Below are 72,089 nucleotides of genomic sequence, written 5' to 3'. Positions count from 1 at the left end.
CATGTTGAACAACGCCACCCAAAAACTTCCGGTGAACCTGGTGTCTCCATCGCTAACGATGTCACTTGGAAGTCTGAAGTACTTCACCATATAGCCTAGGAAAAGCTTCGCTGCTCCTCGACTTGACATGCATTTGGAGCTGGAATAAACACAACAAACTTCGAGAATCGATCTACCACAACCATGATCGATCGCTGTCTATTCACTTCGGGGAACCCAGATATGAAATCCATAGAAACCGACACCCATGGTTTCTCTGCAACAGATAGAGGCTGCAAAAGACCCGCCTCTTTGCGTTTCACAATTTTATCCAAGTGACATACATGACGGGACTTCACATAAGCCTCCACTTCCCATCATATCTTTAGCCAGAAATAGCTTCTTTCTAACAACGCTTGCGTCCTTTCCCTTCCGAGATGGTCGGCCCAAATAGAATTATGAACCAACCTTAGTAACTCATGCCTCAATTTACCCGAGGGGACGTACAACTTACTCCCCTTTGTTAATAACAAGCCATTATCATTCCAGTACCTTCGCACCGAACCATCTTCCACTTGTCCGCACAACTGAACATACTCTGGATCATTCTTGTTTTCCTCACGCACACGCTTGGTAAAGTCTGACTCAACTGCCGAAATAGCCGCAAACACCTCTTGCGTTTTACGACTTAGAGCATCCGTCACCATGTTATGTTTACCAGGCTTGTGCTGCCAAGTGAAATCGTATTCCTCAAGAAATTCCATACAACGGACTTGTTTTGGTGACAAGTTCTTCTGAGATTGGAAGAACGTATTGGCAACATTATCGGTGAGCACTATAAACTTCGTACCCAGCAAGTAATGTCGCCAAATCCTCAAGCAATGCACAACCGCAAGCATATCTTTCTCATGTGTTGAGTATCTCTCCTCCGCATCTTGGAGCTTTCGACCCTCGAATGCTACAGGATGTCCTTCTTGGACCAGAACCCCACCAATAGCTCTGCAGGAGGCATCAAATTCCGGAAGTTTGAGCACTAGCTCAGATGAGATTGCAGATTTTAAATCCTCAAAAGCAGATTGGCACCTTTCTATCCATTCCCACAACTGACTTTTCTTTAACAAATCGGTTAGCAACGATACTTTATGTGAATAGCCTTTTATGAATTTTCGATAGTAGTTGGCTAAACCTAGAAATGATCACAATTCCGGGACAAATTTAGGTTGCTCCCAATCCATAATGACCCTAACCTTAGCCTCATCCATCCGCACGCTGCCCTTACTGATTTTATGTCCAAGGAACATAATCTCAGGTTGAGCAAATTTGCATTTCTCTTTCTTTACATATAGCTCATACTCCCTTAATTTCTCAAAAACTAGCCTAAGATGTCTAACGTGATCATCTAACGTTTTTTAGTACACAACAATATCATCCAAACAAACAACACAAAAACAATCGAGATACCCGTAAAGAACATCATTCATTAAGGTAGCTGGGGCATTAGTGAGCCCAAACATCATTCCAAGAAATTCAAAAGAACCATATCTAGTTACACAAGTGGTTTTTGATTCATCACCTTCAGCAATCCTAACTTGCCAATAACCAGAACGCATATCAAGTTTGGTGAAGTATCCACAATCAGTAGGTGGTAACTAGCAACTCTAGGATATTAAGACATTTTTATTTTTAAACGGTGCAAAATTATCAAGTTTAACCCGAGACTTAGCCCGGGTCTACAAACTAGTTTACCATTCAGAACATGTAAAAAAAAAATGGTTGGTATGACGTTCACATCACCGCAGTGGATGTACTTCATCACGTAGATTACACAGTCATGCCAACAAAAAGAACAAATATATAAGCCTATCTTATATGCAATGTGAAAAGTAAGACACTTAAAATGTTTGTTTTACGCACGAATTCGGTTGTCGTTTACATTGTGGATATTCGTAAGTGAAAATTTTCATGTCCACGAACAAGGGCGCCAAACGAGGACCTTCATATCTTCTCAAAGTTGCAGTCATCTGATGCAAAACAAAATAGGAAAAAGCAAGTGTTACTAATCATTAGTAGAGCTTTATCTTGCTTGGTTAAAACCTAAATATATTAAGGTAATTACCTAAACACAACTGTTCAGTGTTCGGTAATAACCTGAACCACAATAAGTTTGAGTACCATGTCCATGACTGTAATAAGGCGATGGTTCGATTTGGAAAGAGAATCCATAATGTACACCTTTCTCTTATGTAAGTCAATGATCGTCAAGAACCAATGTTCATGCTTCACATTAAGAAGAGGAATATACACCTATAAACAAGTCATAAATAACGTTTAGTAAAATTAAACCTAAATAAAACCACGTGCAAAAACATAAATAGCAATGTTTAGTACAAACCTCTTCAATACTACTTAAGTAAGTTACGAGATAAAAAGTCAACCAACAAGCAAAGTCTCCAAAAGGGTGATGCTACAACTGTTAACCCCATTGTGTTCATCTAGTAGTAACATAACAACCTACAAAATAAAACGTGCTAATAATTCTATGACAAACTTAAAATTAGTAGGTGAACTCACGAATATACTTGGAAGTATTAATTTTTGGATTTTTTCTTCGATCCGAGTGATTTGTAAACCATACAATCCAACATTAATTAGTAGTAGACCAATCACCAAAACCTTTTCACATAATAAACTAGTGTTATGACAGTGTTAGGTATTGATAAAACACGTCTGGGTCATTACCTTAACACCAAGGTCATTACCCAAACTCATGTCAAACTAAACTACCATTTAACAAGATAGTAACCCAAATCATTTGGGTAATGACTCAAACCATCATTGGTAATAACTAAACAATATCAGAACATCATATTGTGTTCTAAATAGGTTTAGGTAATTAGCAAAACATGTGTTGGATGATCACCAACCACTGTTAGACCACAAGATTCTCAAACTTGTGTCAATGGAAAAAGAAATTGGAATGGATGGAGTACGTACCTGAATGCTTAGCCATTGATCAGGGTACATGCAAAAATATTTCTAGGAACTAAGAATACTCCAAGACTCTTGCGTCCGTTAAATAATTTCATTTGACGGTCCTTTCAATATGTTCTTGCAATTTTTTTATTTCAATCGGGTTTAAAGAGGGTAAATATTGTTCGAATAATGGAACCAGCCTACCACAATTACTCGTTAATGACCGGTCGACTAAAACTTCATTCGTCACACATACCATTCTTAACAACCTTATAAAGTAAGACAAGTTGTTTCCCAACTGCTTTCTTTTTAACATTTTCCTATAATTCGAGGCATGGTTTGTTGGACAATGTTAGTTTGAATACTAAGCAAATAGGCAAACACAAGAAAGTTTTGTTTTATACTGATGATTCTTCGGTGTCACTCCCATCTTTTTCCAACATCTTAATTTTTTTCCGTGTTGATAATTTTGCCTACCATAATGGAGACAAATAATAAATAAAATAACATCAAGTGAAGTTTGTAAACATATAACGATGGCATCCATTATCACAAACGTGAAGATCTTAGTAACATTCACAATCAACATATAAGCCAATGACCAAACACAACTCTGGTCATATAGGTTTTCGATGCTTTTTTTTTTGCTTCATCTTCCTCTATTTCATCGATTATCACGTTTGTTTCAACGTCGATAATGTTCTAAAATACAAGTACATCTCAGAGATATAGGAGTTGGATAGTCTAGCTTCACTCTTAGGTTCATCAAATGTTAGTTTCTTGAGTTTTAGGTAAAAACCATGATTTTTAAAAAATTAAGATACTAAAATCGGTAAAGAAAGAAAGAACGAACCAATTTAGCAGGTCACTTGTCTACTTGGACTACCACAAAACACCCCCAAAGTTGGGACTGTTTAGTATTAAATTGAAGTTGGGACTATTTTTGTTAGGGGCCATAGTTGAGACTTTCCTTGTCAATTTTACCTAAATTGAATATAAGATGACAATATAAAAATACCAGTCATATAATCACGTATGACCAATAAAATGAATCAACATGATCAACAATCAATGAGCGTGGAAAAACACGCGGACAAGTCTCATGAACTTGAACAATAAGCCAAATGAATCACTTCAATAAATCAGCGAGCATTAATTGCATAGGTACAAAAGTTGAACTTAAATAAATACCCATGACAACAAAAGAACATTAATCATGTCATGAACAATAAATCTAAAGAAGTTCAAAAAATCAACGAATACCAAATGCACAAGAACAAAGATCGAATTTAAATGAACATCAGGTGACAACATAAGAAAGTTTAGTTATAAAAACATGAACAAGATTAGTCAGATCAACAAGTTAAACAAATCAACAAATTTGGAGAAGCCCATGATCAAGGGTTAGATTAAATGAACATCGGGTGATAACAAAAGAACATCAGTCATGTATACATGAAGAATAAGCCAAAGGAACAAGTTTCAAAGATCAAAGAAGATGAAGAAGCACGTGAACAAGGGTTAGATCTAAAGAAAACAACAGGTGACAATAAAAGAACGTCAACTATTATAAAAAATGAATTATAAGTCATATCGACAAGTTCTATAAATCAATAAACACAGAGAAGCATATGAACAAGTGTTGTATTTAAATGAGCATTGAGTGTTAACTGCCAATTGAAGAATAAAAGACAAGTAAAATGAACAAAGGTGAACTTAAATGAATAATAATTAATGAAGGAGGGAAATAATTCTTGTTTAAGACATCTGACTGTTTTTCAACCTCATATATCGTTGATTTTCACCAAGTATGAGAATTACATTTGAATTAGAAAAAAAAATCCAGATTTTATGATAAGATTTTACGAAAAAAAATGTACTTTCTTTGCTCCATAAAGAATGCAATATTTGAGTTTTTAGGGTGTCCAATAAAGCAAAAACTTTGACCATGAATATCTTTAGTTATGTACAATTAAAAAAATATCCAAGAATTCTATTTTGAAACTACACATTGATATGAATTTAATAAGACCTTACACGACAATCTTATTATTTTATATAGTATGGGAATTTGTGGTTGAAGTTTGTAAATTTGACTCTAAATATGCAAGTCTTGCATTCTTTTTGGAGTAGAGTAAAGTACTTCATTAGGGTTTGTAATTGTGAAGCTTACCTTTTTTTTCCAGAGGTATTCATGTTCTTTGATATTGCTTGCTTAAAATCTATTTTTCTACAGAATTATGCAAGAAAATGACTTTAGAATAAATAAGTTAGAGATTTTTGAAGAGAGAGAAAGTAGAGAGAACTGGGAGAGTTTTGAAGAAAGAGAAAGTAGAGTGAAGTTGAGAGTTTAAAAGAGAGAAAAAGGTTTTGGGTAGATGTGCTATAGATGTGTAATAACTAATATAGTTTTAACAAAAGTAGCTATCAAATAAGTTATTGAATTTAAATCTGTCCATGTTCATTGTATTTGGCTTAATGTAGGGGTGAAAGTTCAGTGCACGATTTGGATTTGGGACAAGCCCAATCCAATCCGAACAAATTGAATTTCAATTTTTCAATTCTAATTCAAACCAATCAGAATTTGAGCCCATACCAGTCCAATTCAAATTTTCAGATACTAGATTGAACTCAATATGAAACATCCATAATTTTGAACTCTATTTTTTATGAAATAATTTACGTACGAGCGTTAAAATAAAGTGTTCGATAATAGAAGTAATTAACACGATCCCATAAAAGTTCAGTAATAATAACTAATAATTTATACAAACCCATAGATTTATCGAAAATACTTCATAAGAATGTCAAATATACAAATAGTAAAATATAGGACTTATTAACTATTCAGTTATTTTGAACTTTTGAATCCAATCACCATCAATTTAAACCAATCCAAAAATTCCAATTTTCAAGAAAAGTCAATCTAAATTACATACTTATATTAGATCGAATTGATTTTTATGTGAATAACTTTCGCCCCCTAATTTAATATTCATCCCGTGCCCATTTGACTGATTTGTGGTGCGTTCTATACTTAGGTAATAGCCTAATAGGTGTGCATAATCCATCAAGTACTTATGGTTGGTAGAACAAGAAGAGCACAACTGCACAAGTTGAAACTCGAGGAAAGAATAAGATGGCTGCTTCTCGTTCGCCTATGCTTTGTGGCATTCTTCCTATCTTACCTCTCCCTCGAACCTGCTTAAAATACCGGCACATTTCCACTATTCACTCTCAATTTCTTTCCTTCAATTCTTCTTTCAGTCTCACCACCAAAATTCTACTGCCAAATCTCCGAATTAGCGGACTAAGAAAGCGGAATTCTCATGCACCCCTCATTTTTGCTGCTCAATCCAATTTCTTTCGAGGTTAAATACGTACTTCAATTTTCTCCTTCATTTTTTTAATTGGAATTGCTGTTTCTGATTTTGAATAAATTCAACTCATATTATGTTCATTTTTTCCGGGTTTGTTTGTGCTCGTTTATGCTAGTGTTATATTTTTCATGTCTATTTTGCGAAACACATTGTTCTACTAAGTGAACAATTCGAGTTTTTATGAATTAAATTTTTGTGAAACGCAACTTGAGGGGATAGCGCCTTTAGTTATGATGCTATGAGTGCAAAATTGAGATGATATTGTTCTTATGGGTGTGTCAAAAATCAAAATGTTGGATTGGGTTAGTTTGAAGCAGTGTCACACAATTCGGAGCTCGCTCCGGAACGTGGAACTGTGTTCAAGAATGGAATAATGGCCCGTTTGGTATTCGTTAATAAATTGCGGTAATGGGAATAGATTTTAAGTGTAATTTTATTAGGGAAGCACCCTTAAATCTCCATGTGGAGGCATTTTTTTGTCTATGGGCAAGCAATCTCACCCCTAAACTTGTGTTTTTGTCTACGAGGGGAACCAATTTTCATTACCACTCATTACCACCTACAAGGTGGTATTGGATGGGAATGAAAATTTAAGAAGGAAAATGGACACTTTAGGATAAATTAAGCATTACCATGGGAATGGACAATGATATTTTTCACAAATTTACACGCAAATTCATTCCCATTCCCACCATTTATGACCAACTACCAAACAGGCCGTTAGGATATTGATTTTATCTAGTGTTCCCTGTCCTATACGAATTGCGGACTGGAATTTGTGATTCTGAAGAGGTAGGCGAATTATGTGACACTGTTTTGAAGTGTACTCACTTATGTGACATAGGGCAGGTACTAAATACATTTAGGTTCATTGGCGGCTCAAGGGTAAGGCCTGAAAAGCTCTGGCTTTAGGCCTTCAAAATTTTGTAAATTGTTCATCTCCTATAAAGTACTTTATCAAGTTTAAGAAGTCGATCCCAATCTTCTAAAACATGGGTATGCTTTAAATGTCATTTTCAGACATCAATCTGTAATTGGCTTACTTAGTTGGGTGTACATGACTGGTGTTAGGTTTGAGAATGGTGAAGCTATGTAAACAAGACTTGTATATAATTCACTTTAGAGTTTGGAGATGGCAATTTATCTTTATCAGCCTTTTTCAGTGGTTGACGTGTGTGACACAGTCTTGCATTGTGGTAGCTAACGCAAGCTGAGCCACTCTATGTGACATTTATGACTCAAGGTGCTCAGTAGGTAGAAATGATAGAAAATCAGTTGAGTTTAGGGCAGGTTTTAATGGGAGTGTTAAATTTGACTGCATCAAGGAACCATTGAAGGATTATGTGTTCGATTAGCATTAAGTATCGATCTAAAGATCAATTGCTTGCAAACTTAAGTGTTCATGAAAGCTGGAATCAGATATGTGAAGTCGGTAGTGCATATATTAATACCATGTTTCTTTTCGTCTCATGAGTAAGTGTAGAATTAAGATCCAACACCTTGGTGACAATCATTCATATGTCAAATTGACATCACTACTGTAAACATCTTACATTTTTTTCTTAAGGATGTTGCATAAAAACATCTATATAGCTAACTACTTATATACTCCTTTTGCTACTCCTCTATTCCTGCTACTTATAATGGAAAGTTTATCTAACTCAACCCATGTGTGATGTGAACTTGTGAAGTACCCCCATCCCATCCACAGCTATCTCTCTTTCAGATTCTTTTAATCTTGCTTCTACACTATACCAAAAAAGCCTACAGTACGCTACTGAAACTCTAAAAGTGTGCACAAATGTCACGATAACTTTTTTACTGGACGGAGGGAATAATTTGCTTGTAATACTCTCTTTTTGACGGTTTGACCTTTGTTATCAAATGAATCAAATAGTCCATAGTCTCATTTTAAGACTATTTATCTTTAGAAGAAGTCCTGGTTGTAGTCTCACATGGCTGGTGACAAGAAAAAAAAAATCAAAAACCCAAATGTATAAAACACCACCACAACACCATTTGGTTCATATTCTGCCACTATGGGGAATAGAAGTCAAATCCATTCACATGCTATAGCTTCTTGTTGCAATGAGTTCCTGAGTTTCTGAATTGACTAGCGCTATCTGATTTGTAGCAGTTATTCAGACAGCTCTCAAAATCGGCAAAGATGGAGTTGAGGCAGGAACCAACCTTGTGCCAGTAAGATTCTCTTGTCCAGCTGTCCATGATGATTGAAACAGCTTCTTTGATGCTCAGTGTAGTTTTTTCCTCTCTGAATTCTTCTTGATTGTCAGGAATCTGTTCCAAGACCGGTTGCAAGGCTGTCTGTAGGTGTTCTTGCTTCAGCTGTTACTCTTTTCGTGCTTCGGTCATTCTTGTCTACAGCTTTCTTCACGCTGGTACGTCCGTGGACTTTGCTTGCAGTTGAATCAGAGTTCATAATAGTTTTCTCTTTGTTCACTCTGCACCTATGAAACTACACTTACAAGTTACAAGTATCCATCGTGTGTCACTCACTCACTCACTCTGCATAACATAATTGGAGAGTTTTTTTTCTACCAAGCAGCATAGGATTTTCATCCTATGTAGAAAGTTTCTTGAGGCGTGGACTGTGGTAGAACCCCAGTTAAAACGAAAAATTTCATGAAACACCTTCCTGAAGTGTCTACTTAAGGTTGATGGTTGTCTTCTCTCCACATTCTGTCCCCCATCATATGTAGTGCTGACTTATCATGAAATGCATTGGAGAAGACATAGCAGAATGTTGTGCTTACAGAAATATATGGAGGGGGAGGAGGGGGGACTCTTAAGATTCTATGAAGTCACAAAAATTAGGGGAAAACAACTGATGATTTCTGGTGCTAAGCCATCTTATTTAGCTTTCTATGGTGAAACTAGGGGGTTTAATATGTGATAATGTTCAACCTAGTCCAAAAAAAGCTACTATTGGAGTAAGGTGGGGTGAATGTTTCCCAAAAATTTCACATTAATTGATCTTTAAACTCATTTGCAATATTTAAGTCTATGACCTATTCTGCCAACATAATATGACCAAATATAGTTAGTAAAATACTGTCGGCCAATTTTGACAAACGAGCAAAACAGGACGAGTTACTGGTAGGTAGTGGACAATGCTTTAAGAAGGATGTGAATTTTAGTGCCACATAACGGGTTTTTGTGAAATGGAAACTTCAAGACCCTTTGAAATTCGGCCCCTAGGATAGTTCTCCACAGGTATTCTCTTGAGATAGGAGTCCTATGAGGCTCACCTTGTACCTGAAATGTTTCGGATTAGAGACTGGGAATTTTAATCACCGCCAACTTAAATTGACTAAGAGGTGGGAGCTCACAACATGATAGTTTTTGCTGTTGAAGCTCACGAATTAAAATGATCGAGATGTGGGAGATCATGGTATAATAATTATTAATATAAAAATAATTATGAAGGGAATTTGTGTAAGTTTTGCCGTGGGTCAATTTATGGCAATAAGTCATAATTGATGCTCTAGCCTAGGGGTGCTTATCGCCGAGCCGAGCCCGAACTGTATTGGGCTCGGCTCGTTTATCTTTTAGCTCGGCTCGTGAGCTCGATAAGTGAAGCTCTGCTCGAGCTCGTGACCTTCTCTTAGAGCTCGAGTTCGGCGCGGGAGCTCGGTTTGGCTTGGCTTGAACTCGAGCTCGACTTGACCAAATTAAAAATAAACCAACACAATGTTAAACCAAACAAAAATTTAATATTTCGACATTTAGAAAAATTGTTGACAGATCTCGTAGAATTATAGGCTAAATTCAAAAAGTAACATAAATAACCATACTTTATTTCATTTTTACATGCTAACCAAATGAATTACTTACAAATATACATAAAAAATTGACAAAATAGATCTAAAAGGATACAAAAAGAAAAATCATGAATTGTTCAATGTAAAAAATTGTATAAAAGGGATACGTATAATAACTTTTTGTAAGTGTTTTAGTGTATAATAGCTTTTTAAGTGATGTAAGTTATATTGCCCTAAAAAAAGTTACAATAACTTTTTTATATTAAATAATAATGAGCCTGTTCACAAGCTTTTTGGGTCAAGTTTTGCCGAGTTTGGCCGAGTTGCTCCAACCGAGCTACCACGAGCCGAGCTTTGATCGAGCCGAGCCAAACTGTTCGCGAACAAGATAGCTCATTATCACCCTACCGCTTTTGGATTATTTTTTCCTGTTTTGCTGTCCATTCACTTCCTTGTTTTGATGGATAGAACTAATATCTTATGTTCTCTTTAATTGCAAAGGAAAATGTTTTACCAATCTTAAATATTGTTTATTAACTGCAAAACAGGGTTTCATGGGCTTCGTATATTTCATTTATCTTGCCCTAAACAAGGACAAAGGACCTAAATTGGATGACAAGCCTGGTTCAACAGATGATGCTATAGAAGAAGCTAGAAAGATTATGGATAAATACAAATAGGCTGTAAGCAAGACATTATACCCTGTGTATTCTGGTTTTTGTCTAAGCGTAAATATGTAGTATGTGTAATGTTGCAATTGTTCCAGAAATTGAATTTACAACCAAAAGGATTCCAGGAATCATGAACGTGCTCGAGAGTTTCTTGATAAAGTTTTGGTGAAAATTTCTTTTTAGAAAAAACTATTGAGTGTCCAATTGAATTGGTAAATACTAGATTGTTGTGAAATGAATCGAAGTTCCCATAAAAAAAAAAAAATCAAAGTTTATTTCCCTCTTGTCATCTTGTGTTTGAACTTTGGTGGTCAGTTTCACATGTTTCTCTTTTTATACCCTTGCTTTTCCTGAGACTATCATGCTGTATGGAACTATGTTGAACATGATCAAGGGTCATGTTGAAGTATTGTTATGTTTGTGACTTTTGAAGAAATAACGATAATATTTAAGAATAATTGTGATGACCAGATGATTTTATCACTCCTACCCACTTAAGGCATGTTATCCCTAGGTTATTTTCAGTTATGGACAATACTTTTACTCTTACATATAATTATTTATTTCAGTTTAATTCAGTTCAGTTCAACTGTTTTATGTCGAAGAGAACCGACCCTAAGGCTTCGATACGGAGAAAGTCTTTTTTTGGATGGCACAAGTATGTCCCTGGAGGCTCCTTGTATTCTATCCAATTGGAGTATTGGACTATTATTCATGCTATTTTTATCTCTTGACTTATGAATGCTAGAGGTGTCAAAATTAGGCTGACTCATGGTTGAATCCACATGTGACTTAAACTCAACATGTTTGGAGTCGAGAGTGGTCGGTTGGAAAGCCGACCCAGCATCGACCCGCGCCAAGTTGAACCCGTGGAATTGGTAACCCAACCTAAATCGGGCCGACCCAGGTTGACCCGTGCCCAGTTGCACCCGTCAACAACGACCCAGACCCAACTTGTTTTCGACCCGAAATAACCTGCACCCAACTTCGCCCGCCAATGACCCAGTTAAACCCACCCAGTTATCACCCAATATAATTGTGACCTATCCTAGTTAACACCCAACCCAATTGTGACCTCCGACCCAGTTGTGACCCAACCTAGTTATCACCGACCCAGTTGTGACCCAACCCAACTATGACCCAACCCAGTTACCACACGACCCAGTACAACCTGACCCAACACCATTCTGACCCAATACAACCCGATCCAAAACCATTCTGACCCAACTTTACTAATGAGTAGTTCAACAGATATTGTTTAGTTGGTCAATTTTATTTTTAAAAAGGAAAATATTCGTCACTTCTTTTCGTCAAAGTAATTAACAAAATATTATTTATCAGGACATAATTAAGATCTCTATTATTTGTTAGCATGTAATTAACCATGAGCCATTCAACCAACTCATTTAAATTTTAAACCCCCCAAATTCAACCCCCCGCGCGGTTGTTAATAGTGTCGCCCATTGTACGGTGATCGTAACAATAATAACTTATGCAATATGCAAGTGCTACTCTTTTCATCCCCACCCATTCTGCCATTCATCTTCATAAGTACAAAAACCAAGTGGTATTATTAAATTTTGCTGTTTTGGTATATACTCCCTCTGTATTTATATAACTTTCTCACTTAGAATTTTGACACTATTCATAATTAGATAGAATCTTTTAGATTTTTCTCAATATATAAGAAAAAATATAGTCATGTGGGGTCTTGTTTGATTCGTCTTATTGAGTACTTTATTAATATTCAATTATTATAATTTTTACTAATATGCAATGAAAGATATTTAATGCAGAAAAAGTGTATTGGAAAACGTGCAAAGTCAAAATAGGAAAGATAAAAAAATATAGAGGGAGTATGACATGAAAGCATGAAAGAATTTGCCAAAAAAAAGTTTTAAAGTCTATAAAATAAACACGTAATAAGTATTGGACATGCACTCTTTTTATCCCTCCAAATCTTCAGTTGCTTACTTAAACAACTTAAATAAAATATGAATTGGACAAAAGAAGATAAAAGAAAATCAGAATTGGACAAAAGAAATCCCAAAAAGTTTCATTACATTCCAACATTCATTACATTATACTAAGTTAAATAAAAAGTCAAACCAACTCAAACCATTACTTAGATTAGCATAACACAAAAAAATTCATTAAACTGTTTACATAGTTTAGCAAGCAAAAAATTACATCCTTCACTATTCACAAGCATCAACTATTAACCCTATTCGGTTCCTTTGCGGATGATCTGAAAACAGTGCTTTTCAGGGTCCAACTCCCCACTAACGCAAGGACTCATGGGTATTTCATGGCCATCCTCAATTAGATTGTAATCTCATTCTTCTGCAAGCCCAAAACGAGTGAAAGCCCCATACCCACTCTCCACAAAAATCTCCTTAGTAATTCCATCATGTTCAACATGTGAACATCACCATCAACCTTCATTTCACCACCATCAACAGCCTTTAACTCACCCTTCCGTTGACTCTGACCAGCACACGGTAACCCACACACAATCACCTTCTTAAACACACAAACATTCTTCTTTTTACCTCCTTCTTCACTAACTTTGTCAAGAATCTTAACACCACCTCCTCTACATCTAAGTGATCTCCTACATCCAACTCCCTCATAAATCACCTTACCCTTTCCTTTATCTATTTTTGCAGTTGTAGATGAACCTGAAATTATCAACTCAAAAGATTCTAAATAAACAGAAATATTAAAAACCAAATAAATATTTTCAAATGAAATAAGACAACCAACAAATAAATTATCTAAAACAATCTATAAATAAGGGCAAACGGTAGAAAACACCAAAAGAATAAACTCCCAAAAATAAAACATAAAGCAGTTTATAAGTGTCAAAATTAAATTTACTTTAAAAATCAATAATGGCTCTCAGGTTCATAAGTTAACCTCATCATCGAGCACTCGACAGTAATTGACAATACAACTTCACATAAGAAAGCCAGCAAAAGTGACACGAGTATCACAATTTTTTGTCTTTTAAACAATACCAAAATCAATTTTACCAATCAAGTGCATATCATATCCAACACTCCAATAAAGACAAAAGAAAGGTAGCTCCACATCGTGAAACTTAGGGCAAAACATGTGTGTAAAGTAAAATGTAGCCAAAAACAGTCGCAAATAACCAATCATCTTTTGCACAAGGGACATTTTATAAACCAAACCAAACAACCACATTTAGCCATTCGAAAGTCATCCCACCCTTTTCTTCTAGCCTCTACTCCCGACCAAATTTCATTATTACAAAACATAATGAAATCAATTTTAGTCGGGGGCAAAGGTGGAAGACAAGAGAAAGAACAATTATGACTCTCAGGTAAAAACTTCACCTCATCATCGAGCACTCGACTATAATTGACAACACAACTTAACAACACAAGAAAGCCAACAAGAGTGACACTAGCATCAACAATACCAAAGTCAATCTTACCAATCAAGTACATATCATGTTCAATCAAGCCAGCAAAAGAAATGTAGAGATGCATCGTAACACTAAGGGCTAAACATGTGTGTAAAGTAAAATGTAGCCAAAAACAGTCCCCGAGCAAGTCAGCAACCAATGATCTTTGCGCAAGGTACATTCATTTATTAAGCAAAAGGATATAGAACAACTAAACCAAACCCAACCATTCTGTTTAGGGTTTATAATTTTAGTGTTAAGGCTAGGGTTTGGGTCTAGGGTTTGGGTTTGTGTCTAAGGTTAGGGTTTGAGTTTAGGGTTAGGGTTTAGGGTCAAACCCTTATCTCTGATGACTGATCCTAAACAGTAAACCCTAAACAAATAACCCAAAACACAAACCCACAACAAATCAAACGTAACCTAGAACACAACAAACCCAACCTAGAACACAAACAAACCCCAAACACAAACAAACCCCATAACACAACCAACCCACAAACAAACAGAAACTCAGAAACAAACACAAACTCAGAACACAACCATCAACCCTTTTCAATAGGCTAGAACAACAACCATCAAATAACAACCATTAAACAACAACAGAGCAGTAATTGAATCCTAATCAATATCAGTAGGCTCGATATCTTTAACAACTTCAAGAAATTTATCATCCTCAATCTTAGAATAACCAAAGATCCAATTTTGACAAGTCCCAAGACCTCAACATTTTTGGGCAGCAAACGTGTGCGATACTTTGTTAAACTTCTGCCCCCATACTAAATGAAGACTCGGAATCCACAGATGTAATAGGGATAGCCAACACATCTCTAGCCATCTGAGACAAAATAGGAAAAACTTTCACATGGGTTTTTCAATAGGCTAAAACATCAAAGTGGTCATCTTGGTCAGCAGGAGCATGAGGGGCAATGAAATATGATTTCATATCATTTTCAATACCCCTACTAGCAGCAACATTGGCACTAAAACTCTAAAAAACAACAAATAAAACAGTATCACTAAACTATTAACAGTCACTAACTAGTAGAAATCAAATGAATCAAATGTTACACATAGTAGCCAACCTTTCCAAGGCTGGCTTTCTTAAATGGACGGGAAAGCGACCTTGCAAAACTTGGAGTGGAAGAATCAGAACTGGTAGTCATAGAATATATAGTGGAACAAGGTTGGAGTTGTAAGTGAGAATAAAAACTAGCATAGTGCATATATAACTCAGTAAAGGCATCAACAACCTTTTTAACCTTACGATTAAGATGTTGGGCCAAATAAACAGTAGCATACAACTCATGAGCAAAGTTTTTTTTTGTAACGGGGATCAAGCATGATAGCAATAGTAAGAATCAAAGAAAATTTATCCCAATACTTGTTAATTTTGCATACATAGGAGCAACCATAAGACGAAAAGAATAAGTTGGGTTCTCTTTAACATAAAACAGAAGACTTTCAATTTAAACAATATTCTCAACATATAGGTTGGTAGTGGGTAATCAGAACCAGAAAAAGACAAGTGATATCATAAAAAGGTTCAAGAAAATCACAAATATTTTGGACAATTTCCCATTCAAAATCAGTTAGAGAAACATCTAAACCATGCTCAAGTAAACAATACCTATCTATAGACTCCCTAACTTCCAAACACCTTCGGAGCATAAGAAAAGTAGAATTCCAAAAAATACGGACATCACCAATCAATGAACCAGAAAAACCAGGATTCACATACTTAACACTATCATCAAGCCTCTCTTTCTAAGTGTTTGAATAAGAAACATAAACAACTTGTTGCAACTTTAAAATAGTTTTATCCATAAACTTGAAACCAACTTGGACAATCAGATTCAATATATGGGCAAAACATCTAATATGAAAAAACTTACCAGAACAAGGCAACAAATTAGTTCTATTCAAGTCCCTAACCATCTCTTGAATCATAACATCATTGGCAGTAGCATTATCACAAGTAAAAAAAAAAAATACTTTATCTCTAATATTCCACTCATTAAACAAATCAAGAGTAAACTTACCCAACTCCGTACCAGTGTGGGACCCAGGAAAATGTCTAAAAAAAGGAATTTTAGAACGCAACACCCAAGAGTTATCGACATAATGAGCAGTCAAACCAATAAAACTAACATTATTAAGTAAAGACCACAAATCATAAGTACGACACATTTTTCCTTCTAAATTACCTTCAGTTGTCTTTAATTGAGCTTTAAGAGCAGGAAACTGATTAGTGCAATGGTTAAGCATAATATTTCTAGAAATATGCTTCACATTAGGATTCAAGTAAGAAAGCAATTCCGTATGCTTAGTATGCTCAACCATCAATAGTGGATATCCATGACAAAAAATAACTTCAACAAACATACGACATAAAGTTTTTTGATCATAATGCCCCCTAGGTTGAGCAACTTTTACTTTTATGTAAGCTTCACACTTCTCTAAATTTTTATTTTGGTTATTAGTACCTTTTGTTCCCTCAGCACGATAGGTCTTAGCATTACAATGGTTACCTGTAGAAAATATTTTACCATCTTCCGTTTTAAAGAAGGTAAAGTACTGCCAAACCTTGACCGTACGCCTCCTAAACAGGCAGGGTCATAGGTTTGGTTTCATCCTCAACAGAAAGGAATTGGACCCAATAATAGAGTCCAATGTCAATTGATCAACTGAAAAATAAATTACACACATATAAAGTTTAAACAAGGCAAAGTCTAGGCATCTAGGGTTAGGGTTAGGGTTAGGGTAAGGTAAGGTAAGGGTCAAGGTCATGTTTAAGATTAATGTTAGAATTTAAGGTAATGGGTTTAGGGTTAGGGTTCAGGGTTTAGGATTTATGGTTTAAGGTTAGAGTTAGGATTTAGGGTTAGTGTTAGGATTTAGAGTTAAACCCCCAACACTAACCATAAACAGTAACCCCTAAATACAAAACCCAGAAACACAAATCCAAAACACGAGCCTAGAAACTAAACACAAACCCAGATGCACAAACCCTAAACACAAACCGAAAACACAAACTCAGAAACCCAAACCCAAAACAGAAACCCAAACACACGAACCCAGAAACACAAACCCAGAACACACGCCTAGAACAGAAACCCATAACACAAACCGAGAAACACAAACAAAAATACAAATCCAAATACAACAAATAAAACCCTAAACCCAAGCCCGGACACAAAACCTTAACACGAACCTAGATACAAAACCCTAACACAAACCTAGAAACCTAAACACAAATCATAAACATATAAACAAACAGCAAAATGAACCTAAATAATTAAGATATATGACAAAAAGTCAAAAACTAATATAATACATTATACATGATAATTATATACAAGATAATAAAAACAAACACATAATTGATTAATTACAGTCTTCAGATCACAGAATAAACATAATTACATAATTTCAAATCGTAAAATAAACATATATTGAAATCAGAAAACTAAATAATTCATGCATAAAATTTTTAGCACAAACCCTTAAATTCTAGTTCTGACATATGACAAAAAAAAACATGATATTCCAGCAGATCTGCAAATCTGGACCAACACATATCCCACAATCACAATCAAGCATATCTTCACCTAATTCTAAAAAAAAAAACAAAAAATAGAAGACTTACCTGGTTGTGACATAGCGTCTTTAAATATTAAATTTAGGCTTTTTTGCTTTTTTCCCCCAAGATCTTCAATTTGTTACCTTTTTTCTTCAGATTAACGCCTTTTTCTTCAGATCCTTTTCCTCAAATCTTCACCACAAACCTCAACTTTCTTTAGATCTATGCAAAAATTAGCATTTTCACAAACTAGAACTCGTAAATAAGAGAAATATGAAAAAATTAGCGTTTTTTTAACACTAGAACTGGTAAATAAGAGAAATCTGAAAAAAATAGCGTTTTCTTTAGATCTTAAGTTTTTTGAGAAAGAGAGTGAGAATTTCAGAGAGAAAATAAGAGAGAAATTGATAATTTTAGGGTTTTGATTGGAAAAATTGAGATATAAACTGAGATTTTTAGGGTTTTAATCGAAAAAAAAGAGAGAAAGACCGTGAATTTTAGGGTTTTTTAGGGTTTTGATGGAAAAGGAGTGAGGACTGAGGATCAAGAGAGAACGAGAGTAGTGTAAAATTAGAAAGAGGCGAAGAAATGAAGGGAGGGGGGGGTTTAAAAAGGGGTTTATATAGTAGGGAATTTTAGGTATAATAAAACCGTTGGATTTTGAGAGTGAATGGCAGAGATTTTAGAGAGTTGATTTTAGATTTTTGATTTTAGAGATTAAAGAAATGAAGGGCTCAAATTTTATATTGGCTAATAAATGGTCTCAAACCATGATCATTGATTTATTCTTTTGACCAATGAGCATCAAGAGTGACCAAGCACATGGATTTCAAAATATCAATTGTTGGATTTACTCTTTCTCAAATCAAATGGTTAAGGTTAAAGACAAGTTTAAGTATTCTATTTGTAATTTCTAAGTTTATAAGTCTAGAATCTAGACAAGTAAGACAACTAATCTAGACTTCTAGTATTGATTTGTAAATTTGTTTAGTAATTAATAATATTAGAAATTAATAAAAATTATAAATTTTAGAAGATTAATTAGTTTTTTTAATTTTAAACAAGTTGATTCATGTAAAGATGATTATGAATGATGTGAAACTGTTAAGCCAAAGCTGCAATAGCGTAATGCTGTAATTACTATAATACCGATACGACGATACATATATCAACTTAGCAAGTCACTGAGACGGATAATCATATAGACTTGAGATTCCTAAGTCCTATATTACTATCTTAGTATCTTTTAGGATCCACAACTGAAACATCAACGATGAAAGTCGATTAATCTTTTCTAACGATGTTTCGATCATTGTTAAAATCGTGTAATAACATCGATGATCGAGCCCTATCTTGTATGACAATCATTTTTTTGATGGTTTTGATTAATGTCAAAGACAATCAATCTTATGATCATTTGATTTATGTAAACCTTAACTTAACGAAAGTCGATCAATCAAACTAATGATGCTTCGATTAATGTGAATCGCGTAATACAATTGAGCCCTATTTTGTAAGATAAATAACTGTAACGTGGTTTTCTAATATAGACCGTTTAATAAGATCACCTCCTATGTTACTATCTTTTAAGATCAACAACCGAAACATCAATGATCTTGATCTTCCACTGATATGATTGATAATTTGGTATTATCTATAATCTACTTTCATAGTTTAAATGTTTCATCCTCTACAGATATAGTGATATAATTATGTATCATCTTCATATTCGATTAAGTGATTACCGTTGATCTTTGTTACTTGTTCAAATTTTCCATGAACGATGAAAGTCGAACAATTTTATAATTACGAATTACGATGCGTTCATTAATGATTTAATGTCAACCTACTTCTCTAATTCTAACTTTTTTTGTTGTTATATAGTGACTCATTGAGACTTCAGAGTGAGTAAGTCACTAACTAACTAAATGTTTAAGTTTAACAGTCTATTGACTATAATAAATAATCAGCATGGACTTATGCCTTAACGGCTTAACCCTTATGGTTGTTACTTGAATACTTATGCAATCATGAATAAGAATAAGCGAATAACCCGATGGGTAATATCCAATGGTGAATGACCCAATAATATAACTATATAAATTATAAGTCTTAGTTTAGTAACTTTTTAAATTATTAATATAAGTATCAATGATTCAATGTATTATCACAAAATTCACAATGACTCAATCACTTCACAATATCAGTATATCACTATATCACAATATCACATGCTATAACTTATAAGTTATAACAATCCTAACCCAAGTCATTTCGCGAGCCGATTTCTTCCGATCCAAGTCAATACGCCGTCGGTTTGAGACTTCAGCTGACCCAAGTCCTATCGAGAGCCGATTTATTCCGACCCAAGTCATTCCAAAAGCCGATTTCTTCCGACCCAAGTCATTCCGAAAGCCGATTTATTCCGACCGAAGTCATTCCGATATCGAATTCTTCCGACCCAAGTAATTTCGAAAGCCAATTTCTTCCGACCCAAGTCATTGTGGAAGCCGATTTCTTCCGATCCAAGTCCTTCCGAAAGCCGGTTTCTTTTGATCCAAGTCATTTCAAAACTCGATTTTTACTGAACCAAGTCATTTCGAAACTCGATTTTTTCCGACCCAAGTTATTCCAAAAGTCAATTTGGACCGACTTTACCTTATTCCATTCCAACCCAAATTCACCCAACCTGAATACCGGCCGACCCAGTTCCGAGAGGCCATCAGCCAGTTGAACCCGACCCATCCGATTCCGACCCATGTCACACTCTCACCCAGATTATTCCGACCAAGGTTGGGTCAACCCAAACCCACCCAGTGACCCAGATTGACACCATTAATGAACACTATTGATCAGGAGGTAAATTTACTTTTACCAAATACCCTGATGCTAAAAATTATGGGGTTCATTAAAAAGTTGTTTTTGCTGTTGTTAGTGGACCCCATATTCACCAATTTATTTGTTAGGTAAAAGGTGGAAAATATTGCAATCAATCATAAAATATAATGTTAATGAAAAAGAAGTAAAAAAATTGTAGGAAGTTAGTATAATATACAATACTTACAATTGCACGAATATGTTAACAATATACATCATGAATATGATAAAAAAAATAAAAAAAGTAAAAAATGATTGTTACTTGATCCTCATAAATCCTCAGTTTCCGAATCATGTATGCCTGCTGAAGAAGTCTCTATATGGGCTTAAACAGGCCCCCAGGGCGTGGTATCACTGGTTTCCAGATTTTGTTTCTCACATCAGATAATTCACTCTTTATTTATCACAAATGTAATGCTTATCTCCTCCTTTATGTTGATGACATCATCTTGACTGCTTCATCTAATGCCCTCCGGAAGTCTATTATGCCTCTTTTGGGTGTTGAGTTTGCCATGAAGGACCTTGGTCATTTGCATTATTTCTTGGGTATTGCTGTTGCTCGTCATGTAGGTGGTCTTTTCTTGTCTCAGCGCAAGTATGCTGAGTAAATTATCGAGCGTGCTGAAATGTCGGTCTGCAAGCCGTCTCCCACTCCTGTTGACACCAAACCCAAACTTAGTGCTCAGTATGATGTCCAGTGCTCCGATACTCCCCTCTATCGCAGCCTGGCCGGTGCTCTACAATATTTGACTTTTACTCGACCTGATAATTCTTATGCAGTGCAGCAGATTTGCTTATTCATGCACTAGCCTATGGAGGCACATATGCAAGCCCTGAAACTTATTGTTCGCTATGTCAAGGGTACTCTTGCTCATGGTCTTCATCTCTATGCATCCTCCTTTTCCACTCTTATCTCTTACACTGATGCAAATTGGGATGGGTGTCCGGATACCCGACGCTCTACTTCTGGGTACTGTGTGTTTCTCGATGATAATTTGATTTCCTGGTCCTCCAAGAGACAACCTATTCTCTCTCGTTCGAGCGCCAAGTCAGAGTACAGGGGGTGGCCAATGTCGTTTTCGAGTCCTGTTGGTTATGAAATTTACTTTTGGAACTTCATTGTCCTCTTAAAAAGACTACTTTAGTTTACTGTAATAATGTGAGTGCCATCTATATGTCAGGAAATCTAGTACAAATCAACGTACCAAGCACATTGAAGTGGATATTCACTTTGTTCGAGAAAAAGTAGCACGTGGTGAAGTTCGTGTCTTGCATGTTCCCTCTAAGTACCAAATTGTAGATATTTTTACGAAGGGGCTTCCCTTGATCCTCTTTGAAGACTTTAGAGACAGTCTCATCGTTCGTCCTCCTCCCACTTCGACTGGGGTGTGTTAGATAATGTAAATTAAATATATGTTAATATTTAATTACTTAATTAGTTGTAGATAGTGTTTGTTAGGAAAGTATCTTTGATTCCTAAAATCATGCCTTGTATTATACATGTAATCTTGAGTATATAGCTTACTTTGTAAACATTATGAAAGCTAAGGAAAATAACTTCTTTCACAAAAGCTTACATTAATTAGTGAAATTTACGAAAGAAACAAAAAAAATCAACAGAAAATGAAATTATGAGCTAAATAACAAAATCAAGCACATAAGAATTGAAATATAAACCCAAATTCACCATCATACCTTTGAAACAAAAATAAAGTGCAGAATTTGAAAAAGAAATTGGTGAAGATAATTAATGATATTATGTAATATATCATGAATTCAAACAAATTTGATTAAGAATGTGGGATGAATCTTGCAATAATTTGGTAAAATAACATCAACAATAACAATGAAGGACGAAATCTGATGTTCAGAACATGTACATACCAATTTAGAACATAAGAAATAACAATTCAGGACACTAATTAAAAACTGACATTAATTAGTGAAAATTACGAAAGAACAAAGAAATAACGGAATAACAACTTAAACATATAATTCAAGGGCGGTATTCCTGGCAAAAACCTTGTCATATCTTGTACCCAACAATAGCGAGAACCAGAACCAACAAGGATTATATGCATATATATCATACAATCTACTTAGCTTAGCTACCAAATTTGATTTTCCCTAAGTTAATTATGCTAATGTTTAACATTTAGTTGTCCGTAATTATTTTTGCTATTTTGGGGGTCCGCGCACTATAGCACGAGGTCCAAGCACTAGTTTGGAAGAATAGACACATTTTTTTGGCCGTCAATAATGGTGGACTTTGACGTGTATTGGTGATAAGACTTCAGCTGCCAGCTCAGCTTCCTAAGCAGCTCATTAATTCAACTAACTGATTAGTTAGTTACAGATTCTGTTATGGATTATTGATTAGTTACAGTTTCTGTTATGCCTTTGTTGCCAACCTTCTTGAATTACTCATTACATATAAATACTCTCATGTAATGTTTTGGTACTCAATTAATTCAATTCTTCACATTCTCTCACATTGAGTGTAATGTGTTCTTTCTCGTTAATCTTTACTTCTGCTCATCTTTTCCTTGATGATAATTGATCACATTTGATCAATTAACAACGTGTCATGCCAAATTCGGCTAACATCTTTTATTGTTGTCTCGCCCTAGCCCGGCCCAGGATTAACTTAAACTATCTTCAATATTAATGTCAGCACACTGCATATTTGCAGCTACGGCCTATGAACATGTTTTTCTTTGACTTCTCCTTTTAGTTAGATTTGTTTTTATTTTGGTGATCAACATGATTGTTGATATTTGTATGAAACCAGAAGATATGGGATTAACTTGTGTGGTGAATTTTAACTTTGAAAGTTAAGTTTGTACACTACACCGTAGCCCATTAACTCTTTCCCTTGCAATTGCATATGAAGGGAAAGAAACACATACTAGGAGTCAGCTCACTTTTCAACCTTTACAACTTTTTTCTCCTAAGGAACAAACTTTGTGGGGAAATGAAAAGCTCTTCTTCAAAGTGATAGTACATATCAAGGTCCACTCACTTTTCAATCTGGGACCAAATCTTGTTTCATCTATCTATCTCTACTTCATTCATCATATTCGTCCTTGTACAATCATCTTCAGCTTTGTACTCCCTCCAATTCTCTAAATTTTATTACAATTGTCGTAGCTTAAATAAAGAAAAAATCAAGAGTAATTAGATTATCTGAATTTTGTGAAAGAAATTATTGATGCAACTCCATAAACATGTTGATATAATGATATATTATGAACGTGTTAAAAGAATTAAACTAATGCAAAATGATCAAAATGGTAAATTTTATGGTAGTTTCTTTTTACCTCAACTTACAAATTATGCATCATTGATCAACCCAGAAAAGAACAAAAAGGGAAAAAAAAGGAGATCAATTATTTGGACTTATTAAGTTATAAGAAATGCTTTATATCATTATATGTTTTGTGGTATCTCTAGCACAAAGCTCAGTCTCATCACAAAACACTTGCTTATAACAAAGAGAGCTCCTCTAAACATAGCTCATGTCTAGTACTACGGCTGGCCTTGTGATTCCCTGCCAAGGTAAATTTCCTGGTTGAACATGGGTATTAGCTTCTCTAATGATAACTATTTCTCTGAGAATTTAACTGCTCAGTGTTGCTCATTTTCCAAATTAATGGGATGTGCTTTTCTTTTATTTGGTTCATTGCATAGCTGCGGTAGCATGGGAGGCGGGGAAGCCGTTGGTGATAGAGCAAGTAGAGGTTGCTCCACCACAGACCATGGAAGTCAGAGTAAAGATCAAATACACCACTCTTTGCCGTACTGACTTCTACTTTTGGGAAGCCAAGGTTAATAGTGTATTTTCTAATCAAATACTCAATCTTCTTGTTTACTTTTGAGGCTTCCCACTTAATTGATGTACTCCTCTATTCTGCATTTGGCAGGGCAGTTCTTCTACACAATTGTTTCCTCGCATTTTCGGCCATGAAGCAGCCGGGTACATAAACCTGTTCTGAACTCTCTATCATTATTAATGCATGGCTTAATAATAAACTCTGCTTCTTTGCAGTAATAATGATTTAAAAGATGTTGATTTTTGACAGAATTGTAGAGAGCATTGGTGAGGGAGTGAATGATTTCCAAGTAGGTGATCATGTTCTTCCTGTGTTTACCGGAGAATGTGGGGACTGTCGTCACTGCAAATCGGAGGAGAGCAACATGTGTAATTTGTTACGGATGAATCCTTACCGAGGAGTGATGTTAAATGATGGAAAATCGCGGTTCTCTCTCAAGGGAAATCCTGTTTACCATTTCATTGGAACTTCTACTTTCAGTGAATATACAGTTGTTCATTCTGGTTGTCTTGTGAAGATTAATCCATTGGCACCCTTAGATAAAGCATGTATTCTCAGCTGTGGTGTTTCAACAGGTTTTTAAAAGATCTACTCCTTACTCAAGTTTCATTGAAGACTAAGAACCACTTCCTCGCTATCATAATATCCAATCTTTTTGTGTTGTCTTGAGAAATCTAAAGCTTGAAAATATATATAATACTGTGTTTTTTTGGGTCTGAATTTAAGGTTTGGGAGCGACTTTGAATGTAGCAAAACCGAAGAAAGGCTCTACTGTTGCTATCTTTGGACTTGGGGCAGTTGGACTTGCTGTAAGTTTTAGGCAGAGTTGAAAGATGATAGGATTCTTCTTATATTATTTACCATATAGTGAAGTATGTGTGTTTCTTACTTGTTCCCTCTCTTTGCATTGTTTCTATATTACCAAGGCTGCTGAAGGTGCTAGAATTGCTGGTGCATCAAGGATAATAGGGATTGCTCGAAACCCTGACAGGTTTGAAGAAGGTATATGCTTTGTTTGGTTGGATAGAAAACCTTTTTAATGAAAATTGATTTATAATTTTCAAGAGAAAGCACCCATTTTTATGCCTGGTTAGGACCTAAGATCCTAATTCTGTGTGGGAGGCAAAAACAAGTAAACAACAACTATGGGAATGCAGAACCACATGAACAGTTTTCAATGCTTTCTTGTGTTAGTCATTGGCCAAATTCTTGTTAATAATTAGTTGTGTAACCAAACTTTTTTTGTTTTTATTTTTAGCCAAGAAATTTGGTGTCACAGACTTTGTTAATCCAAAAGATTATGACAGACCAGTTCAAGAGGTTAAGTTCAAATCTTTTCATCCCATTTTCAAGAGATTTCCTGATGTATACTATGGAGCTGTGGCTATATTATACCCTTTCAAGTCTTTAACAGGTCATAAGGGAGATGACAGACGGAGGAGTTGACAGGAGTATCGAGTGCACCGGAAATGTGGATGTTATGATATCTGCATTCGAGTGCGTTCATGATGTATGCGTTTTGGATCTTTTTTTTCTTACAAAAAGTTCATAATTTTGATTGAAAGCAGAAATTTATTAGCATTCTTTTCTTTGTTTTATGTTGGAATTTGTCTATAAAGGGATGGGGAGTGGCTGTGCTTTGTGGAGTTCCAAGCAAGGATGCAGTATTTATGAGTAAGCCAATTAATTTTCTGAATGAAAGGACTCTCAAAGGGACATTTTTTGGCAACTATAAGCCCAAGACTGATCTTCCATCTGTGGTTGATATGTACATGAATCAGGTAAAATGTTGACAGCTTTGCATAAACAGGGTACCCTCTGTTATCATGTTGTAAGTTGGTTGAATGAAAAATCAAAATTTTCAGAAAAACTAGATCATCCTAAGAAAATGATAATTTTGGATGTTAAAAATAATTTTTTCAGACACATAATATTTTCTATCTAGAACTTTTTTTTAAAAATCCAATATATTCCTACTATCGAAATTAAACCTATTGAAACTGAGCTTCTCTAAACTTAGTGAAATTTGTTTATAACTTATAAGATGTTAGAACTTATTTCATCCTTCATTGCTTGAAATTTACTTTCTTGAATACGAGAAGCGCAAAGTGATTGGCTTTAAACTATTTTCCTACAAACCAAACACACTAATGATGGCAATCATACTTTCTTTGTAATCTTTCCTCACTTTATAATAACCGAGCAGTTTATCTGGTGACTTACAGGAGTTGGATTTGGATAAATTCATAACTCATAGAGTTCCCTTCTCAGGAATTAACAAGGCTTTTGAGTACATGCAAAATGGAGAAGGCTTGCGCTGTATTATTAGCATGGAAGATTAAAGCTCAATACCAGAACAGGATTATCATCTGCTTTATTAGCATATGATTTAAGTTTCTTGTTAAATTTGGAAAATTGCATCAATTATTTCTTTCGTTGTAATAATTAATGTTGATCAAATTGAATGAATATGCAACTTCAAAGTAACAAATAATTATCCTTGTTCTTTCCAATGTTAAGGTGGAACGAGTTTATTGGATTTGGATCCAAACAGTGTTCAAACTTCGAAAAACATATGTGATCTCAACCACCCTCAAAACATTGGTTGTCCCATTGTTACCACCATTTTTAGATGTATAATAGCATTTATTATGGTACATTGTATTAGACCTCAAAAAAGGTTTAATTTCACTTCAATATGAAGGCCCAACTAGAGTGTAAGGCCCATTGGACGAAATCAACATAAGTCAAAGTCAATAGAAGAATACTACCATCAAGATCATCAGGCGATGAAAGTCAAGAATAGCAAAGATATAAGCGGTTAAAGAGTAATCATGAGATGGATCCACATAAGGAAGAACGTGCAAAGTTACGGTTATTCAGCACCAGAAGATGGTTGAGATTTGAATCAAAGATGATCCAAATGTTTCCCTCCAAGAAGGTATGGGAGTTAGTACCACGTTGGTTTGTAAATAGAAGAAGGATCATCAATCAAAAAAATCGATCAAACATCGCGCAACAACTTGCATTTACTCTTTTCTTAGCGTAGCCTAGCCTTAGTCTAGCCAACCCCCTTTTGGGGTTATAGTTTAATTCATTAGATTTAGAACATGTCATGCCTTCAAGTTATGTAATTCTCCGATTGAAGCAAGAAACCATGGAGGTAACAATCTTTGTGCTTTCCCTTTAGTGGTCTATCCTGGCTTATCCTTATACGTGTTGTAAAATATTTTCTTAAAGTTTGTGGTATGTATGAGAATGTTTTGCTTGAATAAAAAGATTAATTATGGCTTGCTCTATTTATTGCATTTCGCCTGAATTTAATAGGCTTTTTTGTCAATCATTAATTGAATTGCGACAAAGTACGTTAGCAAGGTTTTATCTTATTAAAACCGGTAACCCCAAGGGACTAAGCCTCCCATGGCATTCAGTAACAAACTGATTTTGCACCAACAAGTTTTTTGGCGACCCCAGTGGGAGGAGAAGATTAATAATCAAATTGTGAAATTTCTTCTTCATACTTTTTACAATTTAACTGTATAAAACAACTATTGTCATTTTCATTAAAATGCCGGACACATGTTCTAGAAAGAATAAAGAAGTTGCTCGGGGTGAATCAAGTTTCCAAAACATGGAAACTAGTTTTTCAATCCCTTCAAAGACTAGGGTACAAAGTAACAATGGTGAATCAATTCACCATAGTCAGGAAGAGTCAAATGGAGAGACCCCACAAAGGAAAATCTCATCTCCAAGTAGTACTGGTCGTGGACTTATACATCAACTGTATGGAAAGTTCACATAGATAGTAAAGCATTTACTGTTGGAAGCCAGAGAGAGTCAAAGACAACAATTTTGATTATAACTACATAACTCTAGCCCATAAGTCTGCCAAAGTCTTCACATACATCCTCCAAAGGTATATGTGAAGAGAATAGAGAACTTAACTCTAGGCAAATTGATCAAATACTCGTAGATATCAACGATACTATGAGTGCAACTTTCACGGCAATGTCTAAGTCTCTCGCTACTGAAGTAGTTACTCGCTTAGAACCATTATTCGAAAAACAGTATCATTTAAATGAGAAATTAGTGAAGGCTTTAGAAGAGGTCCCGCTAAATAGACCAAGGCGAAGTTGTGGTGTAGTGCCAGATATTCCTCCAAGGGTACATATCTCCCATCTTGAAACTAGAGTTCCACTAATCTCAAATGATCCACAAACTTCCTCCCATAAGCACCCAACAAGGGCAATACCCTTGAGGCTTGTAGAGGGTAATCGTGGAAATCTTAAGAGAAGTGATGGAATGGCAGCGGGCGTGGAGCTAGGCTGGCACCAAACGTCAGGACATCATCAACCTTCGTTTTCCATGGCTGGTGGACAAATTGGTGACAACACACCAATCTAGACTGCCACAAGGAGGACAGAGGCAAGGTACTTTTGTTGCAAACAACAATAGCTCACCGCATGCATATGTGCTTCCTAACCAACCAAATATGTCTGGTTTCCTTCTTCACCCTATGCTTGTATGCCTAACCAACAAACTTGGCTGGTATGCCTCATTATAGGAATATTCCGGGGTATGGTCAACCCCAAGCTTCATTTATCCAAGCAACTGGTGCTTATCAGCACGGGATCCTCACAAATGGGCATACGTTCCCACCGCAATTGGCACAAGAGCAGCTAATCCTAATTGTATGCAGCACCAGGATATGCTTATAGGAGGTTATGAAAATCAACCTTTCATTTCTTAACCCTAATCCTACGTATGATCAAGCAGGAGGTGTGGAGAATGAGGATATGGGATACCCAGGGAGGCATCAGGATCCATTGGCGGCACACGTTGAGGCACTAGTATAAAGACTAGTAGGAGATAATTCTAGGAAAAATCAGAGGCAAATATCAAACATAATCAAACACATGAATCATTCGATAGGGATTAAATATCAAACCTTTATAGCATGATTTCCCTGTTTTTGAAGATTCGAGAGCCCCAAGTGTTGCTCCTCTAATCAGTCCACGAGCACCAGTTGAGCACCAACGTTTGCTCGAGTGGAAGAGTGTAAACTATCTTGCTTTTGATGGTATAGGCGTCGGTTTAGAGGGAATAGATTTAGGATTTCACTTTCTCTCTCTAGTGAAAAGAAACTGATTAATCAATTGATCACCTAAACCCTAATATTATATAGTATATATAATTGAAGAGTCATAGGCTAGTTAGGAGAACTATTTCTCCTCCTATTTCCCTTTGGACCAGCCCAATCCTAATCCTACATGGATTTGGATTGCTTTGTCTAACTTGTGCTACAATGTGTGACCTCATAGTATTAATCATATTTTAGTTATAGGCTCAATCCATATTGTCCTATTAATCATATTTATTCTCTAGCAAGAAATACGATTACTAAAATAGTTAACTTTATTATCTTCATAATATTATTCCTATTTCTATTTAGTAATTGCCGGAATGTCTAAGGGCATATTCCTTCAATCTCCCACGTGTCCGAAGACAAGAGCGCAATGTTAAATTCCTTAAGTCACTTAATGTCAAATTTAATAACATAATGTTATTCTCAAATTTATGATTCTTGATCGTTGAGTTCGAACTGCTCAAATGAGGATTAACTCTTTAATCCTATTCCGCATGGCCAGGCAATTTTCCAGTTCTCGCTCATCAAGAGGCCCAGACGCCATTCCTATAAAATAGGAGGAGTTATCCACTCTTGTATGACCATAACTCCCGCTCAATTCTTAGCCCATCTGATCACTGCCTTTATAGCCTCCTTTTACGGCGCGACGTTTAACAGTGTCAAAGTTAAACTAATTATATTGTGGTTATTACGACATACTCATGTCTAAGGAATCCACTAAATATAGTACTGTGATTCTACTTTTAGAATCTAATTAGGTCAAGTCTCACTGTATCAACTATACATCCATATAATCAATTAGACATCTCTATGTCTCCAAAGCCCATGGAATTGCGCTATCAATTAATTATACATACATCAGTCTATTAAATAAATCACTTATATCCAATTTAATGATTTAGACTAGGGACTTCAAATAAATTGTGATTTCCCCACTTTATAGTGTTCCGATATCAAAACGTTTTCGACAATCCTATTTGAAAACACAAATTATTTGGATATTTTATTTAATACTAAACCAAACAATTAAATAAGAACGGAATTTTATTGATAAACATTTCAAAGCATAATAAATGTCTTTACAATTGTAAACATGAAGTAAGCAACCTAAAACCATTCTCCCAAATGCTTCATCCCCATGGACCTATTATGACACTTATGCTTAGGTTGAGCAAGCGGTTTAGTCCGAGGATCTGCTACGTTATCCTCAGTATGAACCTTGCTTACTTTCAAATCCTCTCTTCCAACGATTTCTCGAATAAGATAGAATTTCCTGAGGACATGTTTAGACCTTTGATGCGATCTAGGTTCCTTAGACTGCACAATGGCACCATTGCTGTCATAATGCTACTCAATGTCATTCTCAATGCTGGGAACTACACCAAGCTCACTAATGAACTTTTTGATCCAAACAACTTCCTTTGCTACATCTGCTACTGCAATATACTCAGCCTCTGTCGTAGAATCTGCGATGGTACTCTGCTTAAATCTCTCCCAGCTCACAACTCCTCCATTAAGACAAAATATGAAACCAGATTGAGATCGGAAATCATCTTTGTCGCTCTGGAAGCTTGCATCAGTGTATCCAGTAACAACCAACTCATCATCTCCACCATAAACCAAAAAATTATCCTTAGTCCTTCGCAAGTACTTAAGGATGTTTTTCGCAGCAATCCAGTGCACATCTCCTGGATTTGACTAGTATCTGTTGTATATACTCAAAGCATATGCAACATCCGATCGAGTGTATATCATGGCATACATAATGGATCCTACTACAGAAACATAAGGAACATTAATCTTACGCTTGACCTCATCAGAACTCGAAGGCCACTGAGTCTTGCCAAGTGTAATACCATATTTATAGCCGTTGATTTTTAGGCTACAACAGGAATGAAACCTCTTTTGGAGTTTTCCAGCTTGAACCTTGCAAGAACCTTATCAATATAAGTTTCTTGACTAACCCCAATTAGCCTTTTTAATCTATCTCTATAGATCTCTATTCCTAATATGTATTCTGCCTCTCCTAAGTCTTTCATAGAGAAACAATTTTTAAGCCATTTCTTAGCTTGACTGACTCAAGCATCGTTTTATCATTTCCTATGAGAAGTATGTCATCAACATACAAGACCAGAAAAGCAATACTACTCCCACTTAACTTCTTGTATACACAAGATTCCTCTTCATTTATAAGAAAGCCAAATTTCTTGACTGCCTCATCAAATATGAGGTTCCAACTCCTTGATGTTTGTTTTAGTCCATAAATGGACTTCTTAAGCTTGCATACCCACCTTGGATTTTCTGGATCTTCAAAACCTTGAGGTTGTGTCATGTACACATTCTCTTTAAAGAATCCATTCAAGAAGGCAATTTTGACATCCATCTACCATATTTCATAGTCATGAAAGGCAGAAATCGCAAGGATTATCCTAACGGACTTCAGCATGGCTACTGGCGAGAAGGTTTCATCATAGTCAATACCATGAATTTGCTTGAAACCTTTCGCAACCAATCTTGTTTTGAAAACACTAATGTTTCCATCCTTGTCTGTTTTCAACTTGAAAATCCATTTGCATCCAATGGGTTTTACCCGATCAGGCAAATCAACTAAGTCCCATACTTGATTTTCAGACATAGAATCCATTTCAGATTTCATGGCCTCAAGCCATCTTTCGGAGTCTTGACTATCCAAAGCATCTTTGTAGCTAGTAGGTTCTTCTGATTCTAAAATTGTTATTTCAGAATTTTCAGTCAAAAGGAAATCAATATATCTTTTTAACGGAATGATGGTCCTATTAGCCCTACGTTGGAGAACAACAGAAGAAGTGTTTACCTCACTAGGTTAAGTGACTTCGCATGGAGTATCTCCAAATAGGATGGTAGGAGGTACGTGAATTGAATGCACCACCTCCTGAGCATTTTCATGTCGGGCCGCCTCTGATGAATGCACCACCTCCTGAGCATTGCCTTAATTTTCTTCCCAAGTTGGTTCCGTACTTCATTATTGAATTCCTTAAATTTTCCAAAGGATTCCGACTTATGCAGCATGAGGTAAACAAATCCAAATCTGCTTACATCATCGTCAAAAGTAATAATGAAGTAAATGTACCCTCCCCTAGGCAAATTACTCATAAGTACACACCCATCCGTATGTATGAGGGCTAAAAGGTCATTCGTCCTTTCACTTGAACTTGTGAAAGGCGACTTTTTCATTTTCCCCTTCAAGCAAAACTCACAAGTATCAAATGATTCGAAATCAATTAATTTGAAAATTCCATCTTTATGAAGCTTCTCAATACGCTTTGAGCTTATGTGGCCTAATCGAAATGCCATAAGTATGTAGGGTTTGAATCATTTCCTTTATGTTTCTTGTTGTCTATGTTATAGATGTGGGTTTCTAAGTCTAACGCATATAAACCATTTGATAACTTAGCGGAGACATAGAACATATCATTCAAATACGCAGAACAACAATTGTTCTTTATTGTAAATGAATAACCTTCGAAATCCAAAACAGGAATGGAAATAATATTCTTTGTGATACCAGGAACATAATAACAATTATTAAGTTCTAAAACTAATCTCGAAGGTAAAAGTAGACTATATACTCCCACTGCCAATGTAGCAACTCGTGCTCCATTGCCAACGCGAAGATCTACTTCTCCCTTTCCCAATGCTCTACTTCTTTTGAGGCCTTGCATATTACAAATAATGTGCGAACCACAAGCATTACCGAATACCCAAGAAGCAGAAGTTGCTAAGTTTCTATAACATACATATATGAACTAGAAACTCCTTTCTTTTGATCCTTGAGATACTTGGAACAACTACTTTTCTAATGACCAACCTTGTTACAGGTGTAACAATAGTGCTCATCAGCAACTTTTGGTTTTGGTGTATTCTTTTGCTTTTCAGAAGTTTCAGACTAAGCAACTTGTTTGCTTTTGTCCTTTTTAATAGCAGTCACAATCCTATTGAGCGATTTCCCTTTACTAACCATAAGAACATCCTCATATTATTCTTTTTCTGGCTCGTTAGGGATGTTTCGCTCAGTCTGAGTTAGCCTTTCATGCATCTCTTGCATCGTTGCTTCATCCCCTTGCTTGTGAAAGTTGTTAAACTTATCAGTTCTGAGAACGATTCTCACTTCTCTTTCACTTTGCAATGAAACGTTCAACATTTAATTTGTCCTTCGAAAGGACGGAGCGCAAATTACAAGTAGAATTGTTGGTGCTGATGTTATTGTTACTAGAAATAATTACTACAACAAAAATAAAGCAAGATTCAATCAACGTTTATCAAGAAAGCAACAATTAAAGGAATTTTAATTAACTACTACCCTTTATTCAAAATGAAAATTCTCTATTGAATAAGGAAATAACCAAGATCCCCTCGCATTACAATCAAACGGACTTTGCCCCTGCCTTCAATTTATAGTAGTTGAGGTAAGTAAACACTTTACTAATTATAACTAATTATAATTCTCGGTAGATAGGTTATCAACTCCTTGTTTACTCCTATCTATTAGTAGAGATGGCCAACAGTGCGGGTCAATCCAGCCCATCCAACCCAGCCCACCTCGTGGGCCGTGTGTGCCGGGCTCGCAAAAAGCCTGGTCCAGCCCAGCTCGAACCGTGAAATTGGTGGGTTGGCCGTGGGCCAGATTTCTTGAGCCCAGCCCACTAAAGCCCGCTACTAAAACCGACCAGCCCGGACCACGAAACCGGTCCAGCCCAACCCATGAACCAGCCCAGCCAAGTCCAAGTTATTATTGAACCAAATTGTGTATATTTTAATCAAATTGTATATATTTTAATCAAATTGCATATATTATAATTCAATCAAATTTTAAAATAATGAAATTATTCATTAATTTTAATAATTGTATATATTTTTATTCATTTTAAAGATTTTATATAACAATAATGAATAATTTCAATGATTAAATAATTTTGAAAAAAATATTTCATGCGGCCCGCCAGCCCGGTCCAGCCCACTAGACCCACGAAACGCCAAAACCGCTTCTCGAACCGTGAAAACCGGTAACAGACCGGTGTGGGCCAAGACTTTTCAGCCCGCGGATCAGCCCACCCAACCCATGAATTTCACGGTCCGGTCATGGGCCGTGAAATCTCAGCCCAGCCCGCTACGGCCCACGGTCCGGCCCGCCCAGCCCGCACCAGTGGCCATCACTATCTATTAGCTTCAAAACCCAAAACTTTATCTTTTGATGATTTTGTTGAGTCAAACCAAACATTAACATGTAAGTTTCAAAAAACCTACCCTACTATCCTCGGAATTATGAGTAACAACCTGCTTTGGCAGAACCTATCACTCATTATCTAAGGCTTTATAGGTGTTGTTTGAAAAAGCAATTAGAACTCAACATTACTATTGGAGACCTAAGTTTACTAATATGGTCAATTAATAGTGAACACATGAATCAATCAACCACAAACAAACTTAGAAGCAAGCATTTAAACAAAATAAATGCAAAAAAAAATTATAAAAGCAATAATTAAATTAACTAGTATGACCCATATACTTAGGAAAATAACTAATCTTCATGAATCCTCCCTTGAATTTCCATGGATCACCATCCTTGAAACTCCTTGGATTCTCATGCTTTGATTACATAATTGAATTAAATAAATAACGAAAATTTAGAGTTACAAAAATACAAACGATTAGCAGATCGTATTTAATTTATATTCAAATATAATAATTCGCAGATTGTATTTACTATCCTAATTTGGGCCATACTAGTCATAATGTGCAAAATACTACCTCTGTTTCCTAAAGATCTTCTTTGTTACTGTTCCTACAGAGACCAAGGAGGATCCATTGTATGGGGTGTGGGGTGTGGGGTGGGTAAAGTAAGAGAGAGAAAAGGGATTAAGATAAATAAACAAATAAAAAGGGATTAAAGTAGGAGAGAGAAAGGGAATAAAATTGAATTAATAATGTAATGGTGGACCATATGATAGGGACATGAGAGGGTAAAAAGGGAAAAAAAATTCAAAATAAGGAATAAAGTAAACGAGGGAAGATCTTTTGGAAACGCACTTAAACGGAAAGATGGAAGGTCTTTAGGAAACAGAAGGAGTATAATATCATACATATTACATTAAACATCCACGCAATAAACACAAACTATTTACTTATTAACAATTAATAAGCAAAAAAAAAAACATTCCATAATAATAATAAACTTAACAAATTTAAGCTGGAAATTATTTAGGAAACTTAATTATTTTCATTTAATTACTTATTTAAATATGACAATAGTCATTATTACTCAAAAATTTGCAAAGTAGGAAACTTTTGGATTTATGCTCAACTTTGAAAAAAAAAAAGATTTTCCTAAAACAATTTTCCTTATTTTTAAAAAATTTTCAAACAGTTGACTATTATCTAGCAGCAAGGCTACCAGTCAAAAGCCAAGCACGCAACCTCGCTTTTCCAAGTGAAAAACCTGAGCCTGCAAATCCCGCCAACATACACAACCCTTAAACCACCGACCATCAGCGACAATCGCCGACCAGCCTCTGCATGTGTCATACCGTCACAAACGTCACTAAGCGCAGCTGCATCGCTCGCCGGCAGCACAAAGTATCCAAGCAACAACCAGCGTCGGGCTAGTAGCAGCGTGAGCCACCGCACGTCAAACGTGCGTGGTACGCCCCTGCTCCACCGCCTCTTCTCCTCCACTTTCCGGTACCCTCCTCCGCCAGCCACCGTGGAAACACCCTCCTCGATGGTCAACCTAGCCATGGCTGGCTTTAATCTTCAATCTATTTAACAATTAACATTTAAATTAAAGTTTTCTTTATTTAACAATTAATTTAAGATTTAGGAGATTTCCTTAGGGTTTTAAAATCCGAAAATCATGGCAAAAATTTTGAATGAATCAAAAACTCTGAAACAAATTTTTAGGTTCGTTGAGGTTAGATTTTAATGAATAGTCTCCATTAAACATTAAATCTAACAACAATTCAAGATTTAGGGTAAAATATCAAATTATATCCAAAACTTCGGAAAATTAACAATTAAAATCTAAAAAATTCAAAAATAATTTTTAGGCCGATCTACCGAATTATCATAACAAATAAAATCAAATATTTTAATTGTTATTTTAAAATTATATGAATAATAAAATTAAACATAAAATCTAACCAAAATTCATTAATAATATAATTAAATTTCGAAAATTTGTGGAAAAATCCAAAAATCATTTCCAGCTATCATAATATTTAGATCTGTGTGGGTGATGAACATTAGATTTATTTAACAAGTAAAAAATCAAATCTTTTAATTGTTGACAAATTATTTCAATGATTAATCAACTTAAACAATAAATAATTTTAAATCTAATAAATATATTGATAAATTCCGAAAATTTTATAGTGAATTAATTTTTTTTTTCATCTGTAGTATAAAAAGTTTGATCCATCATAAAATTATTTGAGCATAAATCACTAATAAATCAATCATTTACAATTTCCAATCAATTAATATCAAATATTAATTATGCAAATTAAAGCCATAAATAAATTCTCTGTTAATTGAATAAAAATAATAACTTTGCATACATTTACATGATCATATGACTATTATGAATTAGGGAAAACTGATACCACTTTAGGAATATATAGATGCATATAGCGAAATTTTAGGAAACAATTTTCTAACATCTACATGGGGTCGCAAACATAATCAAACACATGAAAATTCAATAGGGATTAAATATTAAACATTTGTAGCGTGATTTCCCTGTTGTATGCAAGCTTTGAAGATCTGAGAGCCCCAATTATTGCTCCTCTAATCAGTCCACGAGCACCAGTTTAAGACCAATGTTTGCTAGAATAGAAGAGTGTAAATTTTCTTGCTTTTGATGGTATAGGCGCCTGTTTAGAGGGAATAGATTTAGGATTTCACTTTCTCTCTCAGTGAAAAGAAACTGATTAATCAATTGATCACCTAAACCCTAATATTATATCCTATATATAATAGAAGAACTAATTCTCCTCATATTCTCCTTTGGACTGGCCCAATCCTAATCCTACAGGCTACATGGATTTGGATTGCTTTGTTCAACTTGTGATACAATACAATGTGTGACCTCATGGGATTAATCTATTTTAGTCATAGACTCAATCCATATTGTCCTATTAATCATATTTATTCTCTAGCAAGAAAATTATTTGATTACTAAAATAATTAACTTTATTATCTTCACAATATTATTCTAAGGACATATTCCTTCATTATTATCATTGATTTTTTTTTTTTTTTTTTGAATTATTACTAGTTTCTTACTCTGTTTATTCTGGGCTTTTCTACCTTTAGACGTGCTATGTTAGTAATAGATGGGTTTCGTATACATTTTTAGTTTTGAGAAAATTTAATTGTTATGCTATTATCGTTATTTTCTTGTTATGTTCTTTGTAAGTTTTCCTTTACAATATAATGCATGAAATATGATATTGATTCTCTTCTTCGATATTAGTCATTGCTTAGTTTTTTTTGTTCTTTTTTACATGATAATTTCATTTCAAGAAAACTCAAGTTACATGAATTACTGTCATTTTTCTTTCTTGGGTATCTTATGCTCATGAACATTAATGGAGAGATTATTGGTTTATTGAATATTTCTAGTTTCAAGAAAATTCGACTTTTACATATAATTGTTATTTTCTTGCCTAGTCATTCTGCGTTTATTACATATTTTATGGTCATTTTTAGTTTTCAGTTTAAAGAAAAATCCATTTTTATGAAATTATGTCTCGAAATACTAATATATTTTATATTCCCCTAATAGTACCATAAATGTATGCTTTGATATATGAATTATGAATATATTGCTTCTTAGTAATTTTTTTGCCAATTAAAGGCCTAAAGGACAAGATTGAATTATCCGACACACCAAACCAAACTCCTGATAACATTCAAGTGGATGCTAGTAATATATAATGCGAATGCTGATTATGCGGAGGCAAATGGTGTCCACGAGGAACAGAACCAAGATGACAATCTCGATGTTCATGTTGCCAATGGCGGTGGTGGTGATGGTAATGGTGATGGTTATGAGGGAGATGCAAACGTGGGAATGGTAATCTACAGATATCAGCTTGAGTATGAAATGCGGCATATTAGGCTGCTGCAAGTATTAACCACATCTATCTTTGCAAATCAATGTCACGACTGGAATGCTCTTTCAGAACGGATTTTTCAAAGATGTCGACTAAGTATGGGGAACGTGGACTTTGTAATACCAAATTGTTAGGGTCGTCCCAAGCGTTACGGTGGCCCTGTACGACTACCATTAAACGAGGACTTAGTCAGTGAATACGAACTACTATTTAATAACAACTCGTTTTTAAGTCTACCTAGGTAATTATAATTTTCATTTATTAACATTTTACTTCATAAATATAAAACAAGAAATTACTTGGTTGGGTGGTTAGAGCTTTAGTGTATAAGCTTGAGGTTATGGGATCAAATTTTACAAGATGCATTTTCTATTTTTTTAATTATATGCGTGTTTATATTAAGTAAACACACTAAGAGATAGCTCCACATGGCATAGATCCTTGCTTAGGAACACCTTTTAATATATTAGTATAGATATATTGTTAAAGTTATAATCCATAATATGATGATTTTGAGTTCTATTTTTAAACTTTTAATAATGAATTATAAAGCAATATTGAAAAAGGAAAATAAAAGGTGGTATAATCATTGTTCTTAAAATCCGGATCCGGATCTTACGATCCTATGATTCTATGATTCAGAAGTATCTCACCGATCCCGATCCTACGTAGAATCTTAATTTTGTAGGATCTTCCTATCCTACCCAACCACAAAAAATCACATGGTAGGATCTTAATACGATTCTACAATACTACGACTCTACTATCTGATCCTATCATAAAAAAATCATAGAGTAATTTCACTTATTATATTTCTCCTATTAGATTTTGGTTGCATGCTACTTTAATCTTATAGTATTGAAAAAATATCACCATTTGTTAATGAAATAAGTCATGATTAATTTTTATAAATTTTTAACATGAATTTCTCACCATATTGTAGCATAATTATCTCTATTTTACGGAATTGTAGGATCTTAAGATTCTACGATTAGATCCCGCCGATTCGATCCTATATCAACCGCTACTATCCAAAGTAGGATCTCGGTCCTGATAACATTGAGTACATTAACGAAAAAGATGCCAACAATGCAAACTAATTCATTAACAACTCAAATAAATATAACTTTACACATACTTACTATAACCATTAATATATATAAACTTAATTTGGAGGGCTCTCATTTTCCCGAATCCCTATGTCGAGGCCCATGATGCACATGCTCATGGCTGGGCTTGCAAATTGTAAACATGCCACATGTTGGCATGGAACTGCAATGATGTACGACACACCGAAAAACGGCCACTTCTAGAAGATAAATTGGTCAACTCAAAACTGGGAAGATGTGAGGATGAATATAAACGCACCGTTATAGAAAGGGTTAACTTTCATGCCGGAGATGGCAATGCTGCCAATGATCACTTCAATGTTGGTCCAGATGATGATGATGACGATGACAAGGAGATTGAATGGTAAGAAACAATAACTGTTTATAGATATGGGCTTTGCAGTGGGATGGAGATGCAAATGCAAATCTTCTATTGTGAGCAAACCACTACCCAAATTTTTCCATATGGGTTTCCTACTTGGCAAGTTCTCGCTCAACGGATTTCATTAATCTGGCAACAAAGAAATCCTGATCGTATCCCTGACCCTGAAATCGATGTTACTCCAGCCACTTGTTGGCCAGAATATGAGACGATCTCTGGATATTTGCGCGAGGGTTATTTTCAAATATTAAACTACCTAATTCGTGAATTTGCAGATGTGCGGGAAGCTCTTAATTGCCTTATCATGCTGAAGTTCTGGAGACTCGCTGATGTTTGATAAAATGCAAAGTAAGCTCAAAGATAAATGAAGACAAGATGCACTCATTAATCTTTAAACAAGTTTTGATAATTTTTTTGTTTGAAGTTAGTGCTGGGAATCAATAACCTACAATGTTATCTGTTTGCTGATCAATAGAATAAAAGTCATTTCTATTTCGTAGGAATCAAATTGTGACATGGATCCATCTCTATACTGTAATGGAGATTGCCTTGTAGGACTCAAACCGGCACATCATATTGTTGCTTGTATTATATGCTCTATGTACTTTTCAGCTATCAACTTCTCCGGAGGTCCGACAGACTAGTCTCTTCCGTCACTCTATGGCTTTTCCTGACTACATTAGTTGAGTTATGGCTTCGATGATTGAAAAGCTCGGAGCGAGTCATATACTCTAAAATAAAACACCATTATTTTCAGAAAATAAATCTATCAAACAGTTGCAACCTCAAACTGTAGGAGTCTAAATGGTTGCTTCAGTGGGTGAAAGTACTACTATTTGACCAGTTAGAAGAAGTTTCTAGAAATGCTTAAAATTAAATATCATAGCAAAAGTAGACTAACTTGAATACTTCTATTACAAAAATGCTTCCAAATTGACAAATTTAAATGGTTCCTGGAACACTCTCCATGTTAACATATGCTAATATCTCATGTTGGCTTTGTTTGGACAAGTTTTGGAATCATGAAATGCCATTTTTGTGGCAGTTGTTGCATTTTATGGCCGTCTTGGAGGTTCTTTTTTCCAAGGTAAGCCTTCTTTTGAGAAATCAATCGTTTTCTAGAATTCTAGTCCCTTTGTTCTTTTGACTTAGGGCCTGTTCTCCCCAACTTATTTTCAGTTCAGTTCCGTTCTGTTCAGTTTAGTTCAGCTCCAATCAGTTTAGTTCAGTTCAGTTTAGTTCAACTCCAATCAGTTCGGTTCAGTTCAGTTCAGTACAACTCCATTCTTTTATAACCATTTTGTTAAATATTATTATTATGTTGGTATAGTTTATTTTACTAATTACTTTTATTATTATTCTTATTCTTATTCTTATTATTATTATTATTATTATTATTTTTAACATTATTATTATCATTATCATTATTATTAATATTATTATCATCATCATTATTATTATTATTATTATTATTATTATTTAAATATATATCATTACTATTAAGTATTACTATTATTATTGTTGTTTCTATATATTATTTTGTTTATTATAGCTTTACTCATTATTATTACTATTATTATTATTAGGAGGAACATGGTTTAGGTCAAAGCACAAATAAACCCACTTTTTTTAGCCCATAAACCAATCAAATCGCTTCAAGACGGTTTATGATGTATTTTTTGCGGTCCAACCCAATCACTATTTTTATTACTAAATATTATATTATTAAATCTAATTATGAAAATAGTAATATTAATTTACTTCTTAGATATTATTGTTATTATATATCATCATCAAATATTAATATATTAATACAAATAATATAAAATAATAATTATTAATTATCATTATTATCATTAATTATTATTATTATTAATTTATGATTATTAATATTATTTATTTATAACTGTCATTCAAAAATATCCAAAATACTATTATTATTATTATTCATTATTATTACTTATCATTAGAATTATTATTTAGTATTCATATTATTATTGTTTAAAATATTATTTATATATTTATTACATTCAGTTTATTTCAATTTAATTCAATTCAATTCAGTTCAGTTCAGCTGTGATAATTTCAGTTCAGTTCAGCTCCAATAAGTTCAGTTCAGTTCAGCTGTTTTATGCCGAAGAGAGCAGGTCCTCATTAGGTACTTGAACAGTTGAACTGCAATATTAGTATTCAGTGGAACATGTACAATATAAAGAAAATAACATATAATTCAATAATATGGGAATCAAAGAAGAATTTAGGGTCTGTTCTCTTCGGCATAAAGCAACTGAACGGAACTGAACTGAGCTGAACTGAATTGAATTGAATTAAACTGAATTGAATTAAGGGTCTGTTCTCTTCGGCATAAAACAGCTGAACGGAACTGACTGAACTGAACTAAGCTGAACTGAACTGAACTGAATTGAATTAGATTGAATTGAATTGAATTAAACTGAATTGAATTAGATTGAATGTAATAAATATATAATTAATATTTAAACAACAATAATATGAATATTAAATAATTATTATAATGATAAGTAATAATGATGAATAATTAATAATGAATAATACTCCCTCCGTTTCCTAAAGATCCTCCATCTTTCCGTTTAGGGGTGTTTCCAAAAGATCTCCCCTCTTTTGCTTTATTCCTTATTTGGCAAAACAAATTTTCCTATTTACCCTCTCATGTCACTATCATATGGTCCACCATTACATTATTAATTCAATTTTACTCCCTTTCTCTCTCCTACTTTGACCCTTTTTTATTTGTTTATTTATAATAACCCCTTTCTCTCTCCTACTTTACTCACACCATGCCCCACGCAACTTGATTTTCCTTGGTATCTGTAGGAACAGTAAGTGGGAAGATCTTTAGGAAACGGAGGGAGTAATAATAGTATTTTTGGATATTTTTAAATGATAGTTATAAATATGTGATTGGGTCGGACCGCGCAAAATTGCATCATAACCCGTTTTGACGCGATTTGATTGGTTTATGGGCTAAAAACGTCGAGTTATTTGTGCTTTTGACCTAAACCATATTCCTCCTAATAATAATAGTAAGAATAATGAGTAACGCTATAATAAAAAAAAATATAGAAATAATAATAATGATGATATAAAAATAAATAATAATAATAATAATAATAATAATAATAATAATAATAATAATAATAATAATAATAATAATAATAATAATAATAATAATAATAATAATAATAATAATAATAATAATAATGATAATAATAAGAAGAAGAAGAAGAAGAATAATAAGAAGAAGAATAATAATAATAAGAAGAAGAAGAAGAAGAAGAAGAAGAAGAAGAAGAAGAAGAAGAAGAAGAAGAAGAAGAAGAAGAAGAAGAAGAAGAAGAAGAAGAAGAAGAAGAAGAAGAAGAATCAGTAAAATATATTAGACCAACATAATAATAATATTTAACAAAATGGTTATAAAAGAATGGAGCTGAACTGAATTGAACTGAACTGAACTATATTGAGCTAAACTGAACTTGTTGTAGCCTAAAAATCAACGGCTCTGGCGCTGACACGTGGCCTCATCTGAGCCATACATGTGGCATATACGCAGGGGAATAAAAGTACAAAAGGGCCTGAAGGTGACAGGCCTAAAAGTACGTTTCTCTGAAGAAACGTTCTAAAAAGACCTTCTCCTGGCCCCAAAAATTGTACTTAGGCCCAGTAAGTCTGATTTACACCTTTATAGGAAAGTGAGGTGTACTGACCAATTAACAGCTGCCACGTGTCCCAAAACTTTGATTAGCCAATCAGATGCTCCCAAATTAGGGTGACATCAAGGCACAGCAGTCATTTCAAACAGTATAAATAGTCCTTGATTTCAGGGTGAAAGGTACGTTTTTCAGAGCATAGTACTGTTACTCTGTCATAAATTCTTCTCTCTCTCTCTCTACTTTCTCTCTCTAAAAGTTCCTTTACATCCCTGATATCTGACTTAAGCATCGGAGGGGGAAATACCACCCAAACCTCCAGGGTGGGTCCCTTTTTTGCAGGTTGCTGGTCAGGAGTTTGCTTCGGGATTTGAACCAATCATTGTTGCACAAGTCTCCAATTCTAAGAACCCATCTTTGGGAGTTGTGATATTAATTGCTAGTTTTACATAGCATAACATTTGGCGCCGTCTGTGGGGAGACGCAACAATGACGGACTGTCACTCTTCGAATGTGGCAAGGAACAGAAGTTTTAGAGTTCAGGTGGATGATACCGTTGATGACGAGAGGCCACCTCGAGGCAGGGATCAGGGCCATGCTGCCGTTCACCTCGAGGGTAGGACTGTAACTCCAGTCATCCAAGAAAATCTTGACCGTCCAGTGACTGCTGGTCATTTGGAAAATGTTATTGAATGACTTCCAGGCCAGGATGGCCGCTGTTATGGAAGAGCAGATTAAGAACAACATGCTATTTTTTCAGATGAGTCCGAGAGAAGAGGCAGCTGCGCCACTTAAAGGGCGATCCCAAGAGGGTCGTCCAGGACCTAGTCGGCCACCTCGGCCAGAATTGACTAAGCCGCCTTCCAAAGGAAAGCAGCCGGCAGTCAGTGATTCTAGGAGGAAGATGGACTGAAACTGGTGGTCCGTCCAGCAGATAATATCCCTCCTACTGGTCACATGATGGAGACTGATGCCCGGGAGTACTTGGAGGCCAAGAGGGCGGCAGCACAGCAGCGTTCAGCCTCTGGCTCCACGCCATATATGAAGGATCCGTCCTTAAGGCTCCCGTCCAGAACAGTGGTGCGAAGCCGTGGTCCATCGCTTTCCAGCCCAGGCAAGAGAAGACAGTTTTGCAGCCTATGGTGTACAGGCGTCAAGCCTTAGCTAACACCTCATCTAATCCGGTTTTAAAAGAGTACCGTCAGGAGCACATACCCATTGAGGGGCAGGTGGCGGCACTCCAGATCAATTGGCCCACTCCTTTCTCGGTCAGGATCATGGAGTCCCCTCCTTTCCCAAAGGTTAAGCTCCCAACCATTGATCCTTTTGACGGAACTACTGATCCGGACGATCACCTATCAGCTTACAAGCATCAGATGTATGTCCAAGGGGTGGACGATGCTACTTGGTGTAAGAATTTCCAGCTACTTTGAAAGGAGTAGCGCAAAAATGGTTCAACAACTTGCCGCCTAATTCAGTGAATAATTTTACTGAACTTAGTATTCTATTCACCAGTCACTTTGTGGCTAATCGGCAAGAACAAAAACAAGCATGCACCTGGGAAAGTCATCCAAGGTCCTAAGGAGCCTTGAGAGGTTATGTGAAGAGTTTAATCTGAGGCTTGCAGATCCAAGATCTGAATGCGGGTGTGGCGTTTGACGCCTTCATCAGAGGCTAAGACCAGGAAGTTTTAAGTTTGATTTGGTGAAGAAGAAAATCACTACTTTGACGGAAGCTGAGGGAGGCTGAAGCATTCATTCATGCCACAGAGGTCTGTGCTGAAGCAAAACAGCCAGAAGTGAAGAAAGTTGAAGAAGCTGTTCAGCCAAAAAAGAATCCGCCCAAGAAGGCTGAGACTTGGGCATGACTTCTATGACCACTTCGTCCAAGAGAAGTAGGCGGTCAGAGCCGGCGGCCTCAGTTGAACCAATAGAGTTCAACAAAGATCAATATTCCATTTTGATGGAAATAAAAGATCAGCATGAGCTAAAGGCGCCGGCCGAGATGAAGACGCCTTACCGTAACAGAGGACAAGAGCAAGTATTGTCACTTTCACAAAGATTGTGGCATGAAACCAATGAATGCAAGCATTTGAAGCGAGCACTAGAAGAGTTGGCTCGAAAAGGAAAGATGAACAATTACCTACCCTCGTCAGGAAGGAAGTTTCAGAAAAGGGATAACCGTCAAGGAAGAAAGATGGACGGAGATAGCACGGATGATGATGTAGTGATGGTCATCTCAGGAGGATTTGCAGCTGGAGGTCCGACAAATCGCGGCCACAAAAACTATTTGAGGGAACTCAGCCAGGTTATGCTCACCAACCAGGCCGAGTCTGATCCTTTTCCAAAAATAGTGGTCAGCGAGTTGGACCGGGGGAATATTAGGACGCCTCATGATGATCCGCTGGTTGTGGAAATGAAGATTGCCAACTAAGGGTTAGGCGAATTTTGATTGATACTGGAAGCTCAACTGAATCATCAGTGCTGATTGTTTGTCTCGTTTAAAGTTTGACAAAAACGATTTGATGCCGGTCAATCATCCTATAATTGGTTTTGGCGGGGGTCAACACCCTATGGGAACCGTCACTTGCCCGTCAGAGTTAGAAAAAAGATGCGGCCAGGACGCTTTTTGTGAAATTTTTGGTAGTACGAGACTTGACAGCTTATAATGTCATTCTCGGACGACCTACCTTAAATCACATCAAGGCCGTCATTGTGACCCATTTAATGCTGATGAAGTTTGAATGTGATGGTGGGAAGATTGGATCTCTTTATGGAGACCAGCAAGCTGCCAGAGAATGCTATCTCACCACACTCAAACCATCATCTTGGAAGAAAAAGCAGAGTGTCCAAGGGCACAAGGAGTGATTCGGCCAAAAAGTTAAAGGCCAGATTGTGAGCTTAAGGAGGAAATTGAGAAGGTTCAGGAGTCGCTCTTCCTGAAAGCAATCCGTCCATGCTTTTGCCTAGCAAGAAGAGAAAGTGTTTGGCTATTAAGGAAGAAAAGCATTCATCTGAGATAATGGCTATAATGAGTCTGGGACTAGAACGTCCAGAGCCGTGGAAAGTCCAGTAGAGATTTGCTTGAATCCAGAGCGTCCGGAAAGGACATTGAAAATTGGATCAGTTTTGAGATCGGAAATTCAGGACGCCTTAGTTGCGTTGCTGCGAGAATTTGAAGATGTGTTTGCCTATGCTGTAGAAGAGATGCCTGGGATAGACCCTGAGTGGCGTCCATAAGCTCAACATTGAGCCGGGGCAAAAGCCTATTCGGCAGAAGAAGAGGCATCTGGGCCGGCCAGAAATAAGGCCGTTGATGAGGAAGTTCAAAAGCTGCTAAATCTAAATTCATCCGGGAAACATACTACCCAGATTGGGTAGCAAATGTTGTGATGGTTCCAAAGCCGAATGGCACTTGGAGGATGTGTGTTGATTATACAGATTTGAACAAGGCTTGTCCTAAGGACAGCTTCCCGTTGCCAAAAATAGATCGTCTGGTTGATTCTACGGCCGGCCATGCCCTGCTGAGCTTTATGGATGCCTACTCTGGCTTCCATCAGATTCCTATGTGGCCGGATGATCAAGATAAGACTTCCTTCGTATACTGAGAAAGGGCTGTATGGATGGCTCAGGATGCCTTTCGGCCTAAGAAATGCTCCGGCTACATTTCAGAGGCTCATTAATACGGTATTTCAACCGCAGCTCGGCCGAAATATGGAAGCTTATATGACGACATGATCGTCAAGAGTAAAGAGGAGAAAGATCATCTGGACGATCTGAGGGAAACCTTCCTCACCTTGAGAAAATTCAAGTTGAAGCTTAATCCGCAAAAATGTGTGTTCGGCGTAGTTGCTGGGAAATTTCTGGGATTTTTGGTTGATCAGAGAGGGATTGAGGCAAATCCCGACAAAATTCAGGCTATTATGAATATGTCTTCGCCGTCCAAAGTCAAAGAAGTTCAGAGGTTGACGGGCTGTTTGGCTGCTCTTGGACGGTTTCTCTCAAAATCAGGAGACAAATGTCACCATTTCTTTGCTACTATCAAAAAGAATGCCAAGTTTGAGTGGTCGGAAGAAGCTGAGTTGGCGCTTCAGCAAGTCAAGACCATCTTCGGCAGCTGCCTAGGTTGATCAGTCCGGCCGAAGGTGAAAAGTTGTATGTATACCTGGCTGTATCACCCTTCGCAGTCAGTGCAGTCCTCTTGGCTGAAAGAGACGCGGTGCAAATACCCGTCTATTTTGTGAGCCATGTGCTGAAAGATGCTGAGAACAGATATTCCCATCGAGAAATTCGGCCTGGCTTGTTGATGGCTAGCCGGAAGTTAAGACCTTACTTCTTAGCTCACAGCATCTTGTATATACAGATCAGCCCTTAGGCAAGTGTTGCATAAGATGGATGCCTCTGGCCGAATGTTAAAATGGGTGTTGAGCTGAATATGTTTGATTTAACATTTGAGCCTAGAAAGGCAATCAAGGGCCAAGCTTTGGCTGATTTTATCGTAGAGCTTACTCGGCCTATGATAGAAAGCGTCCAGGACCCAGCAGCAGGAAGGCGTCATTGGACCCTTATGGTGGATGGATCCTCTACTGCTACGGATGTGGGGCAGGAATCATTTTTCAATCTCCAGAAGGGGATAAGTTTGAATATGCTATGAAATTCAATTCCAGGCGTCCAATAATGAAGCAGAGTATGAAGCTCTCTTAGCCGGCATAAAAATGTGAAAGCGGCTGGGGCCTTGGAAATTGAAGCTAAAACTGACTCTCTGCTGGTTGTCAGTCAGGTCAATGGTGAGTTTGAATGCAAGGAAGCGTCCATGAGCAAGTATATGAATTTGGTCAAGGACGAGATCAAGTCTTTAAAGAGGTTCGTCCTAGATCAGGTGCCCAGATCAGAAAACCATCAAGCTGATGCCCTCTCTAAACTGGCCAGCTCGGCGAAGAGATGTTCCTAGAACAGTCTTTTGGGAGGTGAAGGCGGCCAAGAGCATTGAGGCCGGAGAAGTGTGTTTCTCAGCCGAGATGATGAGTGGATGAGTCCAATCATTGAGTTCAAGAAAACCGGCCGTCTGCCTCTTGATCCCATTAAGGCCAAGTATGTGAAGCAGGGACAAGTGGTTTGAATTGTGGAATGAGACTCTATACAAAAATCCTATAATCGGCCTCTTCTCAAGTGCATCAGCCGAAAGGAAGGTCTGGACGTTTTGAAGGAGTTGCATGAGGGAGCTTGTGCTTCTCACATTGGAGGAAGAGCTTTGGCAGAAAGGGCTCTCAGGACGGGCTACTTTTGGCCGTCCTTAAAAGAAGATGCACTCCTCTATGCCAAGAAGTGTGATAGTTGCCAAAAGCATGGTAATATCCATCAAAAGCCGTCCAATTACTTGACGCCCATTCTCTTTCCTCTTCCCTTTGCTAAATGGGGGATGGACATTCTTGGGCCTTTTCCTATTGCTGCCGGCCAGAAGAAATTTGTAATAGTAGCTGTAGACTACTTTACAAAATGGGTTGAAGCTGAAGCATTAAGGGGCATCACCACCAATGATGTCAAAGGGTTCATCTGGAAGAACTTGATTACAAGGTTTGGCATGCCCCAGTCGATCGTCTTTGATAATGGGCCGCAATTTGAACACCCAAGCTTCGTCAATGGTTGGCCGACCAAGGAATAAGGCTCACTTTGCAGCAGTAGCTCATCCACAGGCTAATGGGCAAGTGGAGGCTTTAACAAGATCTTTCGGCCGGAATAAAAAAGAAGTTGACAATGCAAAGGGGCTTTGGGTAGAAGAATTGCAGCTGGTCTTATGGTCAATTAGGACGACGGCCAAGAATTCCACAGGAGAGACTCCTTTATGATGGTTTATGGCTCTGAGGCTGTCCTTCCTATTGAAGTTGAGGAACCCACCTTAAGAGTAATGATGTACTCAGAAGATGCTAACTGGGCAGCTCTTAGGACGGCTTTGGACTTAGTTCCTGAAGTCAGGGGCAATGCTCTGCTGAGGATGCAACTATATAAGTTAAGAATGGCAAGAGACTTCAACAAAAGAGTTGCTAGACGTCCATTAAAGATGGGAGATCTCGTCCTAAGAAAATGGAAGCGGTCGGCCGAGCCAAAGAGTTAGGCAAGCTTACTCCTAACTGGGAAGGACCCTATAAGATAATCGAAGTCGTTCAGAATGGTACCTTTCGTCTGAAGGATTGGACGGACGTCCTATTCCTAGGACGTGGAATTCTGACACTTTGAAGAAATACTTTGTTTAGAGCACCCAGCTAAATTGTAATCTTTTCTAATGCATTACAATGAAAAAGTAGAATGTAGACATGTACCTTGACTATCCGTCAAGCAAACTTCATATAATACAATTCTACTTCTCTATGACTTTGTTTTAATTGTTTGCTTAAGTTACATACTACGTCAAAAGCTAACTAATTTTACAAAGCAAAAAGACAATGCACCTTTCATTAGGAGTTCGGCTGAACATGTTATCATTCTTAAACGGATAAAACATGTCAGATTTGGCCGGTTGTTTACTTAAAGAGTTAAACATCTCCTGAACAAGGTCGGCTGGAAATAAGACGCCTTAGTAAAGGTATCTTACTGTCCGTCCAAAAGCCACAAAACTTCGAAATAACAACCTTAGTAAAGGAACAAGTTATTTCATGATGTCACAAAGATGGACGAGTTTTTCCAAAGAATCAGTTCGTCCAACTATCATTCAGACGAGTTGCTCTCCAAAGAGGCAGCCCGTCAGAATATTTGCTTGGACGAGTTGCTTCTGGAATAAACCGCTCGTCTTAGTTGTTTAAAAATTATCTCCTTAACTCCTTCTTGAACCGGGAAAAGTTATAAAAATCTTGTCCAAGAAGGGGGGCATATAGGGGCATAATTCATAAATTGACTAAATCTTTGTCCAAGGACGAACGGCACCCACGTTCTGGCCGAACAAACTTTTATACTTGACAGTTTTTAAAATTCAAAAATTAAAAGCAAGTCTTTGCTTGAGCGTCGGGTTATGAACGTCCAGAAAAGAGCTACTGGGTCAGATCAGAATGATTGACGATTCTTTTATACTTGGTTTAATAATAGTAATAGATGAAATCGGCCAAAAGAGTTGATTAGACCAGCCAAATATTATGACGAGTTGTTTTTGTACTTGTAATAGATATGAGGTTGTAAGGTAATATGTCAAAAACAGTAAAGCATAGAACAAGAGAGATTGAAAAAGATAGCTTTTCATAAATGTAAAAAAGATGATTACAACCTAAATTCATCTAAGTACAAAAGGAGGAAAATTACAAGTGGCTCACGGCCAAGATACAAAAAGGAACTAAGCGGCAGGAGGATCATTGTCCTCTTCATCCTGGGCCTCAGCATCGTCCTCCCTCTCTTCATCTTCAGAAATTCTTCAAAACGGGAGGGTCGGCTCCGGATATAGTCGCCTTATGCAAAGCCTCCTGGAACTCCAGCCGACGAGTATATCTGGGGATATCCTCCTCTTCGGCCATCATGCCAAAAGCTTGCACTGCCCATTCCTTTGAGGTGTCTATGACGGTGTTCATAGCCTCTTTGGCGCCAGCAATGGTCTCGGCCACCTCAGTACGAAGGGCTTGGTTCTTGACCTTAAGGACGAGGTTCTCCTTGAAAAAATCAGCAGCCATCGTCATGACTGAGTTCCTCTCGTCCGTCAGGACACGTTCCAATGAGGCCCGTTCGTCCAGCATCTCCGTCAACCGAAGAAGGTAGACTTTGATCTGAGACTCTAGCTCGGCAGACCGTTTTTCCAGCGCAACCTTGGTCTGCTGATGCAACACCTCTTGCTGGGCCATAGCAAACTGGGCATGATCAGCGGCCGCCGTCACATCGTGGACGAGCTTCTTGTTCTCTTTTCTGAGCTCCTTTGCCCAGTCCTCTGTTATCATGCTGCGAGCAAAAAGCTGAACACATGAAAGGATAAGGCATGTCAGGACGGATAAAAAAAAAGTAAATAAATGTCAAGTATAAAACATAAGCGTCTAGAAAAAGAAAGATGTACCTCGGCAGCAAGCTGAGACATGTAACCTACATGCCCAGACGATGCTCCCCTTAACCCCTTAATATAAGGTTCGGGAAAGCACTTGAACAGCTCCGTCTTGAGCTTCTCACGATCGGACGAAGACATCTTTCCAAAAGCTGGAGAAGATTCATCGTCAGAGAGGCTAGGGGAGCCGTCAACAGCTGGACCCTTCCCTTTATCTGAAAGGTTAGACTCGTCAGTACACCTGATGGGAATAACCACGGTCTGTTTGTTGGACGGACTCATCGGACGCCCGCCAACCCGTAGTGTTCTAACTACGTTGGAATAGTAAGACTCACCAGAGGAACGGGAAGCCGTCCTATAAGCAGCCGGCATCTGGCCTACGAGTTGGGCCACAGGCCCAGAAAAGGCGGACCCGTCCACAGCCGTGTCCGGCTGAGAAGATTGTCCAGCATCGTCCAATATGACAACCTCGTCAGGTTGTGAAGGTGTGGGCTGCTCGGTCGGACCAGTATAGGCCACGAGGGCCCGGGAGTCAGCTTCAGTCGGCTCTTCTTTGGCCTCCTCCTTGGCCGGTAGCTCGATGACGACCTTGGGAACCGGCCGTGTGGTCTTCCTCTTCTTAGCAGTAAAGCCCTTTGCCTTTTTTGAGGGAGGGGCCTCACTGGTGCCGGCCGGCCGTTTCTTTGCTGCGGCTTTTTCGGCCAAAGCCTTAGAGGTTGGGGCATTTTTCTGAAAAAGGAAAAGATTAGAATGCACGTCAAGGTATCAACCAGGACGAATTGCTCCTCAAATGAGTAACTCGTCCAACGCTATTCTAGACGGACTGCCCCTCGACGAGGCAAACCGTCAAGGTATCAACCAGGACGGGTTGCTATTCAGATGAGTAACTCGTCCTATGCTATTCCAGACGGACTGTCCCCCTAAGAGGCAAGCCGTCAAGGAATCAATCTAGACGAGTTGCTTCTTGAGAAGATAGCTCGTCCAGTGTTTCTCTGGACGAATTGCCCCATGGGATGAACAAGTCGTCCAGGCACCATCCTGACGGGTTACCCTCCAAAGAAGCAGACCGGCCAGCTCAAAAAAAAAAAAAAAAAATGTATACATATACAATAGCTTACCAGAGTGTCGGCCCTCTTTTCGGCACCTGACTTACTGTACTCCTTCCATAGAGTATCCGCAAATCTGGACGAGCTCATGTCTCCTATCCAAGACTTCCTTAGTTTGCTCCTGGCTGAATCTGCAAAAGAGAATAAAACAAGTGTTGGATGAATGATAAGCAAGTCTAGAAATTTTTACTTGGAAGATTCTTAGTTGATATACCTCTGTCCTCGTCCTGCCGTAAGCCGACAGCGACTAGGAAGTTGTCATGGTAAAACATTTCCTTAAAAGGAATCCAATTGGACGGACCCTTGAAAGAAACATCTTCCATAGTATACTCCGAAATCCGGAAGTACTCCACAATCTCTTCGGCAGAGTTACTCTCCAGTTCCAGGTATGAGGCCATCCGTCCAGTGTTTGTGGTTGTCCGGCTAAAATACCGAAGATGGTTTGCCACCGCTTTACTGGGCGCCTGGACGAAGAGGAACTCGCCCTTCCATGAGTGCATCTTGGAAGTCTTATCCCAAGACGTCAAGAATCCTTGACGATTGCATACGCTCAGCCAGCTTCCTTCAATGGTCCTAGGGACCTTGGCAACATAGTGAATATGGGTGAAAGCCGGCCAGAGAAGGTCCTTTCCCTTTAAGTTGCAGACGGCCAGAAAGGTAAGGATGTTTTGCCAAGAGTTAGGGGCAAGCTGATTATGTCCTATGCCGTAATACTGAAGAAGTTGGCTTATGAAAGGGTGAAGGGGAAAGCGCAGGCCGGCATCTAATGCCAGCCGATAAACTGCAAAATGGCCGGAATGAGCACTGAAAATAGTGTCCTCTCGGCCGGGAAGGACAAAGTGGTAGCCAGGCATGGGCATAGCCACTGAAAAAGGTCTAAGGTCCGAGCCTAATCGTCCCAGCCATGTGTTATCGGCCAGGATGAACCTAGGGTCAGAAAGGGGACCTAGCCGCCGTCTTATTTCAGACGAAGTGGTTGATGGCTCCTCTGAGCCACTAGCAGGGTCAGAAGAGCTAGCCGTCCTCGGCTCATCTGAGATCGTCCTATGCATGGACGGGCTGGCTTCTGGGGAGCCCCTGATTTCTGGTTCCTCCTCGGCATGTTCTGGAGAAGGAGTTTGGTAGGCAGGACGAGCGCTTTGGGTCTCTCGTTCTCCTTCGGCTGGAATTCGCCCAGTGGATTCCTCCCTTTCAGAGCTAGAGGCCGGCATGGTTACCCCTCTTCTGATGCGAGCCGTTTGCTTGACGCGCGCCAGATTACCCTGCACAGGTAAAGACTGGGTCGTCGTTGACTTTGCCGTCCATGGCTAAAGATAAAGAATGCATGCCCGGCCAAGATAGGACCAACTCTAGAAGATGCCGAGGAAGTTAGGCCCTCTGTTCTAGGGTTAGCACCAACCCTTGAGCGGCCAGAAATTGTTCGAGGAAGAGGACGAATCCATTTTCTTAAAATATGTGTGCAATCAAGAAAAAGAGTTGAGAATATACCTGTAGAAGAAAGTTCGGACGAATGTTGAAGATGACTTGAAACCTCGGACGAGCAAAACAACAATTGCAAGAGCTTGGACGGGAGTTGTTCTTCTCTCTAAAAAGTTCAGTAAAAATTTTGCAGAGTCTCTCTCTCTAGAAAATTTCTCAGCAATGTTAAAATGATTCCAGGAGCGACTAAGGCACATATTTATAGAGGGGTGAAAATGACCCCCCCATCCGGTAAAAGTAACCGTTGTTCATAGGAGTTGACCTGTGGAGACCGGAAAAAAATGGCGCCTCTTTTTTGAAAAAGAGAAGGGCAGTTCCAGGTCGGTTAAAAGAGGAAGATTAACCGTCTTGGCGCCTCGAAGATAATAACTCCCTCTTTTAAGGGGAAAATGTTGTAGCCTAAAAATCAACGGCTCTGACGCTGACACGTGGCCTCATCTGAGCCATACATGTGGCATATACGCAGGGGAATAAAAGTACAAAAGGGCCTGAAGGTGACAGGCCTAAAAGTACGTTTCTCTGAAAAAAGTGTACTAAAAAGACCTTCTCCTGGCCCCAAAAATTGTACTTAGGCCCAGTAAGCCTGATTTACACCTTTATAGGAAAGTGAGGTGTACTGACCAATTAACAGCTGCCACGTGTCCCAAAACTTTGATTAGCCAATCAAATGCTCCCAAATTAGGGTGACATCAAGGCACATCAGTCATTTCAAACAGTATAAATAGTCCTTGATTTCAGGGTGAAAGGTACGTTTTCAGAGCATAGTACTGTTACTCTGTCATAAATTCTTCTCTCTCTCTCTCTACCTTCTCTCTCTAAAAGTTCCTTTACATCCCTGATATCTGACTTAAGCATCGGAGGGGGAAATACCACCCAAACCTCTAGGGTGGATCCCTTTTTTGCAGGTTACTGGTCAGGAGTTTGCTTCGGGATTTGAACCAATCATTGTTGCACAAGTCTCCAATTCTAAGAACCCATCTTTGGGAGTTGTGATATTAATTGCTAGTTTTACATAGCATAACAGAACTGAACTGAAAATAAGTTGGGAAGAACATGCCCTAAATTGTATGTAATAAATATATAAATAATATTTAAACAATAATAATATGAATATTAAATAATAACTATAATGATAAGTAATAATAATGATTAATACTAATAATAATAATAGTATTTTGGATATTTTTAAATGATAGTTATAAATAAATAATATTAATAATCATAAATTAATAATAATAATAATAATAATAATAATTAATGATAACAATGATAATTTATAATTATTATTTTATAATATTTTTATTAATATATTAATACTCGATGATGATTATATAATAACAATAATATCTAAGAAGTAAGTTAATATTACTATTTTAATAATTAGATTTAATAATATAATAATATTTAGTAATAAAAAATGTTGGGTTAAGAGCCGTTACGTACGAAATTGCATCATAAACCGTTTTGACACGATTTGATTGGTTTATGGGCTAAAAAACGTGGGTTTATTTGTGCTTTTGACCTAAACCATGTTCCTCCTAATAGTAATAGCAATAATATTGAGTAAAGCTATAATAAAAAAAATAATATATAGAAATAATAATAATAATAATAATAATAATAATAATAATAATAATAATAATAATAATACTTAATAATAATATATAAAAATAAATAATGATAATAATAATAATAATAATAATAATAATAATAGTAATAGTAATTAGTAAAATAAATTAGACCAACATAATAATAATATTTAATAAAAATAGTTATAAAAGAATAGAGTTGAACTGAACTGAACTGAACTGAGCTGAACTGAAAATAAGCTGGAGAGAACAGGCCCTTACGTTATCAATCCATAATAAAAGTAATAAACATAATGAAAAACATAATTAAAATAATAATAAAGAAAAGATGAGTGTGTAAAACTTGATTGAATTGAAGATGAATATGAAAGCTTGAATCTTGAATCTCCAAAGTAGCAATAGAAAATAAACTAGGGCATAAAACTAGAGAGGAAAAAGAACTTGATATTGAAAAGTAAGTAATAGATGTCCTCCTCTAATTAGAAAACCTCTAATATATAGTTCTAACTCCTAAAACTAGTAGGGCACCAAATTACAAGATAAGGAAACCAAATAAATCATTGAATGACCGAAATTATAACAACCGCGTGCGCATAAGAGGTTTATGGCAGACTGGGCCAACTTTCGAAGGCCATATCTATCAAAAACAACTCGCCTTGGACCATGCGACCTGTGTTTGGAAAGATCTTCAAGCCTACTTTCCAATGCCGCTAGAATCAACCCAGTATCAACATTGAGTCAGAAGTTATGGATAAAAGAGTGAACATGACTCGATTTCCATAATTCTATCAATGAATTCCAACTCCAATTTAGCTCCAATTTGCACTCAAATACATCCAAAATGATATTTATCAATGTATCTAGAATCCGGCTTTTTACCTACCACCTTTACCGACCGTCTGTGAATACGATTATTAAACATTAAATACCGACCGTTTTCGAAGTGGACGTGGAATACCGACCGTATTTAAAAAACCACCGACCGCTTCTCTGGTCCATAGGTGAATACCGACCCTTTTATTTGCTGCCCGCCGGAATCATCACTGATTTCGCGGTAGTCGAAGTCATGTTTACCCACCAGTTCGTGGCTGGGAAAAGACAAAAGAAAACGAGCCTTCACCTTATGGGGGTCAAACAAGAAAAGAATGAGAGTCTAGTCTACTATATAAAAAGATTTAATGAAGAATCCCTGAAGGTGTCCGATCTGCAGGACGCAGTAGTGTTCGCCGCCCTCATGTCCGGATTGCAGCCTGGTCGGCTCAGATGGACATTAGCTGAAAGTGAAGTCAAAACCTTTTCTGAGGCCATGGCGAAGGCCCAGAGATTTATCCAAACATCTGCCGTCACTCGGAAGACGGGGGTAAGAAGAGAAAAGAAGAGGGCAACCATAGGGATCAACTCAAGCAGCAAAAAACGGGTGATAGGTCGGACCGCTTTACAGATCATGGAAATGACCCCCGTTTCAACAAGAATCGGAGAGAAATCTATTTGGATATCAAGAACAAGGCTATGCTCCCTCATTGTCCACCTATTCGGACCTCCGCCTATCTGCGAGACAAGAGCCAGTGGTGCGAATACCACCGAGAATGTGGTCATACCACAAAAGATTGCAGATAACTGAAGAAAGGGCTGGACAACCTGGCCGACCAGGGGAAGTTGAACCGCTATCTCAAGCACACCAACGAAGAGAAGGGGAAGCAGAAGGTCGGTCAGTCTAACAGTGGGGATACAGAGGGGTTCATCGGAGTCATAGCAGGAGGCTTCGCCTTTGGAGGCCTAACCGGCCGAGCCAGGAAAGCTCACCTCCAAAACCTCAAGCATCAAGTATTAGAAGTCCAGCCAGGCCGGTCGCACTACCCCATCATGGCTTTCGGGGAGTCCAGCCGGTCAGTAAGCGTACCCCATGATGACCCCCTGGTCATCGAACTCAAAGTGGCCAATTCCAGGGTGAAGCGGGTGTTGGTCGATAGTGGGTCATTGGCTGATATAATCACGCTGGAATGCCTGAAAAAGCTGAAGTATAGTGAAAAGGATGTCACTCCCCTCGGTCAGCGACTCATAGGCTTTGGGGGAAACTCTGTGCATCCGGACAGATCGATAAAGCTCCCCACTCGGATGGGCGAGAAAGGTAAAGGAATAAGCCTACCAATTGACTTCCTAGTGGTCGACATCCCCTTGCCATACAACATAATAATGGGGCGACCTACTCTGAACAAGACAAAGGCTTCTATCTCCACCTACCAGCTCATGTAGTTCAAAACAGATGAAGGAAAGGTCGGGAAAATACAAGGTGATCAGCAAGCCGGAAGAGAATGTTATGTTAATAGTTTGAAGAGCAGAGCTGAAATCGACGTCCAAAAGGACTCGAAGAAGAGGAAAAGAGAAGAAGGTTCACCAAATAACCTTGGGGTATACATCACGGAGAACCCCAAACAGTACGAGCGACCTCAGCCAGCTGAGGAAGATGAATAAGTAGTGATCGGAGGAGAGCCCGGTCGGACTGTTAGGGTAGGTAAAGACCTCGATCCTGAAACCAGAACACAAGTTGTAGAGGTGCTCAAAGAGTACCAAGACGTGTTCACCTATGAAGCTTCAAAAATGCCCGGTCTTGATCCTAAAATTATGTGTCACGAGCTCAACATCAAGGAAGGATACAAGCCGGTCAAGCAAAAGCTAAGGCATCAGGGCCTAGAAAGATACAAAGCTGCGGCGGTCGAAGTTAAGAAGCTACTCGAGGCAGGCTTCATCGAAGAGTGTCAGTTTTTGGAGTGGTTGGCCAACGTGGTACTGGTCAAGAAGCCGAGCGGAGCTTGGCGAATGTGAATGGATTTCACAGACCTGATCAAGGCCTGTCCAAAAGATAACCACCCTCTCCCAAAAATTGATAGGCCGGTCGACTCTATAGCTGGCCACGCCCTCCTAAGTTTCATGGATGCAAATGCAGGCTATCATCAGATTCCGATGCCAGAGCATGACCGCCTTCACCACCCCTCAAGGGGTTTATTGTTACAAGATGATGCCATTCGGCCTGAAAAATGTCGGGGCCACCTACCAGCGGACGGTTAACAAAATCTTCAGTGATCAGTTGGGTCGGAATGTATAGGAGTATGTTGACGGCATGATAGTCAAAAGCGAAGCCCACTCTGATCATCCGGCCGACCTGAGGGAGACGCTGAGCACTTTGAGGAAGTATCGCATGATGCTCAACCCTAAGAAATGCGTCTTTGGGATAAAAGGGGGTAAGTGCCTCGGATTTCTAGTTGATGAGAGGGGCATTGAAGCCAACCCCGGTAAAATCAAGGCGGTGCTCGAGATGAAATCCCCTCGGAATGTCAGAGAAGTGCAACGCTTCACTGGATGTCCAGCTGCAGTCGGACGTTTCTTATCCCGGTCGGCTGACAAGAGCTTGTTCTTTTTCAAGGCTCTTAAGAGAAAGGAATTCACATGGGACGAAGAAGCCGAGCAGGCCTTCACCTCCCTCAAACAACACCTCTCAACTCTTCCGAAGCTCATGTCCCCCTTGCCGGGGGAAACATTGTTCATTTACTTGGCGGTATCAGAATACGCGCTCAGCGCTGTGCTGGTGGCCGAAAGGGAAGGGGCGCAACACCCGATCTACTTCATTAGCCATGCCTTCCGAGGGGCAGAAGTAAAATATAGCAAAGTGGAGAAGATGGTCTTCGCCCTCGTCATGGCTAGTCGAAAACTAAAACCTTACTTTCAGGTCCACCAGATCAAAGTCCTCACCGGACAACCCCTCCGCAAAGTCATTGAAAGCAGAAACCACTCCAGTCGGATGACAGATTGGGCCGACCAACTGGCCGACTTCGGTTTGGAATATGAGCCTAGAAGGGCCATAAAAGCCCAAGCCTTAGTTGATTTCATAACAGAATGCACAACTCGGCCCCCGGTCGGCCAAAGAGAGGAGTGGGAATTGTTCGTGGATGGTTCTTGTACCATGTTGGGGTGCGGAGTAGGGCTAGTGCTCAAACCCCCGGTCGGAGAAAAGATGGAGTATGCTATCAAGTTCGAGTTCCTGGGGTCTAACAATGAAGCAGAGTATGAGGCTCTCATCGTCGGGCTCCAGCTCTGCATTTTGGCTGGAGCTACAGCAGTCGAGGCCCGGTCGGACTCCCAGCTCATAGTGTGACAGGTCTCAGGAGAGTACGAGGCAAAATAAGACAATATGAGGATGTACTTGGCTAAAACCCAGGAATTCGTCAAGAAGCTCTCTCATTTCCACATCATCCATATACCGAGGTCGGAAAACCAACAAGCCGACGCCCTAGCTCGCATAGCCAGTTCAGCAGAAGGGTCAGCTCCTCGGACCATCATGTGGGAGGTGCTCCGCCAGCCTAGCATAAATGCCAAGGAACAACTATCTCTGGATCGGACATCCACCTGGATGGACGAAGTGGTCAGATACTTGAGAGATGGGGCACTTCTAGCAGAAGTTAAAGAAGATGAGAGAATCAAGCACCGAGCAGGTTGGTTCTTATGGCATGACGAACAACTTTACAAAAAATCATACACGCATCCACTTCTGAAGTGCGTAACTCCTGAAGAAGGAAACTACATCCTAAGGGAGATACACCAAGGAGCATGTGGTAGCCATTAGGGTGAAAGGACCATAGCTGGAAAAGCTCTAAGGGCAGGATACTATTGGCCTACTCTCAAGGCAGATGCACAAGAACTGGTGAAGAGGTGCCCCTCTTGCCAAATCCACTCGAATATTCCTAGAGCCCCAGCCACCCCCCTCACTTCAATTCAAGCAGTTCTTCCATTTGATAAATGGGGCATGGACCTCCTCGGTCCCTTTCCCCCAGCCTCGGGTCAGCGTAAATTCTTGATAGTGGCGATAGATTATTTCACCAAGTGGCCAGAAGGCGAGCCACTTGCCTCCATCACTCACAAACAGGTGCAAGCGTTCATATGGAAGAACATAATCACCAGATTTGGGGTGCCCAGAGCCCTAGTATCAGATAATGGCTGGCAATTCAACAGCGGGCCAATCCGGGAATATTGTGCCCGTTTCGGCATACAGACGAGGTTCTCAGCGGTATCCCGACCGCAGACCAACGGTCAAGCTGAAGCTGCCAACAAGATAATGCTCAAAGGGATCAAAAAGTCCTTAGATGCAGCAAAAGGGGCTTGGGTAGATGATCTACCTGGAGTTCTCTGGTCGGCTCGGACAACTACTAAAGAGGCCACTGGGTGCTCCCCGTTCGGTCTGGTGTATGGTAGTGAAGCAGTTATGTCTGTAGAAGTCGGTTCCCATTACCCCGGATAACCTTCTACGACTTCGAGAAAAATGAAGAAGAGAAGCCTATTAATCTGGATCTATTACCATAAACAAGGGGCAACGCCTTACTAAGATCGATCCGCTACAAACAAAGAGTGACTCGGAAATTCAACCGTCGAGTTAAAATAAGGCCCATCCAGCTCGGAGATTGGGTGGTAAGGAAGGTCGAGGCAACAGGGCTCTCGCACCTCAAAGGCAAGTTGGGAGCTAACTGGGATGGCCCTTACAAAGTTACCAAAGTAATCAAACCTGGCACATTCCAACTGGAGAACCCTGAAGGCATTCCACTTGCTCGGCCATGAAATGTGGACAACCTCAAGAAATTTTATGTCTAATGTTCGTCAATTCCAATTGGGGAATATATGCAAGATGTAAACTGGCCAAAAGTATGTGGCGTGTAATTGCTCGGATCATTTCAGGTCAGATATATATGAAGACTTAACCAGTCAACTTCAATTTCAATTTTGTTCAATTCAATCAAAACGTGACTTAACCAGTCCGGAAAGATAATGTACTTGAGCAAAAATATAGTAATTGCAATTGACAAACTCAGAGATGGTCGAATAAAACGAGGGAAGCAAATCATAATTTCATTCCTATTTAAAAGTCAAAGAATTACAAGCTAAAGACAGGTACTACCAAGGCCAATTAATGCAAAATAAAAGCAAGTACAATCCTAAGCAACTAGGGGGTTGGTCTGCTCATTTGTGCTCCCAACAAGCTCCTCGGACCTCGCCACTTCAGGCTGCTGATCCTCCCCAATGGCCTCCTCCTCGACGTCGACGGCCTCCTCAGAATCAGACAGATTGATGTTCAGCTCGGCGAGGAGGGCCTGATCCTCGACGTCCTCGGACCAGGAGAAGGACGGATGTGACTTGGCCAAGGCTTCCTTCAGTCGTTTCATGGCGTCGTCCTACCCCATCTTCTGGGTGGCCGAGCCGACCTGATTGACAAACGTTTCCCATGCCTCGGACTCCTTCCAGGCTGCAAACCATTCGTCCTGGGTTGACGGACACCATTGTTATTAAAATCCCGATTCGAATCTTACGATTTTACGATCCTGGAGGATCTCACCGATCCCGATCCTACATAGGATCTTAATCTTGTAGGATCTTTCGATCCTACCCAACCACAAAAAATCACATGGCAGAATCTTAACACGATTCTACGATCCTACGACTCTACGATCCGATCCTACCGTATAAAAACCATAAACTAATTTCACATATTATATTTCTCCTATTAGATTTTGGTCGCATGTTACTTCAATCTTATAGTATTGAAAAACTATCATCATTTGCTAATTAAAAAATTCATTATTAATATGTATAAATTTTTAACATGAGGTTCTCACCATATTTTGGTATAATTATCTTTATTTCACCGAATTGTAGGATCTTACGATCCTACGATCCGATCCCACCGATTCGATTCTACCAACCTCTACGATCCAAAGTAGGATCCCGATCCTGATAACATTGACGGACACGCCTCAATCTCAGCCAGCTTAGACATCAGCTCCGACACTTTGCTGAGCGCCTCGGCTATTTGTTTGTCAGCAGCTAGCTTGGCCAGGTCGGCATTCTCCTTGTCCTTAATGAGCCTGGCCTTGTCCAGAGCCCATTGAGCCCGCTCTTTCTAAATGTCCTCCTGATCCTGCTTCATACATATTTCGATGTTGGCAAGCTTGGCCTCGGCTATCCGTTGGCCCTCTTGTGCAGCGTATAATTTGTCGAAGTGCTTCTTGCCCTTCGCCTCCAGGTCCGCCACCTCCTCGGCTAAGCGAACCATGTTCCTGGCCACGCTGGCCAACCAAGCAGAGAACTGAAACAAAAAAGAAGCAACAGTTAGCAACTCGAAACAAGAAAACAAACAAGTTCAGAAAGAGGATCGGGGATCACCTCGACCCAGCAGCGGAACAGGTCGTCGGTCTCCCGAGGCCCGCTGGTGGCATTGATGTGCTCCTGGTCGGCAAGGAAGTACAGACAGTCCACCGCGTTTGTCCAATGGGTGTCTAACCCGTGGATGTCCAGCTCAGAGAAAGATTTAGCCGAAGCCAAGCTTAGTTCCTCCGGGTCGTCGGTCGGACCGCTATGAGGAGAAGCCGGTATATATTAGGGACTTCTAATAGGGCGGAAGTCGTCAAAATGAAGGGAGATGCGAGTCCCCTCAGTCTGTTCAGTTCGTCCCTCAGGCCGAGGACTATTCACCTCTACGGGCCTGGTTTTCTTCGCCCTCTCGGCCTGAGCTTTGGCCACCACTTTCTCGGCCTGGGTCACCTTCTCGGGAGCCCTCTCCTTTCTCTTCTTTGAAGCCTTGGGCTTCGAAGGATCCTGCAAAAAGACAGAGTTAGTCGGATACAAAAAGGGCACAAAGTATCTCAAAGAAAGGAAACCTACCTTGGAGTCGGAGGAACGCTGAGCTTCTTCACCTTCAGCTCGGCCCAGAGCTGAGCCGCCCTCATTGCAGCGTTGTTCAACTTGTCCGCCATTTCAAGATCGGATTCCAAGAGAAATGCTAAGGAAGAAGCTGCAACAAAAACGGAGTTAGAACAATGTAAAATCACAAGTATAAGGACAACCTAAATAACGCCCTCGGCCGATTACCCTTGGGAAATGTCCGGCTCAGCCCGACCGCCGACAACAGATGTTCATTCTTAAACAGGCGGTAGCTCGGTAGCCAATTGCTGGCCACATAAACCTCTCCCCCATGGACAATCTTGGCCTCGATCTGTATATAGCAAGCAGCGACGGCCTCTTCCTTTGATAACTACGGAACCCTAAAGTTAAGCTCATAGTTCGGCTCTATCTCCGGTGGGACAGTTGGGACCCCCCAGTATCCTCCATAGAAAACAAAAGTGAACTCCCTCCTTAACCTTTCTGGGACGTGAGCAGGTCGAGCACCGCTTTATACCCTTGACGAGCCTGAAAGTACCACCAGCCTGGACCATTTTCCCCGGCCATCATCTTGACAAGTTTAAACATGTGGTGCCACAAGGTGATGGTGGGTCGGACGCTCAGTATCGCACAGATCACCTGAACAACATTGATTCCACCCTAAGAGTTTGGGGAGATCTGACTAATAGTAAGGTTGTATGCGTTCAATAAGTCCTTGCCAAAAGAAGTTAGGGGAAATCGGAGACCCATCTCCATGGACTTGTAATACACAGTTGTGCAGCCCGGGGGAGGAGTGAGGATTGTGTGAAAAGCTTCCGGTCGGACCAGCATATAAGGGTCCCTTATTTGGAACCTTGTAGCTTTCCCCCTCGGGTCATCGAGAAGAGCCTTCATCAATGAGGGTAAGGGGAACTTCGACCCAGGACCCCCTTCGGATCAGATCAGGATACTCCGGTCGGCCAGAGGTGGATGTCTCTCCTTCGCCATCCGACATGGTTATCCTCACTACACCATCATCAACGTATTTGTCTAAGTAACTAGCTTTGGAAGGAAAGGCCAGGGACACTTCCCAGGGGAAGGGAACAGCGCCCTCGGCCTCTTCCTCTACTGACGATGAGGGGCTCGGGAGCAGAACCACGTCAAGAACGGCCGAGGGGTCGGGACAACTTATTAAGGTCGACACCAACGTTATTCCCATCCCCCTCACCTCCTCGGACAAATTATAGGGAGGTGAAGTCGGAGGTGTCACCGACTCGGACGATTCTCCCATTATTTATAAGCAAGGGAGTCGGTCGAGGTTATTAAAAGACAAAAACCAAAAAGTTAAAAAGCAAGGGTGTACGCGTTCGGACGACTGAAACTGAAGAAGTTGCTGAAAAGTTAGAGGGAAGCGGGAGCTTTTAGAGAGAGAAAGAGAATGCAAAAGTTTAAGAAATTAAAACGTCAAAACTTTTGTTTCCGTACATATATATAGGCGTGCCTCGGGACGCGTCTCATCATGGGCCCATTAAATGTCGCCAAATGGCACCGTTTCCGCCTCGAAAAGGCGGCCCGGGGAAGTTAAAACGTCAAAACTTTTGGGAAACTCCATCCAGCTCAACCACACAGCTGACAAATGCCATGTGGCAGGCACCACTAGTGTCCAGCTCAGTGTTATCCGCTCGGCCACAGCAACGATCCCTTTGAGGACACCGGTCGGACAAGAAGACAGTCTCCTCAAATCTCCTTCATTTAGCCAAATAAGCTAAGTGCTAGGAGGTATCTGGTCGGCCTCTCCAGCGCCCGGCAATATGGAACCTGGTCGGTCAACATGGGGCTTCCTTACCCTATGTCCGACCAGGTCTCTTCAAACCTCCTTCCCTTAGCCAAATAAGCTAAGTGCTAGGAGGTATCTGGTCGGCCTCTCCAGGGCTTGTTAGCCCCTGTCCGAGCAGCGTCCGACAATATGGAACGTGGTCGGTCAACATGGGGCTCCCTCACCCTATGTCCGACCAGGTCTCTTCAAATCTCCTTCACTTAGCCAAATAAGCTAAGTGCTAGGAGGTACCTGATCGGCCTCTCCATGGCTTGTTAGCCCCTGTCCGAGCAGCGCCCGGCAATATGGAACCTGGTCGGTCAACATGGGGCTCCCTTACCCTATGTCCGACCAGGTCTCTTCAAACCTCCTCCACTTAGCCAAATAAGCTAAGTGCTAGGAGGTATCTGGTCGGCCTCTCCAGGGCTTCTTAGCCCCAGTCCGAGCAGCGCCCGACAATATGGAACCTGGTCGGTCAACATGGGGCTCCCTTACACTATGTCCGACCAGGTCTCTTCAAACCTCCTTCACTTAGCCAAATAAGCTAAGTGCTAGGAGGTATCTGGTCGGCCTCTCCAGGGCTTGTTATCCCCTGTCCGAGCAGGCCCGGCAATATGGAACCTGGTCGGTCAACATGGGGCTCCCTTACCCTATGTCCGACTAGGTCCCTTCAAATCTCCTTCACTTAGCCAAATAAGCTAAGTGCTAGGAGGTACCTGATCGGCCTCTCCAGGGCTTGTTAACCCCTGTCCGAGCAGCGCCCAACTATATAGAACCCGGTCGGTCAGCATGGGGCTCCCTTACCCCTGTCCGACCAGGTCTCTCCAAGCACCCTTCACTTAGCCCAATAAGTTAAGTGTCATGAGGCACCTGGTCGGTCTCTCTAGGGTTCATTAGCCCCCATCCGAGCAGTTTTCGGCCATAAAGGACCAGGTCGGACGATATGGGGCTCCAAGCCTCCATGTCCAAGCCGATCTCCCTCTCTTCATGGACCGACTGGGTAACCTACCAAAACCCGGTCGGCCCTCCAGGGATTCATGTTCTCAACCGACCAGGTATCCTGAAGGACACCTGGTCGGCGCCTTATTGAGTCTCCCCTCGACCGACCAGATATCCTAGGGAGATCCGATCGGTGCTCCAGAGCGTTCTCCAAGCCATCAGGTATCTCACAAAGGCGCATGATCGGCTCCATGACGACAAGTCGAGACCCCCGCTCGGCCGTGGTTCCCATAACTCGATTGTCATGCAATTCAGAGGCGGTCGGGCCCCCAGCCGACCAGGGCTCCTTTACTTCCCTCGGTTGGAGAGAAGGGCCTCCAACAATCCGGTCGGTAGGAAATCAGAAAGGGCGAATCATTACGCCACCAACAGGCCTCACCCGGTCGGATGGTTCCCCCCATTCCTGGCATGGGGCTAAATGTTTGGGCCCATTAAATCTGGCGAAAGGCCCTATACCAGCTGGCACTACCACATAAGCTTCGTGGGTCCCACCTATTACAGCATGGCCAGCAGCCATTGGGGGACTCAAGGGGCCCACAGAAATCATTCTAGAAAAGGTGTCTTCATCCATCCCTAGGCGAACTGTCCTATCAAAAAGGTCTTTTCCCAGGGGTTTTCACCACTATAAATACCCCTTGTCCCATCAATGCAAAGGTATTGAAATCTCACCTAACTGGAGTTTCTCACTCTAGACTCTCTCTCTACCTCAATCATCAACTGACTTGGGCGTCGGAGGGGCGATCCCGGAACAACCCCCGGGGTAGTTTTACGTGTTTTGCAGGATTCCGGTGAACAGATAACCAGCTCTACTCGGATTAAAAGACTTGCTCAGCACAGACCATTAACCTTAATTTATAGACGGAAACAACATTGTCATGCACTAGTATTGATGCTTTAAGCATGTTTATTTCCTGAAAGCATTTGTGAGCACCTGATTTGCAACTCATTCTTTAAACTTAGTATTGATACAACTTCATCTCCATATAATGATAGATGATATATTTTGTTCTTGTGCTTCTGCTATTTTTTTTCTTTTTTATAAGTTAAAAAATACGGAAAAACCTAAACCAGATGGCAAAGAGACCAACCAACAGGTGCAACAAGAGTAATACAACTTCAGATTATGGAAACAACATAGTGAAAATAATATAATGAAAGTAAGACAACTAGGAGACAACAAAAGTATCAAATCACGTAGTAACTCCTAAAGTCACGATGATGTACTTCACTATGAAGTGTAAGAGTACTTTATATCATTTATTGAATCACATAACTACTTCATGATTGCTTGCAGATTTATTAGATAAAATACTTCGGGTTCAGCCAAACGTGAAGAAAATATACCTCGTTAAGAATACCTAGCATAGTCTCCTTGAGAACAGCTTGTAAGTAAAGTAAATATTTGAGGTCTGATTCTTCGGATAACTTGTAATTTATAACATAATGTGTGATACTCCTATGTTCATTTTGACGCGATTAAAGTTTTATGTAGTAAATGACGATATTGATTTTAGAGTTTCTTAGTAATATTGTTTTAATTGAGATGTGTAGAATTGAGGATCATGAAACGAAGAGAGTGTAGTTGGATGTATGATAGGCATGAGGGACGCTTTCTCAAGACTGAGTTTGTGAATGGAGTTCGAGATTTTATTGAATTCGCACAACAAAATCATAAATTCAAAGACGCTGAGAAAATTCGATGTCCATGCTTTCGGTGTAACAACGAACGATTATTTGATGTTGACATTGTTAGAGAACATCTTTATAAAAAAGGATTTTGCCATGACTATTTTGATTGGATATGTCACGGGGAAACTGTTGACGAACCCCCATCGGAGCCATCAAATCCTTATCGAGACATGATTGTTGATGCTCTTGGACATAATGAAGAAAATCCAAACAATGAGCAAATAAATAATGTCGAAGAGGAGCCAAATGACGAAGCTAAAAATTTTTTGAGCTCCTTAAAGCTGTCGATAGCCCGTTGTACGAAGGGAGCAAAGTATCTATCTTGGAGATGGCATCAAGAATAATATCTTTGAAGTGTGAGTACAATCTACCACACATGTGTGTTGATGGATTTGCATCTTTATTGAATGAAGTGATTCCAAATAACAACCAAATGAGTACAACTGTCTATGATACTAAGAAAGTTCTTAAAGGCTTACAGCTCCCACATGAGAAGATACATGCATGTCGTAACAATTGTATGCTATTTTGGAAAGGCGATGCACATTTAATGAAGTGTAGCATATGTGACTGTGATCGTTACAAGAAGACTCCTAAAGGCAAGCTTATTCCAGAAAAGGTCCTAACATATTGTCCTATCAAACCCCGATTGCAAAGGCTTTATGCGACGAAGAATATTTCAGAGAAAATGACATGGCATGCCAAAAAGCATCGGGTTTCGGGTACTATGGAACATCCTAGTGGTAGTGAGGCTTGGAAGCATATTGATACCACTTTTCCTGATTTTGCCTCTGAGACACGTAATGTTCGATTAGGTTTGTGCACTGATGGCTTTTCACCCTTTGGTAAGTTTGGAGGACAATATTCTTGTTCGCCTGTAATTCTTACTCCATATAATTTGCCTCCATCAATGTGTATGAAAAAGGCTTTCATGTTCCTCTCTTTACTAGTTCCCAGTCCTAAGAATCCAAAGGGTAATTTAGATGTCTACATGCAACCATTAATTGAAGAGCTCAAACAATTGTGGGAGATTGGTGCTATGACTTATGATATTTCACATAAACAAAATTTCATGCTCCATGTAGTGCTTCTGTGGACCGTAAGTGGTTTTCCTGCATATGGTATGTTGTCTGGATGGGCTACTGCTGGAAAAAAAGCTTGTCCATATTGTATGGAAGAAACTAAGGCATTTTGACTTGATAATGGCAATAAAGTCTCATGGTTTGATTGCCACAGGAAGTTTCTTCCACATGATCACCCTTTTCGTAAAAATAAAATAGCTTTTCGCAAAAACAAAGTGGAAAATGGCATGGCTCTAGCTATGATGTACGAAGATGATATGTGGCAATGTGTGAAAGACTTGCCTAAAGCCACTGATGGCCCTGAAGCTCTCAAAATCTTGAAGAAAGCTAAAAAGGGTTGGTCTAAACAAAATTCTTTTTGGGAACTTCCTTATTGGAAAGATTTGCTTATTCGACACAGCCTAGATGTCATGCACATTGAGAGAAACTTCTTTGATCAACTTATACACACAGTGATGGATGTGAAAGGCCAAACTTCGGAAAATTTAATGCGAGAAAAGACTTGAAGTGTCTATGTAAGCGTCGACAGTTAGAGCTTACCTACGACGAACGGGGGAAACGAAATCATGCCAAAAGCCCCTTTTGCACTTGACAAGGCTCAAAGGAAGGTCTTATGTGAATGGGTTCGTGACTTAAAAGTTTTCGGATGGATTTGCATCTGACTTGAGTAGATGTGTTGATCTTCAAACATCTAGGCTTTTTGGAATGAAAAGCCATTATTGTCATGTCTTTATGGAGAGGTTACTACCGGTTGCTTTAAAAGAGTTGCTACCTTCGCATGTTTGGAAAGCAATTACCGAGATCAGTCAGTTCTTTCGTGACTTATGTGCATCCACTATCCAAGTCGATGATATGGATCGTTTGGATAAAAATATAGCTGAAATTTTGTGCAAACTTGAAAAGATATTTCCTCCTGCATTCTTCAACTCGATGGAGCATTTGCCGATTCATTTGGCTTATGAAGCTAAGGTTGGTGGTCCATGCAATATAGGTGGATGTATCCCTTTGAAAGGTAACAAAGAAATTTTTAAGTAAAATATGTTCTTTTAAGAATGAAGTTCTAACATGACAAAGTTTTCACAACGATATCTACATGTTGATTTATTTGGTAGGTTTCTCAATCACTTGAAGCGTAAGGTTGTAAACAAGGCACGTGTGAAGGGTTCTATTTGCAATGCATACTTACATGAGGAAATATCATATTTTTGTTCGAATTACTTCCAACCAAAAGTTGATAATAAAACAAGAGATTTGGGTAGAAACGTCACTTCAGTCATTGAGAACCATCATGATCCACATGTTCCTGAGATGTTTAGGGTATTGTGGGCGTACATCTACCAATGGCCATTTAGCTTCATGCAAGATAAAGAGTATGATCGTGCACACCTTTATGTTCTTGCAAACAGTGGTATATTAAGCAAATATGAAAGGTAAATATGTTTTTCATGCCTAAGTGATGTTATCTAGTTAAAAACATCTCTAATCGTGCTTTCGTCAATAATAATAGGATTTTTGAAAAACATATATTGGAGACACACATATCATTGGAGGAGATCTGCATCAAATGTGAAGCTGAATATCCTAGATAGTTCAAAAACCATGTGAGCTTTTAATTAATAAAATATAAGTCTTAACTAAATGAAAAAGGTTTTTCTAACGTGAATTATGTAAATTTCTATAATATGAAATTAGGTACTATAGGAAAGGACTAACATCGATGTAGTTCATGCTCTTGGAATGGGCCCTGTTAGACAAGTGAAGTCATGGAATCAGTTGTCAATGGATACAATTTTTAAACAAATGAGTATGGCAAACACAAATCAACTATGAACTATGGAGTGTGTGTTAAAAGTCACGAGGAAGTTAATTATATGGCATTTTGGAGGAAGTAATTGAACTAGTTTACCATGGTCCATTGGAAGTCTACAAGACGATATTGTTTAAGTGCAATTGGATGGATTCTTTGAGTGGTTTAAATGTACATGAACAATACAAACTCATTGAAATAAATCATAGTAAGAAGTACCCAAAGTATGATCCCTTTGTACTATCATACCAAGTTAGCCAAGTCTATTATGCCCTTATCCTAGTTTAAGTAGGGGTAGAGTGCAATGGTGGGCAGTGTTTCAGACTAAGGCAAGGTCTTTAATTGAAAATACAGCAGTGGACTCATTATTCTTTCAAGAGGAGATAAGTGATGTTCCTTCAACTTTGTGTGCTCCCAATGAGATTCCAGACTATGATTTTGACGGGAAACGAGGATGTAATGCTTAACGATAGTAGTGATTCTGATAATGGCGACGAGGATGATAGTGAAGATGATCTACAAGTTTATGAGAATTTCGAAGATTTTGATAATGATGATGATGATGCGGAAGAAGATTTAGACCCATTTACTTTTATGTAGTTATAACACCGTGAATCATATTGTTGATTGTTAAATTGTTGATTTAGATGCATTGACTTACCTCAATTGTTGATTGTTAAATAATATTGGACGCTTTACTTGTTTCATTATGTATGTATATTTTAAGTATTATGCAAAATTCTATCAATTTTTTCCTGGATATATTATGTATGTATATTAAACTTGTCTATTTGATGTAGGATGACTATAATAAGAAAATGGATGAGTATGAGAGAAGGGAGTCAACAAAGATCC

General features: G+C 38.6%; 4 protein-coding genes across 5 annotated transcripts; 3 read left to right on the top strand and 1 right to left on the bottom strand.

Moving 5' to 3' along the window:
- The first annotated feature begins 6,019 nt into the window (after positions 1 to 6,019).
- On the top strand, positions 6,020 to 10,944 carry LOC104899456 (hypothetical protein). The gene is made up of 4 exons (XM_010686651.3): positions 6,020 to 6,323; positions 8,470 to 8,531; positions 8,627 to 8,731; positions 10,663 to 10,944. The coding sequence occupies exons 1-4, from the start codon at positions 6,092 to 6,094 to the stop codon at positions 10,792 to 10,794; spliced, it is 531 nt and encodes a 176-aa protein (XP_010684953.1). The 5' UTR covers positions 6,020 to 6,091; the 3' UTR covers positions 10,795 to 10,944.
- Positions 10,945 to 21,487: 10,543 nt separating this feature from the next.
- On the top strand, positions 21,488 to 22,070 carry LOC109135518 (uncharacterized mitochondrial protein AtMg00810-like). Its single transcript, XM_019250634.1, has 2 exons — positions 21,488 to 21,729; positions 21,857 to 22,070. The coding sequence occupies exons 1-2, from the start codon at positions 21,488 to 21,490 to the stop codon at positions 22,068 to 22,070; spliced, it is 456 nt and encodes a 151-aa protein (XP_019106179.1).
- Positions 22,071 to 24,073: 2,003 nt separating this feature from the next.
- Positions 24,074 to 27,027, top strand: LOC104899454 (alcohol dehydrogenase 3). 2 transcript variants are annotated; one of them, XM_048648599.2, is made up of 10 exons: positions 24,074 to 24,233; positions 24,366 to 24,502; positions 24,599 to 24,651; positions 24,758 to 25,083; positions 25,235 to 25,317; positions 25,435 to 25,510; positions 25,767 to 25,828; positions 25,923 to 26,018; positions 26,128 to 26,289; positions 26,780 to 27,027. In XM_048648599.2, exons 1-10 carry the CDS (start codon positions 24,194 to 24,196, stop codon positions 26,894 to 26,896), a joined length of 1,152 nt encoding a protein of 383 aa, XP_048504556.1. In that variant the 5' UTR covers positions 24,074 to 24,193; the 3' UTR covers positions 26,897 to 27,027. The 2 variants fall into 2 exon arrangements, with proteins under 2 accessions (XP_048504556.1, XP_010684951.2); XM_010686649.4 differs by having other exon boundaries at positions 24,076 to 24,233; positions 26,734 to 27,027.
- A 24,340-nt stretch (positions 27,028 to 51,367) lies between these two features.
- LOC130589542 (uncharacterized) lies at positions 51,368 to 53,537 on the bottom strand. The gene is made up of 4 exons (XM_057390823.1): positions 53,109 to 53,537; positions 52,326 to 52,719; positions 52,006 to 52,205; positions 51,368 to 51,907 (listed from the first exon to the last, which is right to left on the bottom strand). The coding sequence occupies exons 1-4, from the start codon at positions 53,184 to 53,186 to the stop codon at positions 51,368 to 51,370; spliced, it is 1,212 nt and encodes a 403-aa protein (XP_057246806.1). The 5' UTR covers positions 53,187 to 53,537.
- Positions 53,538 to 72,089: the final 18,552 nt, after the last annotated feature.

The sequence above is a fragment of the Beta vulgaris genome, chromosome 7 (genome assembly GCF_026745355.1).
Source record: "Beta vulgaris subsp. vulgaris cultivar EL10 chromosome 7, EL10.2, whole genome shotgun sequence".
Lineage (NCBI taxonomy): Eukaryota > Viridiplantae > Streptophyta > Magnoliopsida > Caryophyllales > Amaranthaceae > Beta > Beta vulgaris.
This window is presented reverse-complemented; position numbering and strand designations above follow the sequence as displayed.

Bases quoted from the DNA above. Each gene is read 5' to 3' on its own strand.
- LOC104899456 (XM_010686651.3), top strand. From the start codon at position 6,092: ATGGCTGCTTCTCGTTCGCCTATGCTTTGTGGCATTCTTCCTATCTTA. The intron at 8,532-8,626 runs GTAAGATTCTCT...CTTGATTGTCAG, and splicing joins CAGGAACCAACCTTGTGCCA to GAATCTGTTCCAAGACCGGT. The intron at 8,732-10,662 runs GTACGTCCGTGG...ACTGCAAAACAG, and splicing joins CTACAGCTTTCTTCACGCTG to GGTTTCATGGGCTTCGTATA.
- LOC109135518 (XM_019250634.1), top strand. From the start codon at position 21,488: ATGGAGGCACATATGCAAGCCCTGAAACTTATTGTTCGCTATGTCAAG. The intron at 21,730-21,856 runs GTACAGGGGGTG...TCTATATGTCAG, and splicing joins CGTTCGAGCGCCAAGTCAGA to GAAATCTAGTACAAATCAAC.
- LOC104899454 (XM_048648599.2), top strand. From the start codon at position 24,194: ATGTCTAGTACTACGGCTGGCCTTGTGATTCCCTGCCAAG. The intron at 24,652-24,757 runs GTACATAAACCT...GATTTTTGACAG, and splicing joins TTCGGCCATGAAGCAGCCGG to AATTGTAGAGAGCATTGGTG. The intron at 25,829-25,922 runs GTTAAGTTCAAA...AGTCTTTAACAG, and splicing joins ATGACAGACCAGTTCAAGAG to GTCATAAGGGAGATGACAGA.
- LOC130589542 (XM_057390823.1), bottom strand. From the start codon at position 53,186: ATGAGCTCGTCCAGATTTGCGGATACTCTATGGAAGGAGTACAGTAAG. The intron at 52,720-53,108 runs GTAAGCTATTGT...TTCCTTTTTCAG, and splicing joins AAAAGAGGGCCGACACTCTG to AAAAATGCCCCAACCTCTAA. The intron at 52,206-52,325 runs GTGAGTCTTACT...CTAACCTTTCAG, and splicing joins GACGGCTTCCCGTTCCTCTG to ATAAAGGGAAGGGTCCAGCT.